The following is a 72,089-nucleotide window of genomic DNA, read 5'->3' on the forward strand; positions in this document are numbered from 1 at the left end:
GCCAGTGAGTGCGCATCAAGCTGGAAAAATGAACACAAAGATCAGAGCACGGAAGGCTATGCTCCAAAGCAACCCCAGCTAAGGCGGCGTGCTTGGCAGCTGTGTCAGCACGTTCGTTTCCCCGAATGCCGACATGACCCGGCACCCAGCAGACAACGACGACACAACCCTGTAGCTGTAATTGATGGCACCTCACGAGAATGTCCTGGACGAGAGAGTGCGTAGTAAAGACATTCTGTAAGCTAAGAACGACGGACTGTGAGTCGGTGCAGATAAGCACACGACGTAATGAAAGCTTTAAGGCATGGTCCAAGGCAAGTTGAATTGCAGTCAATTCAGCAGTGAACACGGAACACAGGCGATGCAAATGGAATTCTGAGCTGCCCACGTCCGTGACAAAGGCACAGCCTACAGAATCCCCATCCTTAGAACCGTCCGTGAAGAACACATTAAAATCGGGGTACTGATTTAACAGTGCGGCAAACTCCTGTTGATACACCTGGGAACTAGTCTGCTGTTTGGAATGGAGAGACAAACGTAAATCGTAGCGAGGTAGACGAAGAACCCACGGTGGAATAGCACAAAAGTGAACCAATGAAAGAGAGGGCCACACAAAATCGTAGCCAAGGAAACTCTCACACGCACGGATGTACCAAGGACGTGTAGTGCGTGGACGTGCAGCATAGCGCTCGTAAATCCGACCAGCACCGAGACATGGTCGACACGGGTGGTCTGGAATACAACGCACATGTGCAGAATAATGAAGAAGTAGTCTGTTGCGACGATGCGTTAACGAAGGTTCATTGGCTTCAACATACAGACTGGCAACGGGACTAGTTCGATAGGCGCCAGTAGCAAGACGAATACCCAGGTGATGCACTGTGTCAAGTTGGCGTAACAGAGAATCACGAGCAGAACCATAGACAGTACAGCCATAGTCTAACTTGGACCGGATTAGACTACGGTACAAACGAAGCAGAACAGTACGATCAGCACCCCACGTGCGGTGGGAAAGGACACGAAGGAGATTCAGAGCTCGAAGACAAGAATATTTAAGATTCCGTACATGTGGTGCCCACGACAAGCGACGGTCAAACACCAGACCCAAGAAACGGACTGTATCAACGAATGACAAACGGGTGCCATCGAGGTACAAGTCCGGGTCAACAACGCACGTACGCTGCCGGCAGAAGTGAACACATTTGGATTTCTCGGTGGAAAAGCGAAATCCAGTCTCATTCGACCAGCGAACGAGACGATTCAGAGTCAGTTGAAGCTGTCGAGTAATGCCGCGAAGGTGGCGGGAGCGACAGAAAATGACAAGATCGTCAACATAAAGCAAACCAGACACAGGAGCCTGGATCAGCGAAAAAACGCTGTTGACGGCGACAGCAAACAACGTGACACTAAGAACACTGCCTTGTGGAACACCATTTTCTTGTACAATGCGCTCTGAGAGAGTAGAGCCCACACGCACTCTAAAGTGTCGCTCGTGAAGAAAATTCGAAATAAAGTGGGCCATATGCCCACGAAGACCCCAGTCATATAATTGTTTTAGGATTCCATAACGCCATGTGGTGTCATACGCCTTCTCTAAGTCGAAGAATATAGCTACAAGATGTTCGCCGTGGAGTAAGGCGTCTTGAATTTCACCCTCAAGATAGGCGAGATTGTCTGTAGTGGAGCGGAAACGACGAAATCCACTTTGATATTTGCTCAAAAGGGAATTTGATTCCAAATACCACACCAGGCGCTTGTTGACCATGCGCTCAAACAACTTACAGACGCAGCTCGTAAGAGCAATGGGTCTGTAGCTCGTGGAGCTAGTTGCGACTTTGGCTGGCTTCAAGATAGGAAGAACGAGTGCCTCACGCCAACCTGGTGGAAAAAACTCATCGACCCAGAGGCGATTATACAGTTGCAAGAGAGCAACCTGCGTATCGCGGGGGAGGTTGCGCAACATTTCGTAGTGTATACAATCAAGCCCTGGAGCAGTATTGGATGATTCACGAAGAGCAGAATCGAATTCATCAAGGGTGAAAGGAGCATTGTAGGCTTCGCTGTTGGCGGTACGGAAGTTTAACGGGGTCCGCTCTAAACGGGCCCTAAGGGGAATGAACGCAGGAGGATAATGTGCAGCCTCAGAGATAGAAGCAAAATACTGCCCTAAAGTGTTAGCTATCTCCAAAGGGTGAGTAACTAAGACACCATTCACTGTTAAAGCAGGAACATCAACAGGAGGAGAATTGCCAGTAAGAGAACGGACCCGACGCCACACAGTGGACATCGCTGTGCGACTATTGATGGACGAAACGTAATTCATCCAGCTTTGGCGCTTCGAAAGCCTGATAAGACGTCTAGCTCGAGCACGTAGAATGCGGAACTGCTGAAGATTGTCGTCAGTTGGATGACGATTAAAAGTGGCAAGAGCGTGCCGACGAGCCAGGATAGCCTCACGGATTTCCGCAGACCACCATGGAACACGCCGGCGGGAACGTCGCCACCGCATTCCGGAATGGAAGCATGAGCAGCATGAAGAACAGTCTGCTCAAATGCCTCTGCCACAACAGCTACAGGGAGATCATCACGACAATGAAACTCACTGACCTCACAGAATTTACGCCAGTCAGCACGCTTCAAATTGAAGCGGCGGAGAGGAAAAGGAGGAGTAACAGGGAGACCTTCAACAAACAACGGGAAGTGATCACTGCCACAAAGATCGGGATGCACCCGCCATGTCAATGAGGTCAAGAGACCAGCACTGCACATGGAGAGGTCGATACAAGAATATGTCCCATGGGCAGTGGAAAAATGAGTAGGACTGCCATCGTTTAGGATGAGCAAGCCACTTTCCTCAAGAAATTCCGTTACCTGACGGCCACGACCGTCAGTGCGGACAGAGCCCCACAAGCGATGATAGGCATTAAGGTCTCCGACAAGCAAGACTGGCGGCTCGAGCTGATGAAAGAGCTGAAGCACATCGGCGGTGCTAAAGGCTTCTGAATGAGGAATGTACAATGAACAAACTGTAGGCGGGCGAGAGAAGTATACTCGCACCGCAACTGCTTGCAGGCGGGAGACTAGGTGAATCTCCCGAGAATGAAAAGTATCAGAGACGCATACGGCCACGCCGCCAGCAGCGTGACCAGCATCTGACTTATCACATCTGTACATAGTGTACCCAGAAAGAAGGAAGGACTGGGTAGGTTTAAAATGCGTTTCTTGCAAGCAGACAAGAACTGGCGAGTGGTCGGAGACCAGTTGTATCAATTCCTCACGATGACTACCGAAGCCATTCAAATTCCACTGGAGAAGCGCCATACTGGAAGATGTCAACGTTTAAGGCGAACCTTCCCACGAGGACCAATAACAGCCCACTCAGAATCCATCAGTTCGTCCTCCACCATATCAGATTTCAGAGAAACTGCAGGTGGCTTACGAACTGGGGTAGATTTTTTTCTCTTTGGAGTGAGAACCGTCTCATTCAGCCGGCGAATATGTTGACTTAGTTTCAGGCCAGCAATATAAGGTGATCGGCGTTGGGCTGGAGTACGCCGAAGACCACCACTAACAGAAACCCGTGGGGTTCGGGGAAGTTCGCTAGTCGTCGCAACTGGGGTCTTGGGTTCGTCACAACTAGGCTCTGGTACAATGTCGGTTTGTGTGGAAACGTCGGACGTCTGGGTTGCTACAGATTTCTTAGAACTTGCTGCAACAGTAGCGAATGGAACAGAAAGCGAGGAAGGAAGGCTTTCTTTCAAACGACGTTTAGCATCAGCAGCAGAAATCTTGTCAACAACCATGAGCTCCCGGATACGCTTCTCGCGCTGAAAGGCTGGACAATCCCGAGACCAAGCTGAATGCTCACCCTTGCAGTTGACACAGAAGGGCTTCGTTGCTTTACAGGGATCCGCACCATGACTAGCCTGGCCACAATTGGCACAAAGTGCAGCACTCGCGTTGCAGGAGGTGCTGGTGTGCCCAAAATGTTGACATTTATAGCAGCGCAAAGGACTAGGTATATAAGGCCGAACTTTCAATCGATAGTAACCAGCCTTTACATACTCCGGAAGCATTGGCAAACTGAAAGTAAGAATCAGTGACTGGGTAGCAACGAGTTCACCTGACTTTTTACTTTTTATGCGAGCTACATTTATGACATGTTGGTCCGCTAACTCAGATTTAATTTCCGCCTCGGTGGCATTGAGGAGATCCCAACACGATATCACCCCTCGAGAAACGTTCAGTAGACGATGGGGTTCTACTGACACGTTCACTGGTCCAATACTTGTTAACTTCAGTAGCTTCGCAGTTTGCTTCTCATCCATCGTTTCCACCAATAGTGTGCCATTCCTCAATTTCTTAATGTCTTTAACCTGTCCGGCGTGGTAAGTAATAACTTTATGAATAACAAAGGGGGATAAGCCCTTAATAGCACTCGGACGGTTTTCATCAGAAGCGGCACAATCATCTTTATCTTTAATTACAAGATATCGTACGACGGGCGCGGCGATACTTGTCTTTTCCACAATTTCAGTTTCACAAGATTTGGGCTTCTTCCGTGAGGGAGAGCCCGGATCAGATTTTAAAGTTTTGGTACCCATGTAATAGTTATTTTAATTAAACATATAAAAAGGAAAAAAGGGTGTGAGGTCACACCGGGGCGTTAATAGGGGAACTAACGCTACCCCCTGGCCATCCCTTCAGCACGCCCAACACCTTAGGATCAGCGTGGGGCCGACGCGGTCAAGGGGAATGGTAGTGCAAAAAAACCATTCCCGTCGACAAAAACGCGTGGCCCCGGAAAAAGAAGAGGTGAAACAAAATGAAAGAAACCTGGAAAACAAAAAGATAGCCCTCCTCCAGCCCTGGAAGAACAAAACAAATGGTGCGGATTTTTTGTATTTTTAATGTTTTTCTTTTTTATAGAATTTTTAGTTTTGCATTTTTTTTGTTTTTTTTATATTTTCAAAGACTCAACACTCCGGACAACACAAACACTGGACGCAGACAACATTAGGCCGGGTGGGTGCACGTCCTCCCCAAGTGGAGGAAGACGTCCACTAGACCTGCCTCTTCCCGACTCCCACCAACCACCCGCGAGTCCGGTAGCGGTATTCGCGGCTGAGAGGGCATGCAATGATATGAAGATGAGGGGTGATAAATGAATGAGTCATGAAGCCGCCCTCTCAGCTCCACCCCCTCCCCGACGATGACGGTCCGCTACATGGAGGGGGAAAACCGTGGGTAGGGCAGTGCGAAACCTACACCCCACGTGCTTACGATACCTGCTCTCTCTCGGAAGACGAAGACTGGTCTTCTTCCCCCGAACAATGACCCGATACAGTTGACGGTTACAACATGACATCAGTCATGTGTTCATAAAACTGCCGCAATGACATTACTAATTTCACGCCGCCATGCATCCCAATTGAAGTTATTGGTAATGACCCCACAATGCATTCCAATGTAAGTTACTGGCAATGATAATGATCGTTGAAGCAACTCAGTAGTGAAATATTATTTTTTCGTAATGTTCTGATTGAAGGACGACTAATTAAACCCAAACGATACCTAATAAATATAAATAGTAAAGAATAGTTATGGGAAACAAAAAACTGCCAGACAAAATTTTATACATGGCGTTTCCAAATCGAAGAGAAAACAGATTCGAAAATCAGACTCACAGCAAACTTTTCTGTTGAAGCTAGAAATCAAACCCAGTAATGTAATATATTTTCTTTCTATTTGAAAATTGTCATCCTAACAGAAAGTATACAATATATATATATATTCGTTGGTTGGTTCGTTTTAACGTCCTGGGATAATGCATCGAGCCTAAGGGAGACGGTGATGATGAGGTACATGATAGTGGTGGAATGACGACCTATGCACATCGTTTGTACAACACAAAGCTTAGTTGGTGGAAGCTGGGATCGAACCAGGGACTATACAACTGAGCCACCGCACCCCCGAGTATGATTTCTGAAGTGTAGTTAGTTTATGGTCGTTACAATTTGTCCAAGCAATGCCTTTTAAACTTGAGTTAAGAGTATCTACTAGTGAAGTAATACTTAGTTATAAATGTTAATGTATATTCAGTTATATAGTTTAGTTGACAATCTCAGAAGCAAACAAAGGGTTCGCCTCTCGGAAAACAAGAGAAAAAATCTTTGTGTTTTACGACCCACGGTTATGCCGGTTAGGCTAAAGGAGACGGTGATGATGAATAATGAAGGAAATAAGTGGGAGGAAACGGGAGAACCCCGAGAAAACCCACGCACACGGTGTTCGTCCACCACAAAGTTCACTTGGCGGGGGCTGGGATCGAACCCGGGACCCCAAGCACCAGAGGTGAACGCTCTACCAGGAAAACAAGAGAAAATATAACGAATGACACTCATATTAAACTATCCAAACCTACAAAACAATTACATTACATTAATTATTCTTTCTCCTGTAGCTGCAGTATTCTTACTTGAATTCGATCTTTTTGTTGCTGGAAAGATAGCAGTTTCATCTTCATGTTGTGTTCCTCCATTTTCATCGTATGCTCCTCTGTCATCTGTTGCACTTGTAGCACATGTATTTTTTGGTTGAGTTTCATTTGTTCTATAATTCTGGTACTACGAGGGTTGGAACGTAAATAGTGGCAACACTGCTGTGGAGACGCTATGCAATGAAATGTACTAGTAACGCTGATAGCACACGTTGTTAACATACCTTCCTACCCTCCGAGGAAATAGACTCCCCTGCCCCACGTCACTCGCAGACGCACAAGCGAGGGAAGCACAGTCACTTGTGAGCGAGCGGTCTAACGTAAAGGTGTCACTATGTTTTCGAAACAGGAACAACGGCGTTGGATGAAAATTGAATGTGCCAGAGGTCGTTCAGCACGACAGTGTTATCAAGGGCTTCAAGAGGCGTGTGGGGAATCGGCATTGCCGTACACAACAGTGGCATGGTGGGTAATAGCCTTCAACGAAGGTCGGCAAACTGTGGCAGTCATGCATCGGGCAGGTCGTTCTAGCGTCTCTGAAGAAGCGCAAGCTGTTACCGCGTTAGTGGACACTGATCGACGCCTGACGATTCTTGAGCTCGCCCACGAAACCGGATTAGCGCATACGACTGTGCTTCGCATCCTGAAGGAACGCCTGGACATGCGCAATATTGCAAGTGCGTCTGAGCAGCGTCGTAACGCATCCATTTCTGCATTTCCGTCAAGTCATGCGGAACCCATCGTGATGCAATTTTCTTTCCATCAAGAGATCTTTCACTTTGTTAATGTTTTCATCGATCGAAGATGTTGAAAAATGACCGGAATAAGGGAAATCTTCATACACTTCTTGGCTCTTTTGAATGCTTCGTATCACCCATATGCTTCAGCTTTGAATGAAATTGACTCACCATAGTTCTTTTCTAACATTTTCAATGATTCCACACACGGAATTCCATTCGCAACCTACAATTTCAAGCAAACACTTTGCTCAATCTTTTTTATTCATTATAAAAATCCACGTCAAGTCATGCGGAACCCATCGTGATGCAATTTTCTTTCCATCAAGAGATCTTTCACTTTGTTAATGTTTTCATCGATCGAAGATGTTGAAAAATGACCGGAATAAGGGAAATCTTCATACACTTCTTGGCTCTTTTGAATGCTTCGTATCACCCATATGCTTCAGCTTTGAATGAAATTGACTCACCATAGTTCTTTTCTAACATTTTCAATGATTCCACACACGGAATTCCATTCGCAACCTACAATTTCAAGCAAACACTTTGCTCAATCTTTTTTATTCATTATAAAAATCCAAGACATACTGTAGACCGACAAAAACCAGCATATGTAAACAAACTAGTTTACCAATCACGCTCTTATTGCACATCATAACTAAGCATAATGCTGCCATCTTAGAACTGAACAAAATAAAGAATATTTTACACGGCGTTTTTAAAGTAGAAATTCCAGGATACTTTCTTAATAGAAAAAAAATATATATATATACCACTAGATTAAAAAATCCTTCAACTCAATGTAAAAGGAGTAAGTACGTACGTAAAAATAAATATATGTTCTAGCATGAATATACCTGAGTTCGTTTATGTGATGTAATTTATAACAGGGACCAGAAAGTAATATACACACACTCAATATCTAACTTGATATTAAAATAAAGAGACAATTGTTTTACGATTGCAATCTTTATTCATTTGTAATTGTTCAGTATTCCTGCAAAGTAGAATATTAAGTTTGAAAAACACATCATACAATATTCTTCTCCAGTATACTATATTTCAAACATTTCTAACTGTATAAACCGGTATATCAGTGCAATTATTACTATAAAAATAAATTTTAAGTTAATATCAATTAATCTATTATAAGCCAAAGAATATACGTGAATGAAACATGTCAGTTCAAGAAATTTTAAAAAATGACATTTCTGCAATGATTTAAGATATCAGTAACCATATTATTCAACGGCTTCGTGTTCATATGAGTGCAGAAATTTGTACTAGAAGCTTAACTTTTCAGCAAAGATGCTACGCGAAACTTAAGCCACCAATGTAACCTGGAATCGTATATATACTATGGAGCCCATCGTTAACTGTCCTCTCTGCTGGTCTAGTGGCTACCACGCACTGCTTTCAAGCACCGGACCCTGGGTTCAATTTTCGGTGAGAGTTTTGAAATTCGAACCTAATATCCACAAACTTAAGAGCATTACTTAATACAAAGCAACATAGAAACTACAGACACATCACTGAGCAAAATACTACTGTATGAAAGAATTTGTGATAGATAACCTTTGAGAAAAATGTACATCGGAACTATCTAGTCACCATATTCGTGACTTAAATTTTTTAATTGACTTCTGATGATGTAACACAACGCTCAGGAATTCTAACTACCTTTCCACTTACAGATTTCTGTTATTCCTTAATACATAAATGGAATTAAATCATTCCCACGGTTATGTCCTTTAGGCTAAGGGGGGAGATGATTAAAGCAAGCGACTGATAAGGGAATTGATGGAATGAGAAATGAGGGAGTCAACGGAAATATCCCGAAAAGAAACCACGGACACAATGTTATCTACCACAAACTTACTTGGTCGGGATCGAACCAAGGACTCCACGCCAGAGGTAAGTGATCTACCACTGAACCACCTTGCCCCCAATTCCTGAGTATCATTTGTACTCATAGCCTGCGACTTTTCCCTGGAGTCTCGGTCACGAAGGATAAAACAGGAACAAGAAGAAAAAAGAAAACATGAAGAAACAATACAAAACTAACAGTTTGCTGGAAAACAGTTTGTCAAGTACAAGAAATAAACATAAATGCTGGTTAGGAATTGAAGGGTGTGAGGCAAGAACATGGTAAACAACAAATTTTCAATTGCTGAGTTATCCAGCACCCGGTTGAGATGAACGCATACCGCTTCGTTTAATCTTGTCTGTTTAATCCTTCATGTATACTCTTTATGTGAAAAATCAGCTTTCTTACTTTTAAAATTAATTGTGCAGCAGAAAACCTCTAGATCCTTAAAATAGTAATATTGTGGGTTACCATGTTCTTGCCTAATACCCTTCAAATCTGCAATAGTCTATCTGGCCGAGTAGACTTGTGCACTCTTTTGTGCAAGGTTGTCAGATCGTACTATTATTTTTGTTATGACAATGGTGTGTGACTTTTGTAATTACCGCTTCCCATTCATCGTTAAACCACTCCTTGTCCAAATTTTATTTTTTAAAAATAAATTTTCAAATACAAGTCTGTCGTCGTCTTCATTACTGGCCTTCAATACCCAATTTAAGAATCAACACACGGATCCCAATGAAAAATCGGGTATTTATGAAATAAAATACAACTGCCATGAGAGTTATATAGGGTAACCAGAAGAAATTTAAGGTTTGTTTCGAGGAGCATATTAAGGATACAAAAATATTCAAAAACGTAAAACCCAGTGTCAGGTCTGCCGAAACATTTTACAGTAACACTATATAAGGTAGAAGATTCAAAAATTTTACCGGGGGCCAGAAATGAAGTACAGAGACTCGTATTTGAAACTTTATTTATTCATTTAAAAAACCCAAAATTAAATTTGGACAATGGCTGATTATGCGATGAATGGGAAGCGGTAATTACAAAATGCGCACGAACTGGCAACCTTGCACAAAAGAACAAAACAGCACACAAATCGACTTTGCTATATTGCAGATTTCATCACCAGGATTTCATGTTTAATCGTTGTACTTGACAAAGTGTTTTCCAGCTCAGAGCTTAACCTGTAAGTCTGTTTCATTTTATTTTTATTTTTTCCGTGACCCAAGACTCTAAAAGAAACTCGAAAGTTCCGAAGCACAAATAATATTCAGGAATTGCAACAACCCGTAAGTAAAATGACAGTTAATCGACATTGATATGACTATGTCTTAAGTAATTTTACTCTGAAATTAAACATCTCGTTTCATCACAAGGAGATGGGGATAAAGTTCATCTTGAAATGCTAAGTGCTTGCCTAGAAATTGAAAACCAAACTGACATGCACAGATGGCAAGCATGATATTGCGGCCAATTCAGAAGTTCCGAGAGTGACTGTCTGACACTTGAAAGCTAAATATTTTAAAAATCAAGGACTGTTAGGCTAGTTTTTGTTAGTACAATGGCAAAATATTTGCATTCTACTATCTTCAAAATATCGGTTTTCAACTCAGATTTAATTTCATATAAATAATAATAAAATCTTCGTTCCGGATTTGACGCACATGGGCAGTCAAACCATGGATACAATTCTTCAATCGCAAAAATCTGTAAATATTCACACTGTACAAATCAAACACTTTAGAGCAAGGAGGATATTTCAAGCTTTCGTATGATGTATATACTTTCGAGAAAGCATGCTGGTATTTTCCTCTTTAAAAAATAGAAAAAGTTCCGGGTGTGGCCTCTGAGCAGACCTTACAAGTTAACTCTGTTTAATACAAACATACCTACTAGTTTGAGAAAACGGTTTAAAAGGAGGTTTAAACACAGCATTTTTTAAACACCGAATTTGAAATATTACCGAGAAAACAACTCTTCAATAAACTGAAGCTGCTTTTCAGTGAATTCGACTTACATATTTTATTAAAAAATAAATTTTAAATAGTTACTAATTAAGCACTTTAAATTAAACTAGTTATCAGTTTATTCCTAGAAAAAATGAGTAAAATTTAAACTTGTAGTACACTGTAATGTTAAATCGTTATTGTGTCCCACAGGTATACTAGTATCACAAAACTGGCAGTTTCTGTGTTAGTTTTGTAACACAATATTTTACACAGGAACTTCTGTAAAAGTATGCACCACTCTGTGTAAGCCTTGCATTTCAATTTGCGGAGGAGAAATTATTTTTCTACTTTCATTTAAACAAACCACTCTTTATTACCAGCTGCGTATTTCGAATGGATCTTCCAAAAGGTTCAAGAAATATCACTTTCATCATTTTCGTTTCAGACTCGCCCGACTGGCAAGTGCAAACATATTTTTCTTGGTGTTAGTTTGTCACCAAGCAATTCCGCAATCAGGAATTTCCCTGCCTGCAAATCCTCAACATACTTACTTCAGTACCTAAAGGAGTGGAACAAAATTCAATTTCATCGCTGGACTCGTCGTTAGAATCTGAGTAAACATCTGCACGATCCAAAGGCGAAACATTTCTGATGGAAGAACGAGAGGAAACAACATGGGTTTTGGGTGGGAAACTAATAGTTCTTACAGTAGGGAGATTTTGTTATTGCTGTGGAACACATGAAGCGACTTCAAACCTTCGATTGGGTGCAGATTCTTCAGCGTTCGTTGAGTATCGGCTTGCAGGCTTGAATTTCTTCCTTCGCAACCAGAATGCAGCAAGCATTTCTCATTACTGTATTGGCATATACCGTAAAGGTATTTGCGTCATCAACATTGTACTTTTTTGAATGAACAGCATTTTAAACTGACATTTTAACAGTCCTGCCAACTCCGTCAACTGATTCTTTGCCGTGGGATGCTGCGAAGAAAGACCAAGTTGCTGTGATGTACAAGTTTTAAGTAAAGCTACTCTCAATAAGCTTACCGTACAGAACTGAACCCGGCATCTAACCTATTTCATTGCTCTGAAACTTATAAAAAATTATCAATATGGATTAGTGATTAATAACCATCAGTTATCAATAATATGGATTAGCTAGGGATGGGTGAAGTTTCAGGTATTCTTCGGAATTAAATTATTAATTCCGTTGGAGACCTGAAATCTTCAACCATCCTTAGCTAATCCATATGAAACACTTATAATAAGTATCCTCAAATATTGCGGTTGGATTTACTTCGAATGTTTATGTCGTTCAGGCTTCAAATTATCTTCCAATCTTACGAATTAACAGAAACGAAGCGAATACAACCAAGATGTCACACCCGGAACTCTTATTTTAGAATTAACAGTATCGTCAGAGAAAAATAGACATTAACGTAGGTTTGAAACGTCATAACACTCATTCTCACGTATTTTGCTGTTAAAGTAATTACTTGTTTTCGAGTAAGCAAAACTCTTAGCAAAATTTGGTTCCGGGTGTGACACGGACAGACAGATCACTTTAAAGGGCAGGAATTTTACAATAACTCATCTTAATTTTCTACAACTTTAAGGTGAAGCAACCATTAACACAACTGCTTGACACCATACTATTTTAAAGGGAAACAAGTGAATATCTATTCCACCCAGCATTTCCGAATCAATCTTATTTTTCTTTGTAGCGCTAATATTCCACTATTGTCATACAAATATGATTACAACTTGAGAAAATCATTCAAAATTTTAAATTTTTACATTGATTTACAACGGTATGTTGTATATTTTTACTTGTAAAAATTATTATTTACTTGTAATCTTGGGCTATAATGTATTTTAAATATATACTAGGCAGATTCTGCTAATAGAAGAAGAGAAAGAAAAAGTAATAATATACTTATAAAGGATCTTATAAAATAGAGGATCTGCCCCATATATATCTTCATCCTATTAAATAATGAAGCCAAAAAACAACCGAGCATCGGCACGCCTGATTGGCTACTCTCGTTTCCGACATCGTCTGATTGGCTACTTTCGTTTTCGCCATGTTTGTTGGCTTAAAACATTGCGATCCTATTGGGCGGAGTGGGAAGAGTAGGGGTGGCGAAACTGTGAAGTATGGCTTCAAGATTTTATTGTCAGGGCAGATCCTCTATTTATAAGATCCTTGATACTTATAATGTTAATATATATAATGTTATTCAAATGTTTTTATGTAATCTAATCTCGATGTCGTTGTCATGATAACTAACTAAACTAACTAACTCTATGGCCTATGGAACCCGCAGGTTCAGTGCCGCGTTCACAAAATCTCTCCACTGACTTCTATCCTTAGCTAATTGCATCCAGTTTCTACTTTGTATTCCTATCTCTGCGAGATCCATCTTAATATTGTCCTCCCATCTGCGCCTAGGTCTTCCTAATGGTCGTTTTCCTATGGGTCTACCAGTCAAGACTTTGAAAGCGTTTCTACTTTCTTCCATTCTAGCTACATGACCTGCCCACCTAAGCCTCCTAGACTTAACGACCCTAACAATGTTGGGTAAACCGTATAAACTATGTAGTTCCTCGTTATGAAGCTTCCGCCATTCCCCATTCTCGTTCCTCTTGGGTCCGAATATTCTTCTCAGGATCCTGTTCTCAAATACTTTCAGTCCATGTTCTTCCCTCAGAGTAAGCGACCATGTTTCACAACCATACAGAACAACAGGCATGATTATCGTTTTATATATTTTAAGCTTCAAATTCCTCGACAGAATTCGCGACGACAAGAGATTTTGAACCGAATAGTAACACGAATTCCCTGCTTTTAGTCGACATTTAATTTCTTCGTGAATATGATTTTCGTCTGTTAATATTGATCCTAAATATTTGAAAGTATCCACTTTATCAAAAGTATTATTTAATATTTTAACGCCTCCACAATTTGCCGTATTACGGTCCCGACGCACTTCCATGTATTTAGTTTTCTCTGCATTTACTTCTAAACCCATGTCCCTGCAAGCGTTTAATAAGATCTCTGCATTTATTTCTACTGTTCTCCTATCATCCCCTATTAAATTTACATCATCAGCATATGCCATAACCTGGTGAATGCCGTTCAACTCTAGGCCCTGGTTGCTATCTTTGATTTTCCTTATGGCGTATTCCAGCACAAAGTTAAATAATAATGGCGACAACGCATCTCCTTGTTTCAGGCCATTTTCGACGTGGAAGCTCGTGGACAAAAATTTCCCTACCCGGACTTTACTTTGGGATTCACTTAAACATATCTTAATTAATCTAATTAGCTTTCTCGGTATTCCAAGTTCTGTAAGAACGTTGTATAATGTTTCTCTCCTAACCGAGTCGTAAGCCTTTCTAAAATCAATAAATAGTTGATGTACCGGGGTATTGTATTCCCACTTCTTTTCGAGTATTTGGCGAATGGTAAATATTTGGTCGATAGTTGATCGATTTCGTCTAAATCCGCACTGATAATCTCCAATAATTTCATCTGCGTATGGGGTCAATCTTGCTAACAGAATATTTGAAAGGATTTTATAGGATGTTGACAGAAGAGAAATGCCTCGATAATTATTACAGTCAGTTTTGTCGCCTTTCTTGTGAATTGGAACAATGATTGATTCTTTCCACTCTTGTGGCAATTCTTCCTTGTTCCAGATAAGGAGAATGAGTTTGAGTATCTTGTTCCACAATTTTTCGCCTCCAGCTAAAATTAACTCAGCCGGAATTTCATCTACACCCGGAGATTTGTGTTTCTTCAATTTCTTTATAGCGGCTTCCACTTCTATTCGATTGGGTTCTGGAATATACGGTTCTGCGGTGTGTATCTCCTTTTCTCCACGCACATTAGTTTTTGGCTGTGTGTTCAGCAAATCGTCAAAGAAATCTTTCCATCTATTTAAGAGGCTATCCGTATCGGTGAGAACTGTTCCGTCAGATTTCTTTAATATATAAGCACGAGGTTGATAGCCTTTCTTAAATTCGCTGATCCCCTTATACATGTCCCGAATATTTTTATTTTTACTATTATCTTCAAGTTCCTTAATTTTAGCTTTCAAAAAATCCCGTTTCTTTGTTCTAAAAGTTTTGGAAGTTTCCCGCCTGGTATCTGCGAAATTTTGTGTAGTTGTTTCATTCGGATTTTGTAGCCACCGTAATTTTGCCTGTTTTCTCTTCTCTGCTAGTTTAATGCATTCTTGGTCGAACCATGGTTTGTTCCTACGTATTTCCGCGTGTCCCAATTTTTCTATTGCTGAACTTTTAATGCTATCTCTAATTTCAGTCCAAGTATCCTCAACACTAGTGCACTCCGAGTCTTCTAAAACCGCGAATCTATTCGAAACTTCAATCTGGTATTCCTCTCTTACCTGGCTCTCTTCTAATTTCTTTAAATTAAATCTCTCCGTTTTCGGACATTGAATATTGCCTTTATTCAACGATAATCTCTCCCGTATTATCGCTACTACCAGGTAGTGATCAGTGTCACAATCAGCCCCTCTAAACGACGGACGTCAATTATGCTAGATTGTCTTCTTCTATCTACTAAAACGTGATCAATTTGATTATGTGTTTTTCCGTCTGGTGATGTCCAAGTGTATTTATGAACGTCGCGATGTGGGAATTTTGTACTCTTCACGATTAGGTTTTTGGATGTTGCAAAGTTCACGAGTCTAACACCGTTGTCATTACTTTCCTTATGCAAACTTTCGTTCCCTATAATCGGTTTGAAAATATCCTCTCGTCCTACCTTCGCATTGAAATCCCCTAATAGAATCTTCATATGGTATCGCGGGAGTTGGTCAAATATCCGTTCCACTTCTTCATAAAAACTATCTTTTATATCGTCACCCTTATCTTCAGTTGGAGCATGTACATTTAAAACAATAATATCACACCACCGTCCCTTAAGAGTAATAAAAGAAAGTCTGTCAGTAACAAATTCAACCCGTTTAATTGCTGGTAATATTCGTTTGTGAACGAAAAATCCTGTTCCTAACTGGTGATTTTTATTTCCTTCCCCGTAAAAGAACGTAAAATTTCCGGAATTCTCAGATCCATTTCCTTCCCACCTAACTTCCTGAACTCCTACTACGTCCATCCTGTATTTCTCTAACTCACTCGTTACAGATTTTAACGCGCCTGCCCTATAAAGACTTCTAATATTCCATGTTCCAAATCTCATGTCCATTTTCTTTTGCTGATGTCGTGCCAAGTTATCAGTCCTTGTCCGAGGCTTTTGTGAATGTTTCTGAACAAGTACCTTTTTTTACAGGATGAGGGTGTTAGCCTTACCCAAACCCCCAAGCTGGAGGACCACTCCTAGTCGTCTGTCCGCGACTGCTTATTCAGTATATTCGCAGCTAACCTCTATATCTAGAGGCCTTCTCCTCGATCCGCAACCTGAGGACGCGCCCGTTGTCATGATAACAGAAATTAAATAGAATTATTCAGTTAGTGAACCAGACATCTTAGAAATTTGTGTATAAAGTAAATTGTACGCTTCTCTATTATATTTATTAAACCAAGTGTACAAAAGGATAATTTATGTGTTTTAAAGAACCAAATATCGTTTTAGGTTCATCAAACTAGAGACAAAAACCTTCTATATTTTGCTGTTTAAATATTATTTGGAATAATTTGAATTTATAGTATAACAGGGTTACTTTATTCTGGATTGGCCGACTAACCACTTGATTATTAGGAAGCTCTTGACCTAAAACAAAGTTACAAAATTACGATACTCTCGTCTATTTTTAATTTTGTTACAAATAGTGTGCGAATCGAAAATTTTTCACAGGGGGGGATGAATTTCGCCCATATGCGCACCCAGTTCGCTTATTATGAATTCTTTCTCGTCTTTTAAAACTCACGAAAATGCAACGCCTGATGCTCTATTGTTTCTCTGAATGTTAGGGGTACAATGGTGCAAGAACTCCTAATTAAAGTATAGGATATATATGAGTGTGATGTACAACATCGTTTCCATGGATTTTCTCGACGTTCTTCCGTTTCCCCCCACATTATCATTCCACCAATTCTTACTTGACAATTTTCTTTTACTAATCGCCTACAGAGCAAGACCATGGAACATAAGTAAAAAAAAAAAATTCAGTTGAAAAAACTAATTTGATCTTCGATGCAAAGATTCAATCGAAAATGTTTAATCTTGTCAGTCAGCAGTAGAATATTAAGACGCTATCTTATATGGTTTTATCCAAGCCGTCTCCTCCTCAATCATTTCTTCGGTAAGGATCACTTCTATCTACATGTTCAGCAAGAAAAAAAAAATTAAATCTTTAAATTCAACATCCCAATGTTATGCCGGTTAGGCTAAAGGAGACGGTGATAATTAGAAATAAGTGAAATGGTCGAATAAAAAAAGTGCGAGGAAACGGGAGAACTCCGAGAAATCCCACGAACACAGTGTTTGTCCACCACAAAGTTCACACGGATTCAGCAAGTATCATTTGACTCAGTTCTATCAGCACGAAGCTGGTGCCACACAAAGTCAGTAATAAAAATTGAAGGAAGAAAAGTGCATCTACGCTTAGAGTCTGCAGATATAAGCAAATAACTCCCATTTAGCAAAATACAAACGAAATAGAACGGAAAAGAACTACATGTAGTATTAGATAGTATTTCTACATAAATGCGAGCTTAGGTCTCATTCTTATGTATCTACTATAATAGTGAATCACTCACTCAGAGCAGTGGACACCCGATTGATCTAGTGGCTAGCACGCCTGCCTTCTGTGCGCGTTGTTCCGGCTTCGATTCCCGGTGGGGGTACTGTTGAACGATAAAAGTTGTTCGGATCCCACTATAATCAGTAAGTCCACGCCTCCTTTAGTCATCCAGGCATAACCGTGGGACGCTAAACTCAAAAACCAACTCACTCACTCAGAGTAGTGTTGGAGAAATATTTAATAATAGCTACATGCTATTATTGGGTAAAACGTAAATCAAATATAATTGAGAAAAGTAACTTCAAACTCTACACGATAAAAATTATTACACAAGCCGTTGTAAAAAAGATAGCCTATTCTAAATTTTCATCTATGGTATTTATAAAACATGTATTCTAAACCTTAATTTAGTATATTACTTAAACAACACAATTTCATAAATAGCAGAGTAAGAAATCGTACCTTTCTTACTGGCTTCTTATCTCCCACGAAATAAACAGCTTACTTGCATGTGCAGAAGACTGATCCGTTTCTCTACGGGAAGGTTTGTCACTTGCGGAATGATGTCCTTCTTTGATCCACATGGCAACATACTTTGTAGCCGGAAAATCTTCCAAAGCGGGGCCATTAATATAGATGAACATTAGTGACGACAGAGTTCCTATATACATTCTGTTCCTTAATTTCGTAAAGATAAGGTTCAACTAAGTAAAGCCACGCTCACACTTTGCTGACGATACAGGCATAACATCAATTCTTGACATCAACTCTTTCAACAAAGCACCAACCGACAATATATTCTTGTTTTCTTTGTATTCCCTGAAGTCCTTCATTACTAACCACAAGGAATTGCTACTTTCAGATAGGTCCATTTTCATAAAATCACATAGAGTTTGTATTTGTTCATCACCAAATAAGATTAATTCGTTCTAATTGCTTGGCCACTTCTTTTGGTTCAACACTTCACAAATTTTTATGAAGTTGTTGGAGTCACTGAATCGCGCAACAATATTGTCAACAAGTCCCTGCAATAACTGTTTCCGAAACGATACAAAATTCTGTATTTCACTGGCTGAGGGAGACTTAATTTCCAAGTACTTAAACGTCATTGTTGCTTCGTATTCCTGTGTGGCAGATTTAAGATATGGCCCAGGTAAGTCTTTCATTGCACGCTGAACTTCAGAATTTACAGTAATTGCGTTTGATGACCTCATTTGTAAGCAGGGTGGAAAAAAAAATCATGATTTTTTTTTAAAAAATCATTTTTGTTGATTTTTTTTTATTTAAATCGATTTTTTGATTTAAATCAAATCTTTCTCCTCGTATAATACAAGTCGCGAACTGAAGAAAAAGCATTAGGAATTAGTATTAAATGCTAATTATGCCATTTAAGTGAAAGTATTAGGGTTGAATTTTGAATTATCCCCAATCGTTAACCTATATCAATCCCAAACAATGTTTCTTAACAATTTTAAATTATGGTTCTTTTTAAAGGTAAATTATAGACTTTCAGTCAAGCAGCTACAGCATCATCCCTATTTATCCTAGAATCATCGTACATACAACACTCTCTTTAGAATAGAACAGCTTTTGAAATGGTAACATTAACATTTCCTTATCATGTTCCTAAAGCGAAAAATTTTGAGAGTAATCGGCATTTTTTTTTTTACTTTTAAAAAAAATTTTGATCCCCTCTAAATTCCCCTGTGTTAACGCACAGATCTCAAAATCAACTGGGAAATATTATGGGGTGTACTAAATGTGTGTACAAAATTTCAAACTTCTATCTTGAGTAGTAAGGGTGAGGAAACTATTTAACAATGAGCTAAGAAGATCCTCACAATGCCCCAGATGACCCGGATGTAATATAAAAATTTCCTCAGACATCAATATTTATCCTAGGATCATGATTTGTACATTATTCTCTTCAGAATAAAACAAATTTTCAAACGGTCCCCTTTTAAATGCCTCCATCATGTATCTGGGGCGGGTAAATCACGAAAAAATGGAATTTTCTGTTTGTTTTTTTTTTAAATTTTTACCTCTGTGGAACCCTCCCCCTGTTTTAAGGCAGAGATCTGAAACAAATCTGAAAAATACTGAGGGGTGCACTGAGTAAATGTGCAAAATTTCAATCTTGTAGGTGCAAAAGTAAGCCCGCGAAAAATTATATTCCCCAAATACCCCAGATTCCCGTATAAAACAGAATTTCAGGTAACAGTTTCCTGAGATATCCCTATTTATTCTAGGAGCATAGTACGTACATCATTTTCTTCAGAATAGAACAGCCTTTCAAATGGTACCACTTATATGTCTCCATCTGAGACGGGAAAATCACGAAAAAAGCTATTTTTTTGTTAAAAATATCCTTTTCTTTAAAACATTTTTGCCCCTCTGGACCCCGCTGTTTCCACGCAGAGATCTAAAAACATCTGAAAATATTAAGGGGTGCACTGAACGAGTGTGCAAAATTTCAGTCTTCTGAATGCAAAATGTAACCCGCCAAAAAGTAATAATACGCATAACAAAAAATATATTTTTAAATTTATGACGTCATCATAGACGCATGCCTCAACGCAGAAAGGAGTGCAAGCATATGTAACGTGTTCTAAAATGCCTCAAATCTTGAAGAAAACGAAGTAAAGAGCCTTATTGGTACTTTTTTAATCGAATAGTGAAGATTCTACCCTATCACCTAAAAACAGGTGATATAATTTAAAAGGTAAAGCATTACGGAAAAAGTACAGCAACGTTTATCAAAATGACACTTTTTATCACAAAAGTTACTGATATTTGACAGGGGCCTATTTTTAAAAACTCAGAGCTACCTTGCGGCATGAAATACATAAATTTCGCCTAAATTTATATTTAGAAAAAAGGCGAGGGGATAGGGCCCTTCTAAATACGCCATATTATCTGGGAACAAACAAACAGATACGCACGACTTCGTCTTAAATGTCGATGGTGATTTCCCCGTTGGAATAGTTAACGATTTTAAAACCCAAACCCAATGTTACGAAAAGAAGAAAGCAGGATTAGCCCGTTACCTGTTCAAAACGGGATTTTCCCTAATTATCCTCTGCATGACACTTCTTTTCATGCTATACTGTACATTTGAGTCTCATTGTATTATGATTATTAACTTCCATAATCGAAATAACAGAACAGAAACGGAATTTTACTCATTTTCACTTTAAATTAATTTATTTCGGAATTCGATTTAAATCAATGATTTTTATTTAAAAAATCAAGTGATTTAAATCTTGATTTATATCGTGATTTAAATCACACTGATTTAAATCAATCCACCCTGTTTGTAAGTATAATGATAATTGTTTGATAGTATCTAGGATGTCTTTGAACAAACAAATCTGCATGACAAAAGACCATTTTGACATTACTTCATACATTCTATGAAAATTATTCACTGTCGTATTCGTCATAAATTTGAGCTAAGAGCAGAATAATCTCTCAATACAGCCGTGACTGTAGAACAGGACGAGGCTACCCACCGAATATCAAAACTACGACCAATTTTTTGTAATTCAAAATGAAGTTTCTCTGCAACAACTTCTAAACGCCGTTGATTCTTTGGACTTGCTGACAAAAGGGTGTATAATGAATCCATAAAAATGAAGAGAAGTTGATTGTTCGTTAATTACGTCATGAATAGCGAGCTCTAACTTGTGATATAGGCAGTGTATTACAACTAAATTAGAATTAAATCTGTTCTTGAGGATTGATGCAGCGCCCTTATAGTGTCCCTGAAGATTTGCTGCACCATCGGAAACAAAAGCAACTAACTGTTTTTTTTAAGATTTCTTCAGAATGTCCATGTCGCCCTAAGCACAAAATGATAGCATCTGCTATAGAACTACCTGTAAGAGAGGATAGTTTCAATATATCGAAGAAGTAATTGCATGCTTGCCCGTCAAACGGAGTACGAACATACATACATTATTACTTGAACGAACATTCATTCAAGATTTGTTTGAAATTTTAGTACTTTCGTCTACTAAAATGCTAGAAATATTGCCTGAGTGCACAATATGGTTAATTAAAGCTTCCTGCATTTTCTTAGCCGTGAAATTAATTATATTTGCGCAAGAATGTTCTGAATGTAGCATTTGTCCCATATTAGCCCCGTTGTAAAGTGCACACATCTTTAAAGAGTTTAAAAGGTTCATTTCCCTTACACAACAAATAGGCAGTGCGGAAATTATGTGAAGTCACTTCCACCTTCGATTTATTTTGCTCCTCCAACAAAGACATACTGTTAGACAACGATGATATTAGCGTATCCCTTTGTCTCTTTTCCAAATCACTCGCGCAATCTATGTGATAGTTAGATTTTGCTTGGTCTGATATTTTATCATTTAATTTTTTTCTGTTTTTTGCAACAACTCCATTCACAAATGCAAGTTCCACTCGCGTATTGCTGTTCTTGAGAACTCCAAGTTTTTGCACATCACTACAATACAAACAAATCACTTCCCCACTATGTTTTGTACTCAACCAGGGTCGACTTTGCTTCCATTTTTCAAATCTTTCCTTCTCAACACAACCATCAATAACTGTATAAGTTTCATTTTTATCTTCACTTAAATTAACACCTTCTGAATTTTCCGAATTAATCGCACACTCATCACCTTGGGTCGGTACAGCCACACTTTTCGCTTCTGTTTTCCGGTTACTACTTTCTGAATTATTTGAAAAATTGATTTTGCTTTCTTTATTTTTTTCTTTTCTTTTCTTTTCTTTCTTTTTTTTTTTTTTTTTTTTTTGAAACAATCTAAAATTGTTTTTTGACGCTCCATTATTTCCCGAGCAATGACACCACGACTTCGAAACACTTAATGCTCCAACGGATCCGACAACAATACTTCTTTACAAGCTCATCCGAGATGGTTATGAATCAGTACCTTAACATTCATTAGAACGGGAAAGGGATCTAGATACAAACAATTATTAAGCTTCTGTGAAAGTAGTTATTTCCGCAAGTACAATTTCTCATAAAGCTAGATTTATCATCCTTATAATGAAATCGTATTGGATTGTCTTAATCTATGTAATCAAACACATACACAACTTAACTAAAAACTACTCGATATTGAAATTTCTTAATACAAATATGTTTGTAGATGAAACTAAATCATCATCCGTTTGACTAAATCTGGTGACACGGGTTCTTTTTCAGTAACTGCAGACTCAAACACTTGGTGACCTTTCCACCCCCTTCGAGTTTCCTTGCGTACTTCAACCCACCCCCGCCGCCCTCTTGCGGAGGAAACCATCCCTTTGCTTGGAGAAAGAAGACAATGACCTCGGTTGTATTGTCAATTTGTCATTCAGTCGTTTGTTCTTGGCGAGCAAAGGTCGTAGGCTACTTTGAATTATTTCTCGGGTTTCGCCGTGCACTTGAGACATTCTATGTGGCAACCTGTCTGCATCCAACTGTTGAAGGATCTCGGTCACAGCAACTTCTCCCTGCCCCTTTCGAGTGAGATACGGGAAAACACACATCGGCATAACACCAGTAGGCCGTTAGTATTTAGGCTTGAAATATAGTTTTTTTTTTTTTACCAACAAGTACAAAACATTAGAGATGTGAGATGTTTCATAAATTTTCACTTAAGCAGTATTTAGGTTAGCTGCACAAAGTAAGAATTGTTCCCTTTTTCTATCTTTATGTCCATTCAAAAGTACTGCTGAGTGGGAAAAATTTATCCCTGCCAGGGATAAAATTTTTCTTCTCCAGGAGGGAAATCCCAAACATCCCCCCGTCAATTCGCACACTGGTTACAAATATGTGTTTCTTAGTGGTAAGCACAGCTATATACTGTCATGAAAGTTAATGATTAATTACTTTCAAAATCATATAACTGTACATGACTCACCCACAGTAAGTACGAACAGCAGTGATAACCCATGAACTGTAAATATAAAACTAAACGTGCAAGGTGTTTCCTGTTGAGTTTCTTAATTGTATTTTGTCAATATTTTCAAAAATTCCCTCGAATTACGTGGAGAAATACAGTAATTAGTTAATAGAAATAGTGTTTAATGAAGATAATAAAAATGTTGATAGGTAATTGCTAAACTGCGATTACTGAATAGTTACTTACGCAAGAACTGCCACTATACTTTGACCAGCTACTGGAAATATGTATTATCTTTGCTAATATTAGGAAGCATAACTTAATCTTTAACCAAAATGAAATTTACGAAGTGCCTTCTATCTTCTCACTCGGCGCTAGATCAACTTAAAAGTATGATAACGTTATAGCATTCGACAAAATAGGCTAACTTGCATGAAACAGTGTGAACATAAAAATATTTAAAAGGTATAAGCAACTTTAAAATATATGAACATATCTATAATGGTTAAAAATTGGGTTATGCATTTCAAAGTTTACTCACAAACAGAGTGAGTAAACTTCGGAGTCCTACTATTTCCAACATCAGGTTTAACGATTTACGATAGAGGTCCACATATTTATAAAATTTACAGAAGAAATATAGACTATTATTTTGATAGAGAACTGTGTAAGTAATGAAAATATGTCGGCATCTTCTTGTGAGATTCATACTTGCAGTGAAAGAGAGGAAAGAAGATGGAAATGTAAGACACGAAATCCTCCATAAAGAATCTATTATGTAGGGTATGCGAAGATAAAGGCAGTGAGTTAACTTCTGATGCGCGACTATAAAAGCAGCGGAGAAACCGATATTCTTGGACTGCCAAATTATTTATTATGTAGAGGCTGTACTTTTTAATAATAACAGAACAGACAGATTGTCTAAGCAGCTATCAGAATGAAGTCAAGCGCAGGTTACGTCTTCTTGAACTTGGAAAACAAAAGACTTTATTATGTAATGTAATATCGAACTTTAATTCTTATTGTTTTGGATTCGAAGAGAGAATATTTGATGAAGTATTTACATGAATTTAAATTACCAAAAGATAATGATAGGTGCCAGGAATGTGACGAGACTAAGAAATTAATTAAAAGAACAGATAGACTTGACGGTTTAACATAGATATGAAAGATTATGTCAAGTAAAGAAAAAGTTAGTTCAAAAAATGGTAGAGCGTGAAAACGAACTCTTGGTGCATTTTCATACATTCTGGGATTCCTGGAGAAGCTCCCAAATGCCAGCGTTACCGCCAGCCCCGACTTTGTTACTGGCAATGCTTTCTTAGTGGACGCACACGAGGCTGGGCGGTGACACAGCCAAAAACGCCAACCAACTTATGCTAGATGGCACAAAAGGGCAAGGTACTAGAACACAGGTCCCCCTTCCCATTTAGCTGTAATAAAGAGGTAAAACAACGTGCCCTGCTGTGCTCTAACCCGCCCTCACTCGCTAATGCTCGCTCGGTAATACCATGTAAATTGAATATTACACTTTGGTACATAAAGGAACCAACCTAGCTACTAACCTATGTGGGGAACCTGTGTTCTAGAACCTTCCCCACAAAAAGCAAGAATTTGTCTTTCCCACCTGCGCACTACGGACACACTCCGTAGGGCCGCTCGTGCACTTCTGTTTGACTCAGCATTCTAGCTCCCAGTAGCCACCTACCACAAGTTGGTTTGTGTTTTTTGCACAGTCATTTTTATGACATACGTTTGGACGTGCATTTATACTAGTTTGCGAAAGGCCTCGTAGAGTGATTTTGCACCCATGAATGAAATTCCTACCCTAAGGAACAACTTCTAAGTGAATTTCGGGATGAAACAACTGCGTATAGTAATAGGATGGCACAGAACCCTTTTGATTTGTGCATGCACCAGGGTAATGGCAGCCCAGAACATCTTAGGGGATCATTTAAAGCATGAAAAGCGAAAGAATGCCATTTTAATTTGATGAACTATTCTTAATCTGCACCAAAACCCTTATATTTTGATTACTTCTATAAGTCTTTTTTAAAACCTCTCTTTTTTAAATTTTACAAATCTACGGTTGCATAAAATGTGTTGGTAATTATATTTAAACTAAGGGGGTATCTGGTACTACCTTTCATTGAATAATGATGCTCAACACTAAACTGATTACTACTGGCAATATGAAAACTGAAGGCACTTATTGCTGACAACTATCACAATCAAATTCATTACTGTCCTTCTCAAACTCTTCTGGAATCAGTTCACATATTTTCCAATCTAAATCGGGTGGCGACTTGGGAGCTGGACCGCCACTTGTAGCATTTTTAGATCTCTTGTAAACGCTGATGGACATTTTTTGCTGACACTTTCATTCGTCTCCATTGATCCTTAATGTGAAGGAGGCTGAGCTGTGTTCCGTAAACTGCTGAAAACGCTTCATGTATTTGCTTCCATAAATTATATTTTTTCTGTAATGAAATTTGGTCTCCGGATTTGCTTTCAATTCCGCTGATGTTGCAGCGAATCAAATCCAACCATAATTCCTTCTCTTCAATTGACCAGTTATCGAATCGATCGCGTTTTTTCCTTTCTTGTATTTTTCAAAATTACTCTTGTATGAATTTAATGTTTCCTTCATGATTAACATCTAAACACACAACGGGAATAATAACCACATCGAATTTCGCGGTTTATATGTTTTTCCATTACACAAACTGCGCACGCGCAAACTAATTTGTCCACCGTTGCCACATATATTTTTGTCAATCTACCTATACGGTTTTAACTAGTAAATCAAACCCAAATGAACCGATTAGTTTAACTCCAAATGGACTCTGAATACCAAATAGAGAGCTAGTACACCACTAACTAGTCTCTGACTAACGATCGATTAACGGATTGTCTCTGAATACCGCCCATTATGTTTATGGTTCTATCCCCCTCGAAAGAACTCTACATGCCTATCATGCATACAATTTACGGACAAAACATTGGCTGCTAAAACAACGGCCGAGGAAAACAGCGACTGCGATAAAATAAGCGATTAGAAAAACAGATCCTATCATTAGAAAAGTCTCAAAATTAGGGGGTAATAGGGAATAATACAGTTTCCGGGGGTGGAGTATTTTCAATCATTACAAAAATGAAACACACATATCAATCAACTTGGTTTGACGAGAGAGAGCGATCGATACCGGAATTGGTCACTTGCGGTCAACCACTTCCGGCACACGGTACCTAATACAGTTTCCAGAGGTTGGGGTGTTTCTAGCTTTCGCACACTCACGACGTATATGTTTATATTAATTAACCCGTGCTGACGAAGAAAAGTCACAGTACCTAACATTTTCTGGAGGTGAGGTATCTTCAACGAATGCACATGTGCAACATAATTATTAATCAATTTACCTTGACGAAAGAAAGCGATCGGTATCGAGATTGGTTACTTCTGTCGGCCACGTCCGGTACATGGCATCTAATACAGTTTCCAGGATTTTGGTATTTCTAGCTTCTGCACACATCGAACGTATATACGAAAGTATCAATCAACTCGTGTTGATCACATTCGGTCAGTACCTGTATTACTCACTTCCGGCCAACAACTTCCGGTACATGGTACCTAATACATTTTCCGGCAGTGAAGTATTTCAAACCAGGTCCGTATCTAGTGGAGTCTAGGGAGCCGGGCCCCCTAAATTTTTGCTGTCCCCCTTAAAATCTTCACGGTACGCTTCAAATGAACTATAATATTTTTGGATCGGGCCCCTAACTTCAGCCGCCCCCCTATATTTTTGGGCTGGCTACCGGCTTGTTTCAAACGATTGCACATATGCAACATATATATCAATCACTTTACCTTGACGAAAGAAAACGGTCAGTATTAAAACAAATTATTATTATAACACCGTGTATAAACATGAAATATAGGCGGTTTGTATCTGAATACTAAAAAATAGTTGACTGTCGATCTCGGTCAAGAAACCTTCAGGAAGCAAGGACATCGGTCACGAGGTTCTAGGGTTGAGTTCAGGAGATTTAAGTATTCGGGCTCGAGCCAAAAATTGTTAAAAGTTATAGGACTCCAGCCAAATATTTTAAAACTGCTCGACCCGAGTTTAGGGTTGTAAACGACTCATTCACTATCGAGAAGTGAGCCGAGCCAACAGCTCACCCAACCAAGCCAGCTCGAGCCTATGGCTCACTCAGGCCGAACCAAACCGAGCTGATTGCTCACCCCAACCGAGCCAGTTCGAGCCATCGGCTCAGTTGAGCTGACTCGAACTCAGCCCATGAACTCGTTTCAACGTAGCTGGTTCGAGCCATTGGCTCCAACCGACTCGAGTCGATGACTCGTCCCTACGGAGCCGGCTCAAGCCATCGGCTCAATTCAGCCCAGTCGATGGATCATCCCAACTAAGCCAGCTCAAGCTGTTCGCTCAGTTGAATCGAGCCGAGCCGGTTGACCTTCTGCTTTACCTAAATATTGGACCGTGCAGTTCTCAGCCTTGATGGTAAGAACTACAGTATATACTTATATTGGTGGTTACGGCGTCATTGATTTGCTTCGCCACCAACGAATTTCGAGATGCTGTGTCTTGCATCTTTTGTGCTTGTTTTGTGTCGCTTTGTGCGCCCATTCCTACTTTTTGTGCGTTGCCGGAAGTGGGTCAAAATGAGCATACAAATATGGAGGAACAAGTTATTGCTGTACCGCCACCAACGAATATCGAGGTCGTTTCCTTCACATCCTTTTGTACCGTTTTGTGCGTTTACTTCCACGTTTTGTATGTCATGGGAAGTGGCTTAAAATGAGTCTCCAAGGTGGAACGAAAATGACCTACTGTTCTGCCACCAATGAATTTTGAAGTCGATTCTTTCACACTGTTTAGTGCCAGTTTCTTGTCGTTTCGAGCTCGTATTTTCATGTTTTGTGCGTCACTGGAAGAGGGTCAAAACGAGCCTCGAAGGTGGGACGAAAATGACCCACTGCTCCGCCACTACCGAATTTCGAGGTCCTTCCTTTAGCACAGACTAGTGCCTGTTTTGTGCCGTTTCGTGCCCCTATTTTCACGTTTTCTGCGTCACCGGAAGTGGGTCAAAATGGACTTAAGAATATAACGAAACAAGCTAATGCTGTTCCGCCACCAACGAATTAGGAGGTCGTTTCCTTCACATCGTTTAGTGTGTGTCTTGTACCGTTCTATTCGTCTACTTCCACGTTTTGAGCATCACCAGAAATGCGTCAAAATAGTCCTTCAAGCTGTAAGGGAAAAGAACCATTGTTCCGCCATTATCGAATTTGGAGGTCATTTCTTTCGCATCGCATAGTGCCTGGTTTGTGCCGTTTTGTGCACCTATTTCCACTTTAGTGCGACAACGAAAATGGGTCAAAATGGCCTACAAGTATAGCGGAATAAGTTAATGCTGTTCCGTCACCATCGAAACTGAAAATGAAATGAAATCTTTAAGTTTTACGTCCCACGGTTATGCCGGTTAGGCTAAAGGAGACGGTGATAATGAGAGATGAGTGAAAATGGTGGAATGAAGAAAGTGGGAGGAAACGGGAGAACCCCGAGAAAACCCACGAGCACGGTGTTTGTCCACCACAAAGTTCACTTGGCGGGGGCTGGGATCGAATGAATGGGGGTTAATGGGGACGTCAGCAACGAGGCTATATGTCCCCGTCACGATGAACAACGTTGCTCAGGACTGCAAGATTAAAATTGAATTACACGTTAAAACGAAGACAGTGCAAAGGAACGAGAGTGCTGCTAAATGAATAAATGGAAAAAAGCAAAAGTGTAAGATAAAAGAATAAATAAGATAAAAAGATAACAATAACAATATACAAAAATAAACTTAAAACAAATGACAAAATATAAAAATTTAGCAGCAATAAAACAAGGACAACAGACTAAAAATAGCTCAGAGAACGTGAGCAACGCCAATAACATGCACAAACTCAAGTACCCGGCAAACAACATCACTATCATCCCCCAAAGCACGGGTGAGAACAGAAGGCAGTCCATAACGTTCTCTGAGATCTGAGTATTCAGGACATTCCACAAGAATTTGCTGAATACTCAGGGGAACTATACACTCTTCACAATACGGACGGTTCAGCCTCCGTAGCAAGTAACTATGCGTCAGATGAGACTGTCCGATACGCAAACGCGCCAGGAGCACTTCATCTCGACGACGAGCGGACGAGGACGTACGCCACTCACCTAGGAGTGGTTTGACTGCATGCAATTTATTCTCAATGGCCTGGTCCCAATCGGCTTGCCAGTGAGAGCGCATCAAGATGTGAAAATAGGAACGAAGATCGGAACAAGGAAGGCTATGCTCCAGTGCAACCCCGGCCAAGGCGGCGTTCTTGGCGGCTGTATCAGCAAGTTCGTTTCCCCGGATGCCGACATGACCCGGCACCCAGCAGACAACGACGACACAACCCTGCTGCTGCAACTGATGGCATCTCAGAAGAATGTCCTGAGTGAGAGAGTGCATACTGAAGACATTCTGTAGACTCAGAACCACGCTCTGAGAATCGGTGCAAATAAGCACACGACGTAATGAAAGCATGAGAGCATGGTCCAAGGCAAGCTTAAGTGCAGTCAATTCGGCAGTGAACACGGAACACAGGCGATGCAAATTGAATTCTGAGCTGCCCTCGTCGGTGACAAAGGCACAGCCTACAGAATCCCCATCCTTAGAACCGTCCGTATAGAACACACTAAAATCGGGGTACTGATCTAACAGTGCGGCAAACATCTGCTGGTACACCTGGGAACTAGTAGCTTGTTTCGAATGCAGAGACAAACTGGTATCATAGCGAGGGATACGAAGCAGCCATGGTGGAAGAGCACAAAACTGAACCAAAGAAAGAGAGGGCCACACGAAATCATCAGCAAGGAAACTCTCACACGCCCGGATGTACCATGGACGTGTAGAACAAGGACGTGCAGCATAGCGCTCGTAATTCCGACCACCACGGACACGTGGTCTACAAGGGTGGTCTGGAATACAGCGCACATGTGCAGAATAATTAAGAAGGAGCCTCCTGCGACGATACGCTAGGGAAGGTTCATTGGCTTCAACGTACAGGCTTGCAACAGGACTAGTACGGTAGGCGCCAAGAGCAATCCGAATACCCAGGTGATACACTGTATCGAGTTGGCGCAACAAGGAATCACGAGCAGAGCCGTAGGCAATACAGCCATATTCTAACTTGGACCGAATGAGACTACGGTACAAACGAAGTAGAACAGTACGATCAGCACCCCACGTGCGGTGGGAAAGGACACGAAGGAGATTCAGAGCTCGAAGACAAGAGTATTTAAGATTCCGTAAATGTGGTGCCCACGACAAGCGACGGTCAAACACCAGACCCAAGAAACGGACTGTATCAACGAATGACAAACGGGTGCCATCGAGGTACAAGTCCGGGTCAACAACGCACGTACGCTGCCGGCAGAAGTGAACACATTGGGATTTCTCGGTGGAAAAGCGAAATCCAGTCTCATTCGACCAGCGAACGAGACGATTCAGAGTCAGTTGAAGCTGTCGAGTAATGCCGCGAAGGTGGCGGGAGCGACAGAAAATGACAAGATCATCAACATAAAGCAGACCAGACACAGGAGGCTGGATCTGCGAAAGAACGCTGTTGACACTAAGAACACTGCCTTGTGGAACACCATTTTCTTGTACAAAGCGCTCTGAAAGAGTAGAGCCCACACGCACTCGAAAGTGTCGCTCGTGAAGAAAATTCGAAATAAAGTGGGCCATATGCCCACGAAGACCCCAGTCATATAATTGTTTTAGGATTCCGTAACGCCATGTAGTGTCATACGCCTTCTCTAAGTCGAAAAATATAGCTACAAGATGTTCGCCGTGGAGAAAGGCGTCTTGAATTTCACCCTCAAGATAAGCGAGCTTGTCTGTAGTGGAGCGGAAACGACGAAATCCACTTTGAAATTTGCTCAAAAGGGAATGCGATTCCAAATACCACACCAGGCGCTTGTTGACCATTCGCTCTAGCAGCTTACAGACACAGCTCGTGAGAGCAATGGGTCTGTAGCTCGTGGGGCTAGTTGCGGCTTTCCCTGGCTTTAAGATGGGAAGAACCAGGGCCTCGCACCAAGCATGTGGAAAAAACTCCTCAACCCAGAGGCGATTATACAGTTGCAATAATGCAAGCTGAGAATCGCGGGAGAGGTTGCGCAACATATCATACGAAACACGGTCAAGCCCGGGAGCAGTATTGGACGATTCACGGAGAGCAGAATCGAACTCAACGAGCGTGAAAGGAGCGTTATAGTCCTCACTGTTGGCGGTACGGAAATTTAACGGGTTTCGCTCCAGCTGAGGACGTGAACGAGCAAAGGCTGGTGGCTAGTGATCTGACTCAGAGATAGTGGCAAAATGGTGGCCCAATATATTGGCGATCTCTGAGGGATTGGTCTCTAGAACACCATTCACGTTTAAGGCTGGAACAAGAAGTAAAGAAGCGGATCCGTTTAGGGAGCGAACCCGACGCCACACAGTTGACATAGGTGTGCGACTACGGATGGACGAAACGTAATTCTTCCAGCTTTGGCGCTTCGAGAGCTTTACCAGACGTCGAGCACGAGCACGTAGAATGCGGAACTCCTGAAGATTGTCTTCTGTAGGATGATGATTAAAAGTGGCAAGAGCGCGCCGACGAGCCTGGATAGCCTCACGGAGTTCCGCAGACCACCATGGAACACGCCGGCGGGAAACGTCGCCACCGCATTCTGGAATGGAACCATGAGCAGCATCAAAAACAGTCTGCTCAAAAGCCTCAGCCACAACAGCTACAGGGAGATCATCACGACAATGAAACTCACTGAGCTCACGGAATTTACGCCAGTCAGCACGCTTCAGATTGAAGCGGCGGAGAGGAAAAGGAGGAGTAACAGGGAGACCTTCAACAAACAACGGGAAGTGATCACTGCCACAAAGATCAGGATGCACTCTCCATGTCAATGAGGTCAAGAGACCAGCACTGCACATGGAGAGGTCGATACAAGAATATGTGCCATGGGCAGTGGAGAAATGAGTAGGACTGCAATCGTTAAGGATGAGCAAGCCACTCTCCTCAAGAAAGTCGGTGACCTCGCGGCCACGACCGTCAGTACGGACAGAACCCCACAGACGGTGGTAGGCATTAAGGTCTCCTACAAGTAAGACTGGCGGCTCAAGTTGATGGAAGAGCTGAAGCAGATCGGCGGTTGTAAAGGCTTCTGAGTGAGGAACGTACAATGAGCAAACTGTAAGCGGGCGAGAAAAGTGTACTCGCACCGCAACGGCTTGCAGTCGGGATACAATGTGAACTGGCTGAGAATACACAGAATCGGAGGCACAGACTGCCACGCCGCCAGCAGCGTGGTTAGCGTCTGGCTTATCGCAGCGATACATAGTATACCCAGAAAGAAGAAAGGACTGGGCAGGCTTAAAATGGGTTTCCTGCAAGCAGAGAAGTACAGGCGAGTGGTCAGTGATCAGTTGGCTCAATTCCTCGCGGTGACCACAGAAGCCATTGAGGTTCCACTGAAGAAGCGCCATACTGGAAAGGATTAACGTTTGAGGCGAACTTTCCCACGGGGTCCAATAACAGCCCACTCGGAATGCATGAGTTCGTCCTCCACCATGTCAGATTTCAGAGAAACGGCAGGAGGCTTACGAACTGGCGTAGATTTTGTTCTCTTGGGAGTGAGAACAGTCTCGTTCAGCCGACGAATATGTTGGCTAAGTTTCAGTCCGGCGATATAAGGTGATCGGCGATGGGCTGGAGTACGCCGAAGAGCACCACTAACAGAAACACGTGGGGTTCTGGGAAGTTCGCTTGTCGTTGCAACTGGGGTCTTCGTGTCACAACTATTCTCTCGGACCGAGTCTGTCTGGGTGGAAACGTCGGAAGTCTGGGTGGCTACAGATTTTCGGGAACTTGCTGCAACAGTAGCGAAGGGAACAGAAAGCGAAGAAGGGACGCTTTCTTTCAGACGACGCTTAGCATCAGCAGCAGAGATCTTCTCAACAACCATGAGTTCCCGAATACGCTTCTCGCGCTGAAAGGCTGGACAGTCCCGAGACCAAGCTGAATGCTCACCCTTGCAGTTGACACAGAAGGGCTTGGCCGCTTTGCAGGGTTCCGCACCATGACTACCCTGGCCACAAATCGCACAAAGAGCAGCACTCGCATTACACGAGGAGCTGGTGTGCCCAAAATGTTGACATTTAAAGCAGCGCAAGGGACTAGGGATATAGGGTCGAACTTTCAAACGATAGTATCCAGCCTTGACGTACTCCGGAAGCGTGGGCAAACTGAAAGTAAGAATCAGGGACTGGGTGGCGACAAGTTCGCCTGACTTCTTACTTTTGATTCGAGCTACGTCGATAACGTGTTGGTCCGCTAACTCCGATTTGATTTCATCCTCGGTTGCATTGAGGAGATCCCAACACGATATTACCCCTTTAGAAACGTTCAGCATACGATGTGGTTCGACTGACACGTTCACCGGTCCAATAGATGTTAACTTGAGTAGCTTCGCCGTTTGCCTCTCGTCTGTCGTTTCCACCAATAAAGTGCCATTACGCAACTTCTTCATATCTTTAACCTGTCCGGCATGATAAGTGATAACTTTATGAATAACAAAAGGGGACAAGCCCTTAATAGCACTCGGACGGTTGGCATCAGAATTGGCACTATCTACGTCTTTATCTTTTATTACAAGGTATCGGACAACAGGGGTCGCGATACTTGTCTTTTCCACTACATCAGTTTCATTTTGTTTGGGCTTCTTCCGTGAGGGAGAGCCCGGATTCGATTGTAATGTTTTTGTACCCATAAAAGTTTTGTTTGAATGAACATTGAAAAAGGAAAAAAGGGTGTGAGGTCACACCGGGGCGTTAATAGGGGAACTAACGCTACCCCCTGGCCATCCCTTCAGCACGCCCGACACCTTAGGATCAGCGTGGGGCCGACGCGGTCAAGGGGAATGGGAGTGCAACAAGACCATTCCCGTCGACAAAAACGCGTGGCCCCGGAAAAGGAAGAATTAGAACAAAACAAAAGAGACCTGTTCAACAAAAAGAGAGACCCCCTCCAGCCCAGGAAAAAGAAAACAAAACAAAAAGGTGCGGATTTTTTTGTATTTTTAAATTTTTTGTTGTTTTTTTTAACTATTTTATATGTTGCGATTTTTTTTGTTTTTTGTTTATGTTCAAAGACTCAACACCTCGGACAACACAAGCACTGGACGTACACAACATTAGGCCGGGTGGGTGCACGTCCTCCCCAAGGGGAGGAAGACGTCCACTAGACCTGCCTCTTCCCGACTCCCACCAACCACCCGCGAGTCCGGTAGCGGTATTCGCGGCTGAGGGCATGCAAGGAGATGATGATGAGGGGTGATAAATGAATGACTTATGAAGCCGCCCTCTCAGCTCCACCCCCTCCCCGACGATGACGGTCCGCTACATGGAGGGGGGGGCTGGGATCGAACCCGGGACCCCAAGCACCAGAGGTGAACGCTCTACCACTGAGCCACCGCGCCCCCCTCCGTCACCATCGAATGTCGAGGTCATTTCCTTCACATTTTTTTTTGTGCCCGACTTGTGTCACTTTGTGCGTCAGTGGAAGGAGTCGTTCCTTAAAAAAATGTATTTCGGAGTGGCACTGCTGGTACTATTCTATTTATTATAATATTATAGATGTATTATTTTAGTCTCCTCGGGAGACACACTCAGCTCCGGGGGAAGTGCCCCCCAAAAATATGTCTAGAAGAAATACTGAGTAGAAGTGAGTCAAAATGGGCCTTGAAAGTGGGATGAATGTCTTTTTCTGGCATATTTGTAGGTCCTCTTTGACCCACTTTCGGTGGCGCACAAAACGTGAAAATATGAGCAGAAACGGTACAAAACAGGCACTAAACAATGCAAAAGGAGCGACCTCGAAATTCGATACTGGTGAGACACTGTGTCATTTTCCTTCCCACATTAAATGCCCAGTTTCACCCACGACCATTGATACACAAAACGTGGAAATAGGCTTACAAAACTGTAGAAGACACGCACAAGACGATGTGAAGGAAACGACCTCAAAACCGTTCCTGATGTAGCAGCATTAACTTGTTCCGCCATATTTGTACGATAACATTGACCCATTTCCAGTGATGTATAATACGTGGAAACAGGCGCACAAAACGACACAAAAATGGCACTAAACATTGGGAAAGAAACGACTTCGAAATTCGATAGTAGCGGAAATCTTAGTCATTTTTGTCCCATCATGGAAGCCCATTTTGACCCACTTCCGCTGACGCACAAAACGGTAGAAAGCACGCACAATATGATGCAGAAAATACACTTCGAAATTTGTTGGTGGCGGAACAGTGGATCATTATTGTTGCAAAATGGTTGCCCATTTTGTTCAACTTCCGATGACACGCGAAACGGGGAATTAGGAGCATAAAAGAACACAATATACGCACAAAACGATGTGAAGGAAACGACCTCGAAATTCTATACTGGCGGAACTCTTGGTCATTTTCGTCCCATCTTAGAAGCCCATTTTGACCCACTTCCAGTGACACACAAAACATGAAAATACGCGCTCAAAACGGCAAGAAACTGGCACTAAACGATGAGAAAGAAGCGACCTCGAAATTCTTTGGTAGCGGAACAGTTGCTCATTTTCGTCCCATCTTGGAGACCTATTTTAAGCCACTTCCCATGACGCACAAAACATGGAAGTACGGGCACAAAATGGCACAAAGATGCACAAAACGGCATGAAGGAAAAGACCTCGAAATTCGTTGGTTGTGGTATAGCATTAACCTGTTCCGCCATATTTGTAGGCCCATTTTGACCCACTTGCGGTGACGCACAAAAAAAGTGGGAATAGGTGTACAAAATGTCACAAAACGATGCAAAAGAAACTATCTCGAAATTCGTTGGTGGAGGAACAAGTTAATGACACCGGTGCTCACGGCATTTGACGCTATCTCGTTATAAAAATATATCGTCGCTTCGCTATCGAGATGAGACGAGATGCACTAAAAGTATCCCTCGAGAAGCACTAAAATACGAGACAAAATGCAACCCTGTCGTGAGCACCACATAATTTCGGAACGAGCTGAACGAGGGAGCCAGTGCTTAAAGTGAGGTGGTATGAACCGGTTATGCATCCGAAAGTTCGAAAAGCGACTGGTATGGCATACCGGTAAAAATAACTGATTTAAATTGTAATTTGCGTGCAGAAGACAACTGAGTTTACACATAGAAATAAATACGATGTTAGCATTGAGGCAACAAATATGTTTGTACTATCAAATATTTCATTGCTGCTGCTTCGAAAGTATAACAATTCCCTATCACTCTACTCAATGACAGAATTTGTGCTCTTATTTTTTTTCAAGATTTCGGAGAGCAATTCAACCCCCTCAAAAAATTTATCTTACCACTCGCCTAAGATGTTTAACTTGGATCCGCCCCTGGCATTGACAGGACATCTTTTTACAAAAAATTCAAAATTATTTTTTTCAGATTGTCTGGACTTCTGTATTCACAATTATAAGAAAAGTAGTGTTGACTACGAGATGAGACGAGACCAGAGGGTTTTGAAAATGGAAATGAGATCGGAAAGAATTATTAAATACTAGTGGAATACAATGAAATACAACGTAAAAGAATATTCATTGAATACTAGGCTGATGATACTGGGGAATAAAACCTTTACATATTAATCCCCTCTTTCTCTCTTCCTATAGATTCTCACGTCCAAAATGGTGCAAAAATATCAGGAGTAGAGATGCTCTTTAGGGTTATGTCGAAATTACTGCTCTTAAATGGTCATATTTGTTCCATACCTCCACCTCATCTGATGCCACTTTAAGCACTGGAGGGAGCTATTTGTCAAACTACGCTCGACATCAATTTATGCAGCTAAAAATAAACAGAACGTTTCCTAGCATTTTAAAAAAAATCTCTTTTAGGGGGGGTATTTCTACATACGGGAAATTTGTAGTGGGTTGATTTAAAAAAAAATAATCGAAAACGATCGATATTAGATGAGAAACATAGTGTTTCCAATTATATATCCACTGCTTTCTATTATAATAATTACTGAAGCTTGTATTTAGCGTTCAGAGCACAAGGAAATCAAGTTGTGAGAGAGCCATAAAATTTGTACTGTAAGCTTAATTACATGGAAATATTAAGTATGTACGTTACGCTTAGTTATATGGAAAATTTTATACTTTTTTTTCTTTACAATGGTCTACTTTACCTTGATTTGGAAGTTTCAAATTTTATTCTTTTTTTGCACTGAAAAGTATCTATAATTCAACAAGGAAATAATTATAATAATTATCTATATAATTGAATTCATCGTAATTTGGTCCATGGCAAACACCTTACCATTTCGTACTAGCTGTTATGCTCGTTCTTCGCACGGATAAGATAAAATATCAATATAAACAAACTGAACAACGGAAGAACAATTCAGAAACATTTCTAAAATTGGATATATTTTGTGGGAATATATAACCAACAACGTACATGTGTTTTCATTGGGAAGGCTGATGGGGGCTGAATTTGAACATTAACATTATCGGGAGTGTCACTATACATCTGAGAGACCACGATAAATATGAATTCGACACAAATATTGGTCATTCTATAATACTTCTACATATCCTGATAAACGCGCCTATGATCTCTGGTTCCAATTTTGAAAAAACAACGCCTCTGGGCCCCCAGCCAATGGGGGCTGTATTTGGAAGTCAACGCCTGTAGGAGTATCACCACTCATCTCAGCGACCGCGAAAACTATGGATTTGACACTAATATTAGTCATTTTGGATTACTTTTGCGTTTCGGTATCCCTCCCTCCCGATGATCCCCCGGCCTGCAGCCGAATAGGATGAATTTGGAAGTTAATGCGATCGGAGTTTCACCATTCATCTGAGCGACCGCAAAAAACTATAAAAACGACACGAATATCGGTCATTTTCTACTACATTTACATGTCCCGGTAAACGCCCCCCTGAGACCCCCTGGTTCGAATTTTGTCAAAAACACTTCGCCTTGGTCTGTGACCTGAACCAAGGTATCCGTGACGAAAATTTGGTAACTCTCGGTCAACTTGTCCGATCCCCAGGCCGGTCCCGGTAAACTTCCCCCTGAGACCCTCTAGTTCGAAATTTGAAAAAAAAAACTCTTGGTCTTGATCTGGCGCCTAGACCAAGGTACCCTGACCAAATTTTGGAAATTTCGGTCCACAGGCAGCACATAGACAGACAGACACACAAACTCTTTGAATTTCTATCAATCGCTCAATACCGCTCTCTTACAATAACGGTGGATAAATAAACTCCGATGAGTGATAATTTCATAGCCTTGTTTTATTACAAGTTTAAACTCTTTAGTCAGTAGAGAAGAGGGCTTGAATCATGGGTCAGAGTTGATGACAATGGGTTTTGGTGGGTCTGTGGGTCACAGTAGGTGAGTGGTTCATGGTGGGTCGTGGGTCACGATGGGTGGTGGGTCGGTTGGTCGTGGCTAAAGTTGTCATTGCCCCACGCCCTCTCTGAACTACAGTGTTTAAAATTAATCAGTGAAAATCAATTGCAATTGATCAATCAATTGAAAGTAATTGCTGTGGACATCAATTGCAATTGCAATTGAATGACTGAATTCAATTGCAATTACTTTCTACTGCATTTACTTTCAATCGATTGATTAATTGCAATTGATTCTCCTTTATTAATGGCCAACTTCAATTAACAATTGACCATTACTTACTTCAATTGTTAATTGCAATTAACAATTAAATTTACAGATTAACTGTTAATTCAATTGAAATTTGCCCAACACTCCTTGGGAGCATGGTTGCTGTTTTGGATAAGGAGATTAAGGGACTTTAAAAAAATAGGAGAAAGGAAAAAAAGAAAATTGTTTTTTATATTTGCTGAAGTGTGAATTTTAAATAATTTATTATGTGCAGGTGTTGTGGCACAGTATTTGAATTCCAACAATTGCGTTCGGTAGTGGTATCCAGAGCGAAGAAGCAAAGCAAGTTTCAACTCGCCTCGCTTATCGGCGTGGCCATATAGCCTTCACTTGTTTCTTGATGTCAGCAGTATTCGGCTGTCTAGAATGGAGCTCGAAAGGGAACATTTTCGGTTAATGATCCTTTACGATTTCAAAAGTGGTTTGAACGAGACACAAAGCCTTGGCCGTTTGCAGGGGCATTTGGGGACCTTACTCCTTCCCGTGCTACAATTTTTCGGTGGTTTGGTGAATTCAGAAGAGATCGGACATCGCTTAAAGATGAAGAGAGAGCTGGACGTCCGGCAACAGCTGTGTCAGATGAAAACATTGCCGCTGTGGAACAAATGATTCGAGAAAATCCTCGAACAACTTTCAAGGACATTGAATCTACAGTGAACATTGGATCGCCAGCAGTAACAAAAATTCTTTATGATCATCTTCGGGTCAGGAAGGTTTCATCTCGTTGGGTGCCTCACACTTTGAACAGCAGAAGCGCATGCGTGTGGAATGGTGTGAAGAAATGCTTGCAAGATTTGATGGAGGCAATTCTCGACGCGTCTCTGACATTGTTACTAGTGATGAGACTTGGATCTATCAATTTGACCCTGAAAATAAACGCCAGTCTACAGTTTGGATCTTTCCAGACGAAAACCTACCCACGAAAGTGAAGCGACCGCGAAGTGTGGGGTAGAAGATGGTTGCTACTTTGCTCTCCAAATCTGGCCATGTTGCAACTGTTACTGCTCAGTGGTACACCATTGTTTGCCTAACAAAAGTGTTCGAGAAGCTTCGGGAACGGCGTCCAAGAACTGGATTGCCTGGGATCCTGCTTCTTCATGACAACACGTCCGCCCACACGGCCAACATCACAATTCAGTTTTTAGAATCTACGGAGGTCAAACTTATGACTCATCCACCGTATAGCCCTGACCTGGCCCAGTGCGATTTTTTCTGTTCCCCAGGATCAAAGATCGCATGCGTGGGATCGAACGTTAACAACGTGTGCTATCAGCGTCACTAGCACATTTCATTGCATAGCGTCTCCACAGCAATGTTGCCACTATTTACGTTCCAACCCTCGTAGTATCAGAATTATAGAACAAATGAAACTCAACCAAAAAATACATGTGCTACAAGTGCAACAGGTGACAGAGGAGCATACGATGAAAATGGAGGAACACAAGATGTAGATGGAACTGCTATCTTTCCAGCAACAGATAGAGCGAATTCATTCAACACTGCAGCTACAGGAGAAAGAAAAATTAATGTAATGTAATTGTTTTGTAGGTTTAGATCGTTTAATATAAGTATCATTCGTTATATTTTCTCTTGTTTTCCGAGAGGCGAACCCTTTGTTTGCTTCTGAGATTGTCAATTAAACTATATAACTGAATATACATTAACATTTATACCTAAGTACTATTTCACTAGTAGATAATCTTAACTCAAGTTTAAAAGGCATTGCTTGGACAAATTGTAACGACCATAAACTAAGACACTTCAGAAATCATACTTGGGGGTGCGGTGGCTCAGTGGTATAGTCCCTGGTTCGATCCCAGCTTCCGCCAACTAGGCTTTGTGGTGTACAAACGATGTGCGTAGGTCGTCATTGCACCACTACCATGTACCTCATCATCACCGTCTCCCTTAGGCTCGATGCATTATCCCAGGACGTTAAAACCAACCAACCAACTATATATATATATTGTATACTTTCTGTTAGGATGACAATTTTCAAATAGAAAGAAAATATATTTCATTAATGGGTTTGATTTCTAGTTTCAACAGAAAAGTTTGCTGTGAGTCTGATATTCGAATCTGTTTTCTCTTCGATTTGGAAACGCCAAGTATAAAATTTCGTCTGGCAGATTTTTGTTTCCCTTAACTATTTTTTACTATTCATATTTACTAGGTATCGTTTGGGTTTGATTAGTTGTTCTTCAATCAGAACATTACGAAAATATAATATTTCACTACTGAGTTGCTTCAACGATCATTGTTATCATTGCCAGTAACTTAAATTGGGATGCATGGCGGCGTGAAATTAGTAATGTCATTGCGGCCGTTTTATGAACACATGACTGTCATGTTGTAACCGTCAACTGTATCGGGTCACTGTTCGGGGGAAGAAGATCAGAGTCTTCGTCTTCCAAGAGAGAGCAGGTATCGTAAGCAGGTGGGGTGTCGGTTTCGCACTGTGTTACCCAAGTTTCTTGTGCGTGGGTGCACTGATCGATTTAGCTTAAACCGATCTTTAGAAGGAGTAGTGCTTGATTGGGTGTGGGTTTCGCACCGCCCAATCTGGTGAATCCTTTGAAGGGAGGCGAGACTACAGCACACTAATCCACATCCACGTCGGTTCCTCTGGGCAACAGCTGTAAGGCCACAGCTGGCAGAGTGATTAGCGTCCCAATTGGGATATTTAATCGTAGATAGGCGGGAATCTATCCACGAAACGGAAGGCCTAGAAAGTCAAGTATGGTACCCTCAAAGGGGAAGCCGGAAGATAAGGGGAGGAAGAATCGAGCCACTCGCAAGGAGTCCCCCAAACCAAATCCGAACCCAGCTGCCAACGAAAGTGGCAGCACCAGTGCTCCAGGGAAAGAAAACTTGGAGAGCAAGCCAATGGCTACAAGTCAGCCACTGAGCAGGCAACCCGAGCAACCTCTCAATGAGAAGCAATGTCAGCGAGAGTGCCTCGGAGGTAAGCACTTCCTCCTCGGAATGAATGAATGAATGAATGAATGAATGGGGGTTAATGGGGACGTCAGCAACGAGGCTATATGTCCCCGTCACGATGAACAACGTTGCTCAGGACTGCAAGATTAAAAATGAATTACACGTTAAAACGAAGACAGTGCAAAGGAACGAGAGTGCTGCTAAATGAAGAATAAATGGAAAAAAGCAAAAGTGTAAGATAAAAGAATAAATAAGATAAAAAGATAACAATAACAATATACAAAAATAAACTTAAAACAAGTGACAAAATATAAAAATTTAGCAGCAATAAAACAAGGACAACAGACTAAAAAACAGCTCAGAGAACGTGAGCAACGCCAATAACCTGCACAAACTCAAGCACCCGGCAAACAACATCACTATCATCCCCCAAAGCACGGGTGAGAACAGAAGGCAGTCCATAACGTTCTCTGAGATCTGAGTATTCAGGACATTCCACGAGAATGTGCTGAATACTCAGGGGAACTATACACTCTTCACAATACGGACGGTTCAACCTCCGTAGCAAGTGACTATGCGTCAGATGAGAGTGTCCGATACGCAAACGCGCCAGAAGCACTTCATCTCGACGACGAGCGGACGAGGACGTACGCCACTCACCTAAGAGTGGTTTGACTGCATGCAATTTATTCTCAATGGCCTGGTCCCAATCGGCTTGCCAGTGAGAGCGCATCAAGATGTGAAAATAGGAACGAAGATCGGAGCAAGGAAGGCTATGCTCCAGTGCAACCCCGGCCAAGGCGGCGTTCTTGGCGGCTGTATCAGCACGTTCGTTTCCCCGGATGCCGACATGACCCGGCACCCAGCAGACAACGACGACACAACCCTGTTGCTGCAATTGATGGCATCTCAGAAGAATGTCCTGCACGAGAGAGTGCATACTAAAGGCATTCTGCATACTCAGAACCACGCTCTGAGAATCGGTGCAAACAAGCACACGACGTAATGAAAGCGTGAGAGCATGGTCCAAGGCAAGCTTAAGTGCAGTCAATTCGGCAGTGAACACGGAACACAGGCGATGCAAATTGAATTCTGAGCTGCCCTCGTTGGTGACAAAGGCACAGCCTACAGAATACCCATCCTTAGAACCGTCCGTATAGAACACACTAAAATCTGGGTACTGATCTAACAGTGCGGCAAACTCTTGCTGGTACACCTGGGAACTAGTTTGCTGTTTCGAATGCAGAGACAAACGTAAATCATGCCGAGGTAGACGAAGCACCCAGGGTGGAATAGCACAAAAGCGAACCAACGAAAGAGAGGGCCACACGAAATCGTCGGAAAGAAAGCTCTCACACGCACGGATGTACCATGGACGTGTAGAGCGAGGACGTGCAGCATAGCGCTCGTATATCCGACCACCACGGAGACATGGTCTACACGGGTGGTCTGGAATACAACACACATGCGCAGAATAATTAAGGACTAGTCTACTGCGACGATATACTAACGGAGGTTCATTGGCTTCAGCATACAGGCTGTTGACGGGACTAGTTCGGTAGGCGCCAGTAGCAATACGAATACCCAGGTGATGCACTGTGTCAAGTTGTCGGAACAGAGAAGCACGAGCAGAATTATAGACAATACAGCCATAGTCTAACTTGGACCGAATTAGACTACGGTATAAACGAAGTAGAACAGTACGATCAGCACCCCACGTGTGGTGGGAAAGGACACGGAGATTCAGAGCTCGAAGACAAGAGTATTTAAGATTCCGAATATGTGGTACCCACGACAAGCGACGGTCCAACACCAGACCCAAGAAACGGACTGTATCAACGAATGACAGACGGGTGCCATCGAGGTACAAATCCGGGTCAACAACGCACGTACGCAGCCGGCAGAAGTGAACACATTGGGATTTCTCGGTAGAAAAACGAAATCCAGTCTCATTCGACCAGCGAACAAGACGATTGAGAGTCAGTTGAAGCTGTCGAGTAACGCCGCGAAGATGACGGGAGCGACAGAAAATTACAAGGTCGTCAACATAAAGCAAACCAGACACAGGAGCCTGGATCGCCGAAAGAACGCTGTTGACGGCGACAGCAAACAACGTGACACTAAGGACACTGCCTTGGGGAGCACCATTTTCTTGTACAAAGCGCTCTGAGAGATTAGATCCCACACGCACTCTAAAGTGTCGCTCGTGAAGAAAATTCGGGATAAAGTGGGCCATATGCCCACGGAGACCCCAGTCATATAATTGTTTTAGGATTCCGTAACGCCACGTGGTGTCATACGCCTTCTCTAAGTCAAAAAATATAGCGACAAGATGTTCGCCGTTGAGAAAGGCGTCTTGAATATGACCCTCAAGATAAGCAAGATTGTCTGTAGTGGATCGGAAACGACGGAATCCACTTTGGAATCCAATTCACTTCTGAGCAAGCATCAAATACCACACCAGGCGCTTGTTGACCATGCGTTCAAACAGCTTACAGACGCAGCTCGTGAGAGCAATGGGTCTGTAGGTCGTGGGGCTAGTTGCGACTTTGCCTGGCTTCAAGATAGGAAGAACGAGAGCCTCACGCCAAGCCGGTGGAAAAAACTCCTCGACCCAGAGGCGATTATACAGTTGCAAGAGAGCAAGCTGTGTATCGCGGGGGAGGTTGCGCAACATCTCGTAGGGTATACGATGAAGCCCTGGAGCAGTATTGGATGATTCACGAAGAGCAGAATCAAATTCAACGAGCGTGAAAGGAGCATTGTAATCTTCGCTGTTGGCGGTACGGAAGTTTAACGGGTTCCGCTCTAAACGCGCCCTAAGGGGAACGAATGCTGGAGGATAATGATCAGACTCAGAGATAGATGCAAAATACTGGCCCAAATTGTGTGCTATCTCCGAAGGGTGAGTAACTAAGACACCATTCTCAGACAAAGCAGGGACATCAACAGTAGGAGTATTACCTTTAAGAGAGCGGACCCGACGCCACACCGTGGACATTGCTGTGCGACTATTGATGGACGAAACGTAATTCATCCAGCTTTGGCGCTTCGAAAGCTTGATAAGACGTCTAGCTCGAGCACGTAGAATGCAGGAAACGCTGCAGATTGTCGTCAGTTGGGTGACGATTCAAAGTGGCAAGAGCGTGTCGACGAGCCTGGATAGCCTCACGGATTTCCGCAGACCACCATGGAACACGCCGGCGGGAAAAGTCGCTACCGCATTCTGGAATGGAACCATGAGCAGCATCAAGAACGGTCTGCTCAAAAGTCTCTGCCAAAACAGCTACAGGGAGATCATCACGACAATGAAACTCACTGAGCTCACGGAATTTACGCCAGTCAGCACGCTTCAAATTGAAGCGGCGGAGGAAAAGGAGGAGTAACAGGGAGACCTTCAACAAACAACGGGAAGTGATCAGTGCCAAAAGTCAGGATGCACTCGCCATGTCAGTGAGGTCAAGAGACCAGCACTGCACATGGAGAGGTCGATACAAGAATATGTGCCATGGGCAGTGGAAAAATGAGTAGGACTGCCATCATTAAGGAGAAGCAAACTACTCTCCTCCAGAAATGCCGTGACCTGACGGCCACGACCATCAGTGCGGACAGAGCCCCACAAGCGATGATAGGCATTAAGGTCTCCTACAAGCAAGACTGGCGGCTCGAGCTGATGGAAGAGCTGAAGTAGATCAGCGGTGCTAAAGGCTTCTGAATGAGGAATGTACAATGAACAAACTGTAAGCGGGCGAGAGAAGTATACTCGCACCGCAACTGCTTGCAGGCGGGAGACTAGGTGAATCTCCCGAGAATAAACCGAATCAGAGACGCATACGGCCACGCCGCCAGCAGCGTGACCAGCATCTGACTTATCACATCTGTACATAGTGTACCCAGAAAGAAGGAAGGACTGGGGAGGCTTAAAATGCGTTTCTTGCAAGCAGACAGCAACTGGCGAGTGGTCGGAGACCAGTTGTATCAATTCCTCACGACGACTACCGAAGCCATTCAAATTCCACTGGAGAAGCGCCATACTGGAAGATGTCAACGTTTAAGGCGAACCTTCCCACGAGGACCAATAACAGCCCACTCAGAATCCATCAGTTCGTCCTCCACCATATCAGATTTCAGAGAAACTGCAGGTGGCTTACGAACTGGTGTAGATTTTTCTTCTTTGGAGTGAGAACCGTCTCGTTCAGCCGGCGAATATGTTGACTTAGCTTCAGGCCAGCGATATAAGGTGATCGGCGTTGGGCTGGAGTACGCCGAAGGCCACCACTAACGGAAACCCGTGGGGTTCGGAGAAGTTCGCTTGTTGTTGCAACTGGGGTCTTGGGGTCAATACTAGGCTCTGGGACAAAGTCGGTTTGGGTGGAAACGTCGGACGTCTGGGTTGCTACAGATTTCTTAGAACTTGCTGCAACAGTAGCGAAGGGAACAGAAAGCGAGGAAGGAATGCTTTCTTCCAAACGACGCTTAGCATCAGCAGCAGAAATTTTTTCAACAACCATGAGCTCCCTTATCCGCTTCTCTCGCTGGAAGGCTGGACAATCCCGAGACCAAGCAGAATGCTCACCCTTGCAGTTGACACAAAAGGGCTTGGTTGCTTTACAGGGATCCGCACCATGACTAGCCTGGCCACAATTGGCACAAAGAGCAGCACTCGCATTGCACGAGGTGCTGGTGTGCCCAAAATGTTGACATTTATAGCAGCGCAAAGGACTAGGTATATAGGGCCGAACTTTCAATCGATAGTAACCAGCCTTTACATACTCTGGAAGCATTGGCAAACTAAAAGTAAGAATCAGTGACTGGGTAGCGACGAGTTCACCTGACTTCTTACTTTTTATGCGAGCTACATCTATAACATGTTGGTCCGCTAACTCCGACTTAATCTCCTCCTCGGTGGCATTCAGGAGATCCCAACACGATATCACACCTCGAGAGACGTTCAGGAGACGATGAGCTTCTACTGACACGTTCACAGGTCCAATCGAAGTTAATTTCAGTAGCTTCGCTGTTTGCTTTTCATCGATCGTTTCCACCAATAAAGTGCCGTTTCGCAATTTCTTGATGTCCTTAACCTGTCCGGCTTGATAATTAATGACCTTATTGATTACAAAAGGGGATAAGCACTTAATAGCACTCGGACGGTTTGCATCAGAATTGGCACTATCAGCGTCTTTCTCTTTAATTACAAGATATCGGACAACAGGTGTCGCGATACTTGTCTGTTCCTCAATTTCACTATCATTTTGTTTGGGCTTCTTCCGTGAAGGAGAGCCCGGTTCATTTGTTAAAGATTTTTTACCCATAAAAAAGATATTTTTTGAAACATTTAGAAAAGAAAAAAGGGTGTGAGGTCATACCGGGGCGTTAATAGGGGAACTAACGCTACCCCCTGGCCATCCCTTCAACACGCCCGACACCTTAGGATCAGCGTGGGGCCGACGCGGTCAAGGGGAATAGAAGTGCAAAAACCATTCCCGTCGACAAAAACGCGTGGCCCCGGAAAAAGAAGTAGAACTAAACAAGAGAGACCTGGCCAACAAAAAGATAGACCCCCACCAGCCCAAAAGGAACAAAACAAAATATGTGCGGATTTTTTTGTACTTTTATTTTTTATACTTTTTTTGGCTTTTTTTGTTTTAGGATTTTTTTATTTTTATTTAATTTTCTCAAGGACTCAACACGCCGGACAACACAAACACTGGACAGACAACAGCAGGCCGGGTGGGTGCACGTCCTCCCCAAATGGAGGAAGACGTCCACTAGACCTTCCTCTTCCCGACTCCCACCAACCAAACGCGAGTCCGCTAGCGGTATTCGCGGCTGAGAGGGCATGCAATAAGATGAAGATGAGGGGTGATAAATGAATGACTTATGAAGCCGCCCTCTCAGCTCCACCCCCTCCCCGACGATGACGGTCCGCTACATGGAGGGGGCGTGTACCAACGAACTCCAACTCGGAGGGATCCGCATGACGAGCAGACAATTGACAAGGAATGCACTCATGCCGCTGAGGAAAAGACTCCCCGAGTCTTCTTCCTCCTCAACCCTACCAGGGGATGAGGGATTCCTATGGGTCTCCCGCCGACTCCCAAATAGGGAACTAACGCGTCCCATTGGGTCTGGTAGCGTACATGGTACCTCAACACGGTAAAAAGTGAGGTAGACCTTTGGGCGGCCCTACCGGGAAAGAGCAGTGGCCACGGCCCTTCTCCCAAACGGCGACCTACACGTGCTGTTGGGTGCGGGAAGAGATACTGAGTATCTCAGCGTGTACGTGGTACCTCAGCACGTAAAAGAGAGGTGGTACCTCAACACGTAAAAGAGAGGTAGTCCCGTATTGCTTGGACGATCCTACTGGGAGGGGAGAGTCAGATTCCTGCCTGCTAGGAAGACCAAACGGAAACGGGAAAGGTGCAATCCCAGATACCTGAGCAACGGTACTAATTCCGTGAAAGGGAGGTAACCCTGTAGGATATGGGCTGGCTCCAAACTCAAATGGTGACTTAACACGTACCATTGGATCCAGGATTAGATGCACAGCATCTCGACGTGTGTGTGATACCTGTACACACGGAGGTTGCCAGTTGAATGATACAGGTAGGCAGGGCCGGGACACGAACCCCCTCGGGCATTGCCTGGGGTTCCCTGATTGGGTGGGACTATGCCGGGTTGTGGTCATACCGTGGGATTCGGTAGCACATGGGAGCCAATCCCAGGAACCTGGGTAACGGTGAACTTGTGCGGGAGGTGAGTTCGCCTTATAATGCTCGGGCACCATGCCTGCAGAGTATGGTAGGGCCTGACTCGCTAGCAGACCGCCTCTACCAGTAGGTCAACTGGTAGGCACTCAGGACTTCGGTCTGGCCGCGCAGTGAGCGTATCTCACTCCCTCAGTGAATGGGGGTTACACACTTAGGTGTCAAGATTAAGGGACAAATCGTGATGGTGCACTTGTGCACGAGGACTTAAGTCCAAAGCACGAGCAACCACGGGCGGGGTGCCTTGTTTGGTGGAACCCGTCCATCAAATAGACCGAACTGTCGCGGGCATGTTCTCCATGCATGCAATTAAGCGTGGATTAGTAGACCACTAGCATCAACGTGTTCGGGTACCATTTATTTGTAATTGCCTGATCGTAGTCTGTCCACCGTGGTCCTACCAATAAGTATTCTCCTGAGACCTGGACTTAACTGGGTAGGACGTTGAAGGACCTTTCCAAGAACGGATTACAAGAATGTTTCCAAATCGCTCGTCCCCTTCCATGTAGCGGACCGTCATCGTCGGGGAGGGGGTGGTGCTGAGAGGGTGGCTTCATAACTCATTCATTTATCACCCTCATCTACATATCATTGCATGCCGTCTCAGCCGCGAATACCGCTACCGGACTCGCGGGTGGTTGGTGGACGTCTTCCTCCACGTGGGGAGGACGTGCACCCACCCCGCCTAATGTTGTCTGCGTCCAGTGTTTGTGTTGTCCGGCGTGCTGAGTCTTTGAAAATATATAAAAAAACAAAAAAAATCGCAAAACTTAAAATAGTATAAAGAACAACAAAAATTAAAAATACAAATAATCCGCACCTTTTTGTTTTGTTTTGTTCTTCCTGGGCTGGTGGGTTTCTATCCTTTTGTTTGCCAGGCTTCTTTTGTTTTGTTTCATTTCTTGCTTTTTCCGGGGCCACGCGTTTTTGTCGACGGGAATGGTTTTTCTTTGCACTTCCATTCCCCTTGACCGCGTCGGCCCCACGCTGATCCTAAGGTGTTGGGCGTGCTGAAGGGATTGCCAGAGGGTAGCGTTAGTTCCCTTATTAACGCCCCGGTGTGACCTCACACCCTTTTTTCCTTCATAAATGTTTATATAAAATCATACTTTTATGGTTAAAAACACTTTAATATCTGATCCGGGCTCTCCCTCACGGAAGAAGCCCAAACAAACTGAAACGGAGATAGTGGAAAAGACAAGTATCGTGACCCCTGTTGTCCGATATCTTGTAATCAAAGATAACGATGTTGACAGTGCCACCCCTGAGGAAAACCGTCCGAGTGCTATTAAGGGCTTATCCCCTTTTGTTATTAATAAAGTTATCAATTATCAAGCCGGACAGGTTGAAGACATCAAGAAATTGCGGAATGACACTTTATTGGTGGAAACCATGGACGAGAAACAAACGGCGAAGCTCATGAAAATGACTTCAATTGGACCAGTGAACGTGTCAGTGGAACCCCATCGTCTACTGAACGTTTCTAAAGGGGTGACATCGTGTTGGGATCTTCTCAATGCTACAGAGGAGGAGATTAAATCTGAGTTGGCGGACCAACATGTTATTGATGTCGCTCTCATCAAAAGTAAGAAGTCAGGTGAACTCGTAGCTACACAGTCACTGATTCTTACTTTCAGTTTGCCCACACTTCCGGATTCCGTCAAGGCTGGCTTCTATTGTTTGAGAGTTCGGCCATATATATTTAGTCCCTTGCGCTGTTTCAAATGGCAACATTTTGGGCACACCAGCACGCCGTGTAATGCGAGTGCTGCACTTTGTGCAATTTGTGGCCAGGGTAGTCATGGTGCGGAACTCTGTACAGCGACCAAGCCCTTTTGCGTCAACTGCAAGGGTGAGCCTTCTCTAAGTCGAAAAATATAGCAACAAGATGTTCGCCGTGGAGAAAGGCGTCTTGAATTTGACCCTCAAAAGAAGCAAGATTGTCTGTAGTTGAGCGGAAACGACGAAATCCACTTTGAAATTTGCTCAAAAGGGAATGCGATTCCGAATACCACACCAGGCGCTTGTTGACCATTCGCTCTAGCAGCTTACAGACACAGGCTAGTTGCGGCTTTCCCTGGCTTTAAGATGGGAAGAACCAGGGCCTCACACCAAGCAGGTGGAAAAAAACTCCTCAACCCAGAGGCGATTATACAGCTGCAATAATGCAAGCTGAGAATCGCGGGAGAGGTTGCGCAACATATCATAGGAAACACGGTCAAGGCCGGGAGCAGTATTGGACGATTCGCGGAGAGCAGAATCGAACTCAACAAGCGTGAAAGGAGCATTATAGTCCTCACTGTTGGCGGTACGGAAATTTAACGGGTTTCGCTCTAGCTGAGGACGGGAACGAGCAAAGACTGGTGGGTAGTGATCTGACTCAGAGATAGTGGCAAAATGGTGGCCCAATATATTGACGATCTCTGAGGGATTGGACTCTACAGCACCATTCACGTTTAAGGCTGGAACAAGAAGTAAAGAGGCGGATCCGTTTAGGGAGCGAACCCGACGCCTCACAGTTGACATAGGTGTGCGACTACTGATGGACGAAACGTAATTTTTCCAGCTTTGGCGCTTCGAGAGCTTTACCAGACGTCGAGCACGAGCACGTAGAATGCGGAACTGCTGAAGATTGTCTTCTCTGGGATGATGATTAAAAATGGCAAGAGCGCGCCGACGAGCCTGGATAGCCTCACGGAGTTCCGCAGACCACCATGGAACACGCCGGCGGGAAACGTCGCCACCGCATTCTGGAATGGAACCATGAGCAGCATCAAGAACAGTCTGCTCAAAAGCCTCAGCCACAACCGCTACAGGGAGATCATCATGACAATGAAACTCACTGAGCTCACGGAATTTACGCCAGTCAGCACGCTTCAGATTGAAGCGGCGGAGAGCAAAAGGAGGAGTAACAGGGAGACCTTCAACAAACAACGGGAAGTGATCACTGCCACAAAGATCAGGATGCACTCTCCAGGACAATGAGGTCAAGAGACCAGCACTGCACATGGAGAGGTCGATACAACAATATGTGCCATGGGCAGTGGAGAAATGAGTAGGACTGCCATCGTTAACGATAAGCAAGCCACTCTCCTCAAGAAATACGGTGACCTCGCGGCCACGACCGTCAGTACGGACAGAACCCCACAGACGGTGGTAGGCATTAAGGTCTCCTACAAGTAAGACTGGCGGCTCAAGTTGATGGAAGAGCTGAAGCAGATCGGCGGTTGTAAAGGCTTCTGAGGGAGGAACGTACAATGAGCAAACTGTAAGCGGGCGAGAAAAGTGTACTCGCACCGCAACGGCTTGCAGTCGGGATAGAATGTGAATTGGCTGAGAATACACAGAATCGGAGGCACAGACTGCCACGCCGCCAACAGCGTGGGCAGCATCTGGCTTATCACATCGATACATAGTATACCCAGAAAGAAGAAAGGACTGGGTAGGCTTGAAATGGGTTTCCTGCAAGCAGACATATACAGGCGAGTGGTCAGTGAGCAGTTGGGTCAATTCCTCACGGTCACCACAGAAGCCATTGAGGTTCCACTGAAGAAGCGCCATACAGGAAAGGATTAACGATTGAGGCGAACTTTCCCACGGGGTCCAATAACAGCCCACTCTGAATCCATAAGTTCGTCCTCCACCATGTCAGATATCAGAGAAACGGCAGGAGGCTTACGAACTGGCGTAGATTTTGTTCTCTTCCGAGTGAGGACAGTCTCGTTCAGCCGGCGAATATGTTGGCTAAGTTTCAGTCCGGCGATATAAGGTGATCGGCGATGGGCTGGAGTACGCCGAAGAGCACCACTAACAGAAACACATGGGGTTCTGGGAAGTTCGCTTGTAGTTGCAACTGGGGTCTTCGTGTCACAACTATTCTCTCGGACCGAGTCTGTCTGGGTGGAAACGCCGGAAGTTTGGGTGGCTGCAGATTTTCGGGAACTAGCTGCAACAGTAGCGAATGGAACAGAAAGCGAAGAAGGGACGCCTTCTTTCAGACAACGCTTAGCATCAGCAGCAGAAATCTTCTCAACAACCATGAGTTCTCGAATACGCTTCTCGCGCTGAAAGGCTGGACAGTCCCGGGACCAAGCTGAATGCTCACCCTTGCAGTTAACACAGAAGGGCTTGGCCGCTTTGCAGGGTTCCGCACCATGACTACCCTGGCCACAAATCGCACAAAGAGCAGCACTCGCATTACACGAGGTGCTGGTGTGCCCAAAATGTTGACATTTAAAACAGCGCAAGGGACTAGGGATATAGGGCCGAACTTTCAAACGATAGTATCCAGCCTTGACGTACTCCGGAAGCGTGGGCAAACTGAAAGTAAGAATCAGGGACTGGGTGGCGACAAGTTCACCTGACTTCTTACTTTTGATTCGAGCTACGTCGATAACGTGTTGGTCCGCTAACTCCGACTTAATTTCCTCTTCGGTTGCATTGAGGAGATCCCAACACGATATTACCCCTTTAGAAACGTTCAGCATACGATGTGGTTCGACTGACACGTTCACCGGTCCAATAGATGTTAACTTAAGTAGCTTCGTCGTTTGGCTCTCGTCTGTCGTTTCCACCAATAAAGTGCCATTACGCAACTTCTTCATATCTTTAACCTGTCCGGCATGGTAAGTGATAACTTTATGAATAACAAAAGGGGACAAGCCCTTAATAGCACTCGGACGGTTTGCATCAGAATTGGCACTATCAACGTCTTTATCTTTTATTACAAGATATCGGACAACAGGGGTCGCGATACTTGTCTTTTGCACTATCTCAGTTTCAGTTTGTTTAGGCTTCTTCCGTGAGGGAGAGCCCGGATCAGTTTTTAAAGTTTTTGTACCCATATAAAAAGGATTTGATTTTAACATTTAGAAAAGAAAAAATGGTGTGAGGTCACACCGGGGCGTTAAGAGGGGAACTAACGCTACCCCTGGCAATCCCTTCAGCACGCCCGACACCTTAGGATCAGCGTGGGGCCGACGCGGTCAAGGAGAATGGAAGTGCAAAAACCATTCCCGTCGGCAAAAACGCGTGGCCCCGGAAAAAGAAGAGGTGAAACAAAAGAAAAGAAACCTGGCCAACCAAAAGATAGACCCCCACCAGCCCAGAAAGAACAAAACGAAAAACAAAAGGTGCGGATTTTTTTTGTATTTTTAATTGTACTCGTGTTTTTCGTATTTTTAGTTGTTTTATTTTATTTATTTTTTTTTTTTTGGTTTTTTATATTTGCAAAGACTAAACACACCGGACAAAACAAGCACTGGACGCACACAACAGGAGGCCGGGTGGGTGCACGTCCTACTCAAGTGGAGGAAGACGTCCACTAGACCTTCCTCTTCCCGACTCCCACCAACCACCCGCAGGTCCGGTAGCGGTATTCGCGGCTGAGAGGGCATGCAATGATATGCAGATGAGGGGTGAGACATGAATGAATGATGAAGCCGCCCTCTCAGCTCCACCCCCTCCCCGACGATGACAGTCCGCTACATGGAGGGGGTGTCAAAAACATATCAGCTATACCTCATTAGAAAGCTTATAGAACAGACATTCCAACAAGATAACTTATTGAACAGACAGACAGAGAGAGAGAGAGAGAGAGAGGAAAACAGTTATCACCTCAGAACGCACCGTTCTATTTTTAGCCTGGTCAAAGTCAGCTGTAGCTATCAGTTGAACCTAAGGGTCGTAAATATGCATTTCTTTCAACTCCCTCCTTTGACAAGTTATTTAGTTTTAGAAAAAAATCTTCGTGACGAAGCAAAAGGAAAGAAAAGCAATGATCTTGCGACGAACAATGTTAGGTGAACCAATACGAGTTTATTCTCTGCCATTAGTTAAGAGTGCATTCCTACTGCACTTACACGGTTTATTTTTTGCACAATTGTTCAGAATAACGGGGGTAAATGTGAGAATTATTTATCTTGCATACGACAAACAACAGTGTTGCCATAGAGCGATAAATTTCGAAAACTTTGATTTTCCACCCAAAATTTTCATTTTTGTCTTCTTTTTCTTTTACTACTTTGGCCCAAGACACGAAACTTGCCTTGATGGAATGTGTGTGTTATACGGATTCCAACGAGGTATAGCTGATATGTTTGTGACAATTAGGAGCGTGGCCAAGCCTGCCAATGTTAGCGTATACCACAATCTCTCGAACAAAATACAGGATGATTCACGTAGGTTCGGGGTTCCGAATTTTTTCCTCCATTCCTATTGTACCTAAACCCTTCATTTTTTGATATCATTGTTCCCAATGTCTGGCGTAAATGTAGGAATTTTTTCTTTGCGTACGACAAATACCAGTGTTACCATAGTCGGACAAATTTGGAAAAAATAGATTTTTTTGCAAAAATTTTGACTTTCGTCTTCTTCTTCTTTTACTAGTTTGATCCGAGAGACACGAAAGTTACCCTGTTGAAATGGGTGTCTCATAAGGTTTCCAACTAGGTATAGCTGATATGCTTGTGACAATTAGGGGCATCACCAGACTTGCCAATGTTAGCGTATATCACAATCTATCGAAAAAAATACAGGATGATTCACGTAGGCTCGGAGTTCAGAATTTTTCCCTCCATTCCTATTGAATCTAAACCCTTCATTTTTTGATATCACAGATTTACGCAGACACTGGAAACAGAGATTTTTTTTGCTTGCGTACGGTACATATCAGCGTTGCCACAGTGACAAAATCTGAGGAATTGTATTTTTGGAAAAAAAAATGATTTTCGTCTTCTTTTACTAATTTGGTCCGAGAGACACGAAAGTTACTTTGCTGAAATGTCTGTTTCCAACGAGATATGGTTTGTTTATGTGTGGCATTTAGGGGCGTCGCCAAGCCTGGCAACGTAAGGGTAGACGAAAATTTCTCGGGAAAATAGGAACAGGATGATTCATCTAGATTCTATCTTCCGATTTTTTTACCTAGCTATTGTACCTTTGCCCTTCATTTTTTGGTGTAATTATTATCAATGTCTGGCCTACAGGTCAGAATATTTTTTCTAGCCTACGAATAGAAACAGTGTTGCCAGACTCACAAATTTCGAAAAAAATATTTTTTCACTTTTCTCTTTCTTCTTCTTCTTCTTCTACGGGTTGGGTACGGTAGCCTCAAGGGCTATGTTACTAGAATCTTTGTTTCATAAGCTTTCCAACAAGGTATAATTCATACCCATGGAAGAATTAGGAGGGGTGCTAGGGCCGCCAAAGTAAAGTTCTACGATTTTCTTGAAATCCCTACCCGTCCTGAAAAGGTTAAAGCCAGGGAAAGCCGCAACTAGCCCCACGAGCTACAGACCCATTGCTCTCACGAGCTGTATCTGTAAGCTGCTAGAGCGAATGGTCAACAATCGTCTGGTGTGGTATTCGGAATCGCATTCCCTTTAAGTAAATTTCAAAGTGGATTTCGTCGTTTCCGCTCAACTACAGACAATCTCGCTTATCTTGAGGGTCAAATTCAAGACGCCTTTCTCAACGGCGAACATCGTGTAGCTATATTTTCTGACTTAGAGAAGATGTATGACACCACATGGCGTTACGGAATCCTAAGACAATTATATGACTCGGGTCTTCGTGGGCATATGGCCCACTTTATTTCGAATTTTCTTCACGAGCGACACTTTAGAGTGCATGTGGGCTCTAATCTCTCAGAGCGTTTGTACAAGAAAATGGTGTTCCACAAGGCAGTGTTCTTAGTGTCCCGTTGTTTGCTGTCGCAGTCAACAGCGTTCTTTCGCAGATCCAGTCTCCTGTATCTGGTCTGCTTTATGTTGACGATCTTGTCATTTTCTGTCGCTCCCGCCACCTTCGCGGCATTACTCGACAGCTTCAACTGACTCTCAATCGTCTCGTTCGCTGGTCGAATGAGACTGGATTTCGCTTTTCCACCGAGAAATCCCAATATGTTCACTTCTGCCGGCAGCGTACGTGCGTTGTTGACCCGAACTTGTACCTCGATGGCACCCGTTTGTCATTCGTTGATACAGTCCGTTTCTTGGGTCTGGTGTTTGACCGCCGCTTGTCGTGGGCACCACATGTACGGAATCTCAAATACTCTTGTATTCGAGCTCTGAATCTCCTTCGTGTCCTTTCCCACCGCATGTGGGGTGCTGATCGTACTGTTCTACTTCGTTTGTACTGTAGTCTAATTCGGTCCAAGTTAGACTATGGCTGTATTGTCTATGGTTCTGCTCGTGCTTCTCTGTTACGACAACTTGACACAGTGCATCACCTGGGTATTCCTATTGCTACTGGCGCCTACCGTACTAGTCCCGTCACCAGCCTGTATGCTGAAGCCAATGAACCTTCGTTAGTATATCGTCCCAGTATATTACTCCTTAATTATTCTGCGCATGTGCGTTCTATTCCAGACCACCTGTGTAGACCATGTCTCCGTGGTGATCGGATATACGAGCGCTATGCTACACGTCCTCGCTCTACACGTCCATGGTACATCCGTGCGTGCGAGAGCTTCTTGCCGACGATTTCGTGTGGCCCTCTCTTTCGTTGGTTCGCTTTTGTGCTATTCCACCCTGGGTGCTTCGTCTCCCTCGGCATGATTTACGTTTGTCTCTGCATTCGAAACAGCAAACTAGTTCCCAGGTGTACCAGCAAGAGTTTGCCGCACTGTTAGATCAGTACCCCGATTTTAGTGTGTTTTTTACGGACGGTTCTAAGGATGGGGATTCTGTAGTCTGTGCCTTTGTGACCGACGAGGGCAGCTCAGAGTTCAATGAGTGAGTGGTTAGGGGGGGTAATGGGGACGTCAGCAGCTAGGCTATATGTCCCCGTCACGATAAACATGGTTGCTCGGAATTAAAAGATGGGAAGAAAGGTTAAAAGAATAGGAACAAAAAAACTGCTGCTAAGTAAGTGAAATTAAAAGATAAATGGCATAAAAAAATAGAAAATAAAACAATAATTAAATTAAAATATATAACAATATATAGAAACACAATAAAACTAACATAAATTAAAAATGCAGCAGCAATAAAACAGTGGAAAGACACTAAAACAGCTCAAAGAACGTGAGCAACACCAGAAGCATTAACAAACTCAAGTACCCGGCGAACCATAACACTTGAATCCTCCAAAGCACGGGCAAGAGCACAAGGCAATCTGAAACGTTCTCTCAGAGCTGAGTATTCAGGACATTCAACAAGAATGTGCCCAGTACTCAGCGGGACTATACACTCCTCACAGTACGGACGGTTCAACCTTTGCAGCAAGTAGCCATGCGTCAGATGACAGTGTCCGATACGCAATCGCGCCAGGAGCACTTCATCTCGACGACGAGCGGACGAGGACGTACGCCACTCTCCTAGGAGTGGTTTGACTGCGTGCAATTTATCACAATTCAATGAATGAATGTATGGAAGTTAATGGGGACGTCAGCAACGAGGCTATATGTCCCCGTCACGATTAAAACGGTTGCTCTGGACTAAAAGATTTAAAGAGAAACGTTAAAATACTAAAGCGCAATAAACAAAAGTGCTGCTAATAAAAGAAATGAATGAATGAATTTTTAGGGGGGTAATGGAGACGTCAGCAGCTAGGCTATATGTCCCCGTCACGATGAACATGGTTGCTCTGAATTCAAAGATGGGGAAAAAGGCTAAAAAAAGAGGAAGACAAAAGAAAAGATAAATAGAATAGGAAAATAGAAAATAAAACAATAAATAAATTAAAATATATAACAATAACAATATATAGAAACACAATAAAAGCTAACAGAAATTAAAATGCAGCAGCAATAAAACAGTTGAAACACACTAAAACAGCTCAGAGAACGTGAGCAACCCCTGAAGCATTAACAAACTCAAGTATCCGGCGAACCATAACACTTGAATCATCCAAAGCACGGGCAAGAGCAGAAGGCAATCTGAAACGTTCTCTGAGATCTGAGTATTCAGGACATTCCACAAGAATGTGCTGAATACCCAGGGGGACTATACACTCGTCACAATACGGACGGTTCAGCCTCCGCAGCAAGTAACTGTGCGTCAGATGAGAGTGTCCGATACGCAGACGCGCGAGGAGCACTTCATCTCGACGACGAGCGGACGAGGAGGTACGCCACTCTCCTAGGAGTGGCTTGACTGCGTGCAATTTATTGTCAACGGCCTGGTCCCAATCTGCTTGCCAGTGAGAGCGCATCAAGATAGAAAAATACGAATGAAGATCGGAGCGGGGAAGGCCATGCTCCAGTGCAACCCCGGCCAAGGCGGCGTTCTTGGCAGCTGTATCAGCAAGTTCGTTTCCCCGGATGTCGACATGACCCGGCACCCAGCAGACAACGACGACACAGCCCTTTTGCTGCAAGTGATGGCATCTCACAAGAATGTCCTGCACGAGAGAGTTCATACTGAAGACATTCTGTAGAATCAGAACCACACTCTGAGAGTTGATGCAAACAAGCACACGACGTAACGAAAGCGTGAGAGCGTGGTCTAAGGCAAGCTTAAGAGCAGTCAATTCTGCAGTAAACACGGAACACAGGCGATGCAAATTGAATTCTGAGCTGCCCTCGTCCGTGGCAAAGGCACAGCCTACAGAATCCCCATCCTTAGAACCGTCCGTATACAACACACTAAAATCGGGGTACTGATCTAACAGTGCGGCAAACATCTGCTGGTATACCTGGGAACTAGTAGCTTGTTTCGAATGCAGAGACAAACTGGTATCATAGCGAGGTATACGAAGTAGCCATGGTGGAAGAGCACAAAACTGAACCAAAGAAAGAGAGGGCCACACGAAATCATCAGCAAGGAAACTCTCACACGCCCGGATGTACCATGGACGTGTAGAACGAGGACGTGCAGCATAGCGCTCGTAATTCCGACCACCACGGACACGTGGTCTACAAGGGTGGTCTGGAATACAGCGCACATGTGCAGAATAATTAAGAAGGAGCCTCCTGCGACGATACGCTAGGGAAGGTTCATTGGATTCAACGTACAGGCTTGCAACAGAACTAGTACGGTAGGCGCCAAGAGCAATCCGAATACCCAGGTGATGCACTGTATCAAGTTGGCGCAACAACGAATCACGAGCAGAGCCATAGGCAATACAGCCATAGTCTAACTTGGACCGAATTAGACTACGGTACAAACGAAGTAGAACAGTACGATCAGCACCCCACGTGCGGTGGGAAAGGACACGAAGGAGATTCAGAGCTCGAAGACAAGAATATTTAAGATTCCGTACATGTGGTGCCCACGACAAGCGACGGTCAAACACCAGACCCAAGAAACGGACTGTATCAACGAATGACAAACGGGTGCCATCGAGGTACAAGTCCGGGTCAACAACGCACGTACGCTGCCGGCAGAAGTGAACACATTGGGATTTCTCGGTGGAAAAGCGAAATCCAGTCTCATTCGACCAGCGAACGAGACGATTCAGAGTCAGTTGAAGCTGTCGAGTAATGCCGCGAAGGTGGCGGGAGCGACAGAAAATGACAAGATCGTCAACATAAAGCAGACCAGACACAGGAGGCTGGATCTGCGAAAGAACGCTGTTGACTGCGACAGCAAACAACGTGACACTAAAAGCACTGCCTTGTGGAACACCATTTTCTTGTACAAAGCGCTCTGAAAGAGTAGAGCCCACACGCACTCTAAAGTGTCGCTCGTGAAGAAAATTCGAAATAAAGTGGACCATATGCCCACGAAGACCCCAGTCATATTATTGTTTTAGGATTCCGTAACGCCATGTGGTGTCATACGCCTTCTCTAAGTCGAAAAATATAGCAACAAGATGTTCGCCGTGGAGAAAGGCGTCTTGAATTTCACCCTCAAGAGAAGCAAGATTGTCTGTAGTGGAGCGGAAACGACGAAATCCACTTTGAAATTTGCTCAAAAGGGAATGCGATTCCAAATACCACACCAGGCGCTTGTTGACCATTCGCTCTAGCAGCTTAAGACACAGCTCGTGAGAGCAATGGGTCTGTAGCTCGTGGGGATAGTTGCGGCTTTCCCTGGCTTTAAGATGGGAAGAACCAGGGCCTCACACCAAGCAGGTGGAAAAAACTCCTCAACCCAGAGGCGATTATACAGCTGCAATAATGCAAGCTGAGAATCGCGGGAGAGGTTGCGCAACATATCATAAGAAACACGGTCAAGCCCGGGAGCACTATTGGACGATTCGAGGAGAGCAGAATCGAACTCAACGAGCGTGAAAGGAGCGTTATAGTCCTCACTGTTGTCGGTACGGAAATTTAACGGGTTTCGCTCCAGCTGAGGACGGGAACGAGCAAAGGCCGGTGGGTAGTGATTTGACTCAGAGATAGTGGCAAAATGGTGGCCCAATATAGTGGCGATTTCTGAGGGATTAGTCTCTAGAACACCATTCACGTTTAAGGCTGGAACAAGAAGGAAAGAAGCGGATCCGTTTAGGGAGCGAACCCGACGCCACACAGTTGACATAGGTGTGCGACTACTGATGGACGAAACGTATTTCTTCCAGCTTTGGCGCTTCGAGAGCTTTACCAGACGTCGAGCACGAGCACGTAGAATGCGGAACTGCTGAAGATTGTTGTCAGTTGGATGACGATTGAAAGTGGCAAGAGCGCGCCGACGAGCCTGGATAGCCTCACGGATTTCCGCAGACCACCATAAAACACGCCGGCGGGAAACGTCGCCCCGCATTCTGGAATGGAACCATGAGCAGCATCAAGAACAGTCTGCTCAAAAGCCTCAGCCACAACCGCTACAGGGAGATCATCATGACAATGAAACTCACTGAGCTCACGGAATTTACGCCAGTCAGCACGCTTCAGATTGAAGCGGCGGAGAGCAAAAGGAGGAGTAACAGGGAGACCTTCAACAAACAACGGGAAGTGATCACTGCCACAAAGATCAGGATGCACTCTCCAGGTCAATGAGGTCAAGAGACCAGCACTGCACATGGAGAAGTCGATACAAGAATATATGCCATGGGCAGTGGAGAAATGAGTAGGACTGCCATCGTTAAGGATAAGCAAGCCACTCTCCTCAAGAAATACGGTGACCTCGCGGCCACGACCGTCAGTACGGACAGAACCCCACAGACGGTGATAGGCATTAAGGTCTCCTACAAGCAAGACTGGCGGCTCAAGTTGATGGAAGAGCTGAAGCAGATCGACGGTTGTAAAGGCTTCTGAGTGAGGAACGTAGAATCAGCAAACTGTAAGCGGGCGAGAAAAGTGTACTCGCACCGCGACGGCTTGCAGTCGGGATACAATGTGAATTGGCTGAGAATACACAGAATCGGAGGCACAGACTGCCACGCTGCCAACAGCGTGCGCAGCGTCTGGCTTATCACATCGATACATAGTATACCCAGAAAGAAGGAAGGACTGGGTAGGATTAAATTGGGTTTCCTGCAAGCAGAGAAGTACAGGCGAGAGGTCAGTGAGCAGTTGGGTCAATTCCTCACGGTGACCACAGAAGCCATTGAGGTTCCACTGAAGAAGCGCCATACTGGAAAGGATTAACGTTTGAGGCGAACTTTCCCACGGGGTCCAATAACAGCCCACTCGGAATCCATAAGTTCGTCCTCCACCATGTCAGATTTCAGAGAAACGGCAGGAGGCTTACGAACTGGCGTAGATTTTGTTCTCTTGGGAGTGAGAACAGTATTGTTCAGCCGGCGAATATGTTGGCTAAGTTTCAGTCCGGCGATATAAGGTGATCGGCGATGGGCTGGAGTACGCCGAAGAGCACCACTAACAGAAACACGTGGGGTTCTGGGAAGTTCGCTTGTCGTTGCAACTGGGGTCTTCGTGCCACAACTATTCTCTTGGACCGAGTCTGTCTGGGTGGAAACGTCGGAAGTCTGGGTGGCTACAGATTTTCGGGAACTAGCTGCAACAGTAGCGAATGGAACAGAAAGCGAAGAAGGGACGCTTTCTTTCAGACGACGCTTAGCATCAGCAGCAGAAATCTTCTCAACAACCATGAGTTCTCGAATACGCTTCTCGCACTGAAAGGCTGGATAGTCCCGAGACCAAGCTGAATGCTCACCCTTGCAGTTGACACAGAAGGGCTTGGCCGCTTTGCAGGGTTCCGCACCATGACTACCCTGGGCACAAATCGCACAAAGAGCAGCACTCGCATTACACGAGGTGCTGGTGTGCCCAAAATGTTGACATTTAAAACAGCGCAAGGGACTAAGAATATAGGGCCGAACTTTCAAACGATAGTATCCAGCCTTGACGTACTCCGGAAGCGTGGGCAAACTGAAAGTAAGAATCAGGGACTGGGTGGCAACAAGTTCGCCTGACTTCTTACTTTTGATTCGAGCTACGTCGATAACGTGTTGGTCCGCTAACTCCGACTTAATTTCCTCTTCGGTTGCATTGAGGAGATCCCAACACGATATTACCCCTTTAGAAACGTTCAGCATACGATGTGGTTCGACTGACACGTTCACCGGTCCAATAGATGTTAACTTAAGTAGCTTCGCCGTTTGGCTCTCGTCTGTCGTTTCCACCAATAAAGTGCCATTACGCAACTTCTTCATATCTTTAACCTGTCCGGCATGGTAAGTGATAACTTTATGAATAACGAAAGGGGACAAGCCCTTAAGAGCACTCGGACGGTTTGCATCAAAATTGGCACTATCAGCGTCTTTATCTTTTATTACAATGTATCGGACAACAGGGGTCGCGATACTTGTCTTTTGCACTATCTCAGTTTCAGGTTGTTTGGCTTCTTCCGTGAGGAGAGCCCGGATCAGCTTTTAAAGTTTTTGTACCCATATAAAAAGGATTTGATTTTAACATTTATAAAAGAAAAAAGGGTGTGAGGTGACACCGGGGCGTTAATAGGGGAACTAACGCTACCCCCTGGCCATCCCTTCAGCACGCCCGACACCTTAGGATCAGCGTGGGGCCGACGCGGTCAAGGGGAATGGAAGTGCAAAAAACCATTCCCGGCGACAAAAACGCGTGGCCCCGGAAAAACAAGAGAAACAAAACAAAAGAAACCTGGCAAACAAAAAGATAGACCCCCACCAGCCCAGGAAAAACAAAACAAAAAGGTGCGGATTTTTAATTTTTTTGTTTATATTATTTTGAGTTTTGCGATTTTTTTTTGTTTTTATATTTTCAAAGACTCAACACGCCGGACAACACAAACATTGGACGCAGACAACATTAGGCCGGGTGGGTGCACGTCCTCCCCAAGTGGAGGAAGACGTCCACTAGACCTGCCTCTTCCCGACTCCCACCAACCACCCGCGAGTCCGGTAGTGGTATTAGCGGCTGAGAGGGCGTGCAATGATATGAAGATGAGGGGTGATACATGAATGAAAGATGAAGCCGCCCTCTCAGCTCCACCCCCTCCCCGACGATGACGGTCCGCTACATGGAGGGGGAGCTCAGAATTCAGTTTGCATCGCCTGTGTTCCGTGTTTACTGCTGAATTGACTGCACTTAAGCTTGCCTTGGACCATGCTCTCACCCTTTCATTACGTCGTGTGCTTGTTTGTACCGATTCTCAGAGCGTGGTTCTGAGTATACAGAATGTCTTTAGTATGAACTCTCTCGTGCAGGACATTCTTGTGAGATGCCATCAATTGCAACAACAGGGTTGTGTCGGCGTTGTCTGCTGGGTGCCGGGTCATGTCGGCATCCGGGGAAACGAACGTGCTGACACAGCTGCCAAGAACGACGCCTTGGCCGGGGTTGCACTGAAGCATAACCTTCCTTGCTCCGATCTTCATTCGTTTTTTCACATATTGATGCGCTCTCACTGGGAAGCCGATTGGGACCAGGCCATTGAGAATAAGTTACATGCAGTCAAGCCCCTCCTAGGAGAATGGCGTACGTCGTCGTGTTATCGTCGTCGAGATGAAGTGCTCCTGGCGCCCCTGCATATCGGACACTCTCATCTGACGCATGGCTACTTGCTTCGGAGATTGAACCGTGCGTACTGTGAGGAGTGTATAGTCCCGCTGAGTATTCAGCAGATTTTTGTTGAATGTCCTGAATACTCAGCTCTCAGAGAACGTTTCGGATTGCCTTCTGTTCTTACCCGCGCTTTGGGGGATCCACATATTTCTATATATTGTTATTGTTATCTGTTTCAGCTTATTTATTCTTTTATTTTCTCTTTTGATTTTCTCCTTTTATTTAGCAGCACTTTTGTTTATTGCACTTTAGTATTTTAACGTTTCTCTTTACATCTTTTAGTCCAGAGCAACCGTGTTAATCGTTACGGGGACATATAGCCTCGTTGCTGACGTCCCCATTAACCCCCATACATTCATTCATTCATCCAAATCGCTCGTCGGTGTCATTGATGAGATGAGCATTAGGCGCCGAGAGGTTCGGATGTCTCGAAAACCTCACGGATGATCAGACGGTCATCCATATCATAACGCACACAATCACCATTCATACACACAACGAAAACACATTAAAAAGAAAAATAATGAAGAGAAACGAACACTTAACACTTAACTATATATATATATATATATATATATATATATATATATATATATATATATATATATATATATATATATATATATAAGATTATAATTATGCCCCTTAGCACAATATTATACTTAATGCTTGACACAACGTGCGCGGTCGCTACCGCGAAACCTGGAGTCTCACTCCCCGTACCAAAAGGTTCGAGATATCGTGTTCGTGGATTCGTCAATGCTGGCAGTTCATTCTCAAAAACACTCAAGTTAAATCACCTGTAGATACATGCAAACCGAATATGGAAAAGGATTGATGTTAATTTTAGTCCATTGGCCGCGACGCACGAGACATTGCGATAACTCGGGCGTGTGAAAGTACAGATGACGAACTAGAAAAGCGATGTAGCTGGCGACGATCAGACGCTGTTCTACTCTGATCTGCTCTAATCTGCTGCAATATTTCCATAAACGATTAAAGAAAGCACTTAATTCAGTTCCAAATAACAGTAGAATATAGACTGTGGATGTTAATAAGTCAGGGAGAAACGCTGAAAAGGTTCGTCGATCACTGAAACGTTCTCACCACAAAGCAATGTTTTAAATATATATATATATAGGCCTTATATATCATATGAAAAAAAGATGAAAGACTTCTTTCTAAGAGTGTGTGGGAATAAAAACAGTTCCCATGGAAGAAAGAATTTATTTGTGTCGCAGAATAAAGTATAAATCGAAAAAAATAATTACTGTCTAAGAAATATACAGAGCGTCCACAAAAAATAATTCTATAACTGGGTGGGGGTTATAATGTATTCAGTAAACATATAAGTAAAAATGATATTGTTACCTTAGCGGGGGAAGAACTTCAAATTAATTTAACACTGCAGCAATAAGCGTAAAAGGAGAAAATAAATAAAGCAGACAGTTAATCAGAACAGTTAACTGTATATGTCATAAACTCGAATTGTCCCCATCCTTGCATTAAATTTGCTCACACATCTTGTAAATTTTAGAGAGATTCTGCAAACTTTTTTTTTTTTTTTTTGCAAAGTTCTCATTGGCGAGCATGAATTGCCTTGCTTTCCTAGGTCACAAATTACACATCCAGGTCTATATGTACTGTAGAAAGGCAAATATATTTTTCCCACCAGATGGATCCTCATCTACTAAGGACGTACATGTATAATAAGCGATAAATAGAAGACTACAATTCTTATAATTGTAAATGTTGTCAATGTTCAGCGATACAGGATATCATCTTCGGAAGATGCACCAGTTATCTTTCACTCGAATAATGCAATAAATGCCCTTATACATTGTAATTATGTAGATCATGTGCAAAGTATCTCCAAAAGGGTGGTTTAATGTCAGAAGCGAAAGAGAGTTCGTCTCTCGGAAATCAAGACGAAATATAAACTAAATATGTGCAAATGTTTGCAAATGTATTACAATTTTTGTTTATTTGTATGATTTAGTACCCTCATTTTGAACAAATTCCAATTATATGTTTCATTGAAGTTTTATTTTTTGAGTATTCACACTCTCTTCAATATATTAAAATAATAAAACTCTTGAGTGATATGCAGGGTGGATCGTTTATCTTCAAACGATCATGTAACTTTTATTCTAACAAAGAAAAATCAGTGCAAGTTCGTACATGCAAATATGGACAGAGAAACATTGTTTAATATGTTTTACATTCCTAGACGGTTAATAATACTACCATCTAACATAAAATTGTATTTTTTCAAAGGACACTACGTAAGATTATTATACATTTCAAATCTGCATGTTAAATAAAAATATACAATACCACATTTATTATTGGGTGTTGCAAGCTAAGTACGTTACATCACGAAAATTAAAATCATGAAAACCTTTACAATAGTAAGAACGCAAGACTGAACTTAACGCATCGACACAAACGAAAGACGGGCTGTTCTTGATCCAATCGTTCATTTTCCGTTCTTTGAATTTCAGTTATGATTTTGCAGCCCTGAAAAAGTGTAGTGGCTTACGAGAAAGAACTTTCAACACTTGAAGAAAAAGACTGGCAACACTGCTTCCAAAAGTGATTTTCGAGGATGCAAAAATGTGTACAGTGTAATTGTGAATGTTTGAGAAAATGTAAGTGTTAAATTGATTTTAAGTATGTAAGTTATTTCACATCTCAAAACTTTCATAGTGACCCTCGTATTTATCATTGATAATTTATTACTGTTATAGCATGGAATTTAAAACTAGAGGGAGAGCTACTAGGACGTAAAGTCACAGTAGTGCTAGTAGTGGGGAGTACTACAAAGAACCTAATGGTTCAACAATATATTTCTTTCCATTGGAAGAGTTACGGTATCTTGACCACCTGCAGCTGTTTTTTTTTTTTTTTTAAAAAAAAGAATTCTATAAGCACTTCGAACAATCGCATCAACTTAATTATATGTTGGAATGTAAAATTTGTAAGAGTAGATTTAATCGTACTCACAGCTGATTGCCATACACCTAAATGTAGTGGCTCTCGAAAGGAGGGCCAATATAAATGTCAATGGTGCGAGCTATCATTTGAAAACTTTGGAGGTTCGGCTACGCATCGTGCTAAAACAACATCGTATCGAATGGCAATTGATGAAACTGGAAAAAGAGAAAGAAAAAGAAAAGACGATGAGTAGAAAGAAATGGACTGAGGAAGAGATTAAACTGTTTATCAAAGTGACAATGGAGAACATTGGGAAAGAGAATATTAATGAGATAATAATATGCTTTTTTCCAAATAAGAATTTGGATGATGTGCGAAACAAAAAATGTAGATTAGTTAAAAGAGGAGATCTTCCTCGGGATGTGTTGGTGAAGTTGGAGAAAGTTTTGATGAGGAAATATATCCTCAACTCAGCACACGTATAATGATGAGGTGGAGTCGGTATTTGAGCAAGCTGTTGAAGATGAGGTAGTGGCTGATATAGAATTAATACGGAATGAATATGAGTTGGTGAAATTGCACATCTTGGAAGAATTATGGGGTATGTATAAACCTACCGATGATTTAGAGAATCTACCTTTGTCCACACTTTTTAAAGAATTAATTAAACAAATTATGATCAATACGGAAAATATCCTTACAGACAAGATAAATGATACTTAAAGAAAAGAAAAGGAAGAGATTGGCCTTGAATTTGAACAACAGTTTGAAATACTTAGTTTCCTTCAGTAAATTCTCTTCTCTAAGATTGAAGAATTAAAAATGAAAGTTTCAAATAAAGAACTGAACTTGAACAAAGAAAAAGAATGCGTGAAGGAATTGGGTGAGATTAATGAAAAATTTCAGAAAGATTTGGAAAGTAAAGACAGGGAGGTTTCTATGTTGAAAATTAAAATTCAAAAGAATAATGCTACAATATATAGACTTGAAGAACAAATTTATAAAATAACTAAACAAAATAAAAATGTACTGCAGAGAATGACAAATAGTCATCTGGAGGAGGAAAATAAGTTGACAGTTAAAATTAAAGAGTTAGAAGGAATGATCGTAAAGTTGAACAATAGGGAAGCAGAACTGAAATCACAATTAGATGAGATTAGGGTTCATCAGATTGATGTTAATTCAGTGGATCAAGATGCTCATATAACAACTGTCAATGAATTAGATTTGAGTTTTATATTAACACAGCAATTAGAGCGGGTGGTTCAAAGGGTGTTAGAGGATGGAAAAGGATCTATTTTTGAGTTGGAAGAAAGTGTTAGATCGGGTAACGGTGATACTGATTTCTCGAATTCTATAAAGGAGTACTGTGATCAGATAATTATAGAGGATACTGATGACGGCATGATACATTTGGATGGATCCTTGAATAGGTTATTGGTTGAGCATGATATTGATAGATTTCTTCTTAACCCCTAAGGCATTTAAAAATTCATCATACCATATAATAAATTTAAATGATGTTAAGGACAGTCGAAAGAAAAAAATATTTGTCTAAAGTTCAGAAATATGCCAAAGTACAGGAAATGTTTAAGAAGGACCCTTAGAAATTGGCTAAGTTTGTTTTTGAAGACAGAATGTTAAATGATAATAGTAATAATAATGGTCTATTAGAAGCTGAAAAGGTACAGTTCTTTTATACTAATTTATGGGGAAAGGAAGGTGATTGATCCGCTACCTTCTATTAAAAATGTATGAATCCGGAACAATTTCAACAGTTAATGCAACCCATAACCATGCAGGAAGTTCAGGCTAGAGTTAAAAGAATTAGTAATGGCTTAGGGGCTGGCCCTGGTGGGCTAAGATAAGAAAATGTGATATTAATTTTTAGAAAAGTATTTTAGGACTGTTATGTAAACTGTATAACTTCTTGTTATGTCATGATTATGTGCCTAAAAGCTGGCAAATTAATCGCACGGTCTTAATCCCAAAGGCAGGTAAACATTCTAATGATGTGGCAAATTGGCGCCCGATAACAATATCTTCGGTTTTGTATAGGGTGTTTCCCGGTATTCTGCAACAGAGAATGAGTAGAGTTCTGGAAATCCATGAATATAAAAAAAGGTTTTATGAAGGACAGTAGTACTTTGTTTAACTATTTTACTTTAGATACTCATTTAAAACTGCAAAAAAAAAAAAGCAAGTTCCGTGTTTTGGAGTATTAGTGGATGTGCGGAAAGCATTTGATAGTGTTCCTCATTGCGCTATTGTTCAAGCGTTGGAGAAAAGAGGTATCCCCCGTTGTTATATCTCTACATTAAGTCCAGTAAACTCCGTTATATTATTATCTTATAAACGTCTGATAGCAATCATGAAGGTTCGGAGGGGGTCCGTCAAGGAGACCCCCTTAGTACTCTATTATTTAATCTAACTATTGATTCGGTAATGAGAGTTTTGGTTGAATCTAATATTAATTATAGGTTAGATTCATTTTGTATGCCTGCCTTGACTTATGCAGATGATATTTTGTTAGTTGAAAATAATGTAGATGATTTGCGGACATAATTCAATTTGTTTCATGACGATCTACTACAAATAGATCCAGAAATATCTATTTCAAAATGTTCCTGCTTTGGTCTTGCTCCTAAAGGTAGAAGCTGGGAAAGCCGTCCCTTTGAGCTAAGATTAAATGGTGAAGTAATTAAACGAGTAGAAATTGGAGAGGCATTTACTTATCTGGGATGTTATTACACAATTGAGGGGGGAATTGAGAATAAATTTCGTCTGACAGAGTTGGATAGAGTACTAGAGGGTATTTCGAAGCTGTTATTGAAACCAAGACAAAAGATTGTTACTTCAAATTTATGTAATTCCTAATTTTGTTAATGTTTGGATTAGTAGTTTCACCTCTCCCTCATTTTTGAAAGATATGGATGTAAGAATACGTACTTATTTGAAGAAATGGTTACACCTACCGTCTTCTACATTGGATGCTTACTTTTACTCTCGTAAAAGGAATGCGGGATTGGGCTTTCCCAATGTTTTAAATCTTATTTTAATGGCACAAATAAAATTTATATTTTCTCTTAGAAGGCAGGATGAAGATAAGTTCTTAAAGAATTTGATTTTATATAGTAAATTAGATAGTATAGGGGATAACTTGGTGGGTAGTTTACGTATCCTCAAAACTTATAATTTGGAAGTTTTATTACAGAGGAAAGTTAAATTAAAAGACGAATGGTTTGATAACTGGCATTTTAAGGATAGTCAGGGCAAGGGTGTTAGTTATTTTAAAATAACGTGTTTCTCTTTGAGGAAACTCTTCCGGATAACAGATATATTGATCCATTAAGCTGCGAACTAAAACTTATGGAGTTAGGGTGGTTCTAGTGACGACCAACCCTGGTACTCTTAAGGAATGTCGTGCTTGTAATGAACCATTAGAGACTGCAGCTCATGTTATCGGTAGATGTTTTCTCTATGCTCCAAGGCGTATATGGAGACACAATAAGGTTGCTGACATCATTTTAAACCACTTTGAAATTAGTGGTTATAAGATTTTAAACCACTTTGAAATTAGTGGTTATAAGATTTTTAGGGAGCCAGAATTTAATGTTGAAAATAGTAAAAGGTACATATTGGATGTTACTATAAGGTTTGAGGAGGGTGAAATGGAAAATGAGGCCATTAAAGAAAAGAGTGATAAATATGAAGTATTGAAGAATGTTTGAGGATGATCTGAAAATAGAGGTAATATCTTTAATTATTGGATCCCGGGAGCATAAAAGAAATCTTTTATGAAATTTTATAAGAAATTTGGTGTGCAAAAAAGAATTGTGAACATAGTTTTCAAATCATCGCTTGAAATTTAAAATATGCACCTGGATTACTTTGGATAAGTTGAAAGCATTGTTTATTGTTATTCCTTTTGTGGTGTAAATTTGTGTATTGTTGGTTGGTTTTACTAGTTATTTAAACTATATATTTTAATGTAGTTATTTATATTTATTGTTTTATATTTGGAAGCTTGAATTTTATATTTTTTCTTTCCAAGTTTC

The sequence above is a fragment of the Thermobia domestica genome, chromosome 7 (assembly GCF_964235325.1).
Source record: "Thermobia domestica chromosome 7, izTheDome1.hap1.1, whole genome shotgun sequence".
NCBI lineage: Eukaryota > Metazoa > Arthropoda > Insecta > Zygentoma > Lepismatidae > Thermobia > Thermobia domestica.